The sequence below is a fragment of the Papaver somniferum genome, chromosome 11 (assembly GCF_003573695.1).
Source record: "Papaver somniferum cultivar HN1 chromosome 11, ASM357369v1, whole genome shotgun sequence".
In the NCBI taxonomy this organism is placed as follows: Eukaryota; Viridiplantae; Streptophyta; class Magnoliopsida; order Ranunculales; family Papaveraceae; genus Papaver; species Papaver somniferum.
The window spans coordinates 57,577,364-57,634,676 of NC_039368.1; the positions used below are offsets into that span (position 1 = coordinate 57,577,364).

Here is a 57,313-nt window from a genome sequence, read left to right on the forward strand (position 1 = left end):
GGGGGGGGGGTGTTGGAATATTGTGGACCGTGTGTACAAGAGATCAAAGTGAAGACCATGTCACCGTGCTACCCTTGCAGCCAAATGAAGACCAAATCAGCTACTAAATCTAGAGAATATTATGCAATTAGTTTTCTAGATATGCATTACCTAGTCAAAGATATTTGGATTCGATATTATCTTCTAGGTTTAATTTACTCTATAAATTAGAGTGCCAATGCATCTGTAAAATCATCTCAGTGTGTACTACTGTTGATCAATAAACAATCATCCCTACGGGGTTTCATGAATGGATGTAGGTCGAGTGACCGAACCACTTTAATTTCTTGCGTCTTGTGTTTATCTAATCCTTACTCTGATCATAAATCTAATAGCCACCACCAATTCAACTGATACTGCTGTGTAATCGAAACTGCAGTATACCATTGACCAACTCCGGCCACAGCTCCTTTCTCAAGTCCAGCCAAGCAACTTCTATATTCTCTGACTCTCGTCTGCAGCACCAACTGCCATCAGTTATGGCAAGACAAAATCCAAACCAACCATCATGCAGACCATATTCTCCTCGTTGCAACTTCATTTCCTCTATTGTTGAAACAACCACCAGTGCTAACTATATTTCAGCCACCATGAACCCTTCTCAGACCCCTCTCATTGCGTTAAGAACAACCAACACAATTTTAGTTACGAGAGCAAAACTCTTCTGACCAAACAAATCTCTACCACCAACTCCCTCGAAATCAACCACGTAACCATGGCAGCAGCCATATCGTCACAACATCCAACAAACACCAATATGAGAGTACAACACCACTACAGATACGATCTGTTCTCAAGCCTTCGTCCTGATCCTTGCATCCTCATTATCCACTTGTCCAAGTGCTGCTCAAAAGGGCTAAGAAGTAGTGATCCTTAGGTGCACAACATTTCGCCTTGCACGTGCACTTGGTGGACAGTCCACTTTAGTCTTTGCTGTAGTGATTTAAGCCACACCACCTAAGCCAGCTCATTTTACTTGGGTGCTGGAATATGAAAAGAATATTGCGGTCTGAAAACACCATTTAGCTCTTTATCGGTCCGAAGATAGATTTCCTTGCATTTCCCGTGAGCCGTCCGAAAACGATGTTATTAGACAAAATATCGAGTCCTAGCTAATATAAATACGGGTACAAAATGTAGCATTACGTACTTATCAACACCCCCACACTAATATTTTGCTAGTCTTCGAGAAAAACAGAAAATATGTCTGCTCCACAGCTGGACAAATATCCGATCAACAGCTGGATATAAAGTGATGTCTGCTAAACAGCTAGACGAAACAACTAAACAATGGTGTAGAGAAGTCTGCTAAACAGCGAGACTGAGATATGTCTGCTAAACAGCGAGACGAAGATCCGTTAAACAACGAGATCGAAAAATGTTTGCTAAACAGCGAGACGATACCACTAAACAATGGTAAAGAGATGTCTGCTAAACAGCAAGACAAAACCACTAAACAGTGGTGAAGGGAGAGAAAAACCCGCTCAACAGCTGGTCATAATATGCAATTCTATTGTTTTTATAAAGACCAGCTCAACAGCTGGTCATAACGTACGATTTTTTTTTCTCTTTTATTTTTATTTATTTTTTAAGAAATGCATATCTTTAACAAAATGAAAAGCTAAAAAAGTCATGCAATTTTTTTTTTGAAGAACAATTCCTAACAAAAGTGAGAACCTGTAAAAATATCAAAATGTTTAACCCCTCCCCCACACTTAAACGTTACATTGTCCTCAATGTAATTGAGTCATTCAACATAGAAATTAAGATGCAAGTTCAGCAAACAAATAAAAGATAGAGGAAAGAAAACAAATCATATGGGTTGACTCCCATGAAGCAAAATCTTTGTATCCTTGCAAAGCATAAATATAAAGTCTGAAAAGTTGGGGATCAATCCAACAAATCAGGTCAGCTGCGAATATAAACCTGCAAATATTATAAACCTCCAAAAAGATGTGTAAGTCCATTCCTAATAGAAAACCATCCCTAGTCAGGATAAGTAAATCACTCACATGGACAATAAACATTGAATGTATATTATTTTCTGTTCGGGAAGCATATTCTAAATCAGGTTCTAAATCAGCTGAAATACATTTGGTCGACACATTATCTTCACTAGAAATCATAGGAAGCAATGTATTAACGATGTGAAAATCCAAAGAATTATCAAACTCAGCACAACAGTTTAAACCTGTATCTAATTGTTCAAGTTTATCAAAATCAGTAACTCCTAAATCTGGTTCTAAGTCCGCGGAAATAACTTTTGTTGTTGAGTTACCTTGATTAACCATTGGAGGGCTCAATGCATTGACAATGTCAATAAGCATGGGATCATCAGAATTCGCAAAGTAGGCTAAAAAAACTGAGATTGGTTCAAAATCATCAGTTACCTGATCAATACCAATCGCCCCCGCATTCACATCAGCAATCAAGAAATCATAAGATGAGTCAACAAAAAAGGGCTCAATGGAGCAACAATATCATGAATAATCGACTCATTATCATCTGCAGCCAAGTGATCTATAGGAATCTCACAGTTCAAATTACTAGATGGTACCTCATTATGAATGTCTACTGTCTCTAAGTCGTTAGACTCAACAATAGTATCTTCTGAATAAAGAGGTTCCTCTAAGTCATCATCTGCATATAACTCTTGGCATGTTAGAACTCTCAACCTTTGCTCCAAACTAAGCGGTGTATGTTTGTAATACTTTTCATATATCGTTAAAGCTTGCCATTTGTGGAGCAAAACTTCCTTATGACGTGACCAATACATATACTCCCCAAGCGTCATATCAGAAGACGTCTCCTGAGAATGTGAACTTCTACGCTTATATTCTGCAAGTGTCATCTTAGATGACCTCTCGTGCGAGCAATTCAGCATCCTCAAAAAGATTCCTGAACTAAATTCTAACATACAAAAAGAGCTAAAAGGGAAAACAATCCTAAAACAAATAAAAATATTGTACAAAAATAAAATAATTACTTAACTACTTACAAAATCAAAAATACTAATTATTATATTCCACAACCGCTCCCCGGCAGCGGCGCCAAAAATTGGTGGGATTCTGGGAGAACCCTATATGTGATAACCGCAATCGCACGGTGTCTAACTAGTAGACAGAGGCAAGTACGGATCGTTCCCACGAGGAGCGGTGGAAATACTATAACTAATAATCCTGATTGACTAACCAGAGATGATGTTTTTGGGATTTTTGAAAGAATAAAAACAAAGAAAATAAATCAAATTAATTAAACGCATCCAATGAAAAAGTCGGTAATCAGGGTTTATAGTATCCACCACAACTTCTATTCAATTATTGAAATGAAACATAATCCATGAATTATTTATCGTCCGTTCTATCGACATCACCTGTTATACGTATTAGAATCGCAAATATCACTGGGACACCCTAAGCATGACACATCAAAAGATTAAACCAAAGCATGCACCATCAAATTGCGTTAGTGAGAAAGTTATACGAAACTAATTATATGTTCACAAATAGTACCCGGCTATTCTAAGCATATCCCATCAAAAGATTTAACCCAGCAAGAAATATCAAATAAGTAGACGAATATATTTTCAATCATAAAAATTAAGCACATGGGTTACTGTGTTGTACATAACCGGTGAAGCAACAACTAATTTCATCGTTGAATCAATATATAAAATCATGGAATTAATTTATTCAAATCATCATAGTCTTTTGTTATACAAATCAATTCAATTAACCTAAAACTCCATGTGGTTTCAATAATATCGGAAAATGGGTCATTTGTCCAAAAAGTTTTAAAACATGGTTCAAATGGACGAGTAAAAATTAGTATGGGTGAAATGGACAAAAGAAAATAGTAAGGATGAAACTGGATTCATCACGGCTTAAACTTAAAAAATAGCAATGATGAAACTGGATGCATCCTGATATAAATTAAAAATAAGAAAAAATATTTGAAAATGGGTAGGATGAAACTGGTTACATCCTGACTATTTTTATATTTTTGTCCATTTGAACAATATCTTTTTAATTTTTGTCCATTTAAACAGTATCAAAATGTACAAGTCTTTTTCACCCAAAGATTCTTGATTTTTGTCTTTTTAACCAATTTTGTGCAACAATAAACCCTAGTTACAAAATTCTACAAGGACATGGCTTTCTTAAAAGCCATAAACATATAAAAATAAAGCACTCACAGATCAAATCGAAACGGAAATCAAAATCACAACTGCAAACCCTATTCCTTTTCCGTCTGTAGCCGCAGCTCCGTAGCCGGCCTCCTCCCTTCTGAAATTGTTCTCTGTTCCTTTTTATTGTCTGCTGCCAAGAAACTCTAAAATACGACCTAGCCCATTGCAAAGCCCAGTCCGATATTTCTGTCCATCCAACTCTCTTCATCCACAGTCTAACCACAGCACCGAGGTTCATTTATTCTCTGAACAACAAAGTGTCGGCCAAAGCAGCATTCTCCACCGGCATGCGATATCTCCACTGAACCCACACATACCAACTGCCAGCTAGCTTCAGTTTGCTCCCATCTCTTCCAGCTAATACGTTCTCAGTTCTTCCCCCCAGCTGCCGAGCAATACCTAGTACCTACACACAAATTCCGTTTACTTCTTTCAAATCCGGCCATGGCACTTCTTCAGTTTTCTGTCCCAGTACGTCCATCTTATGTCCGTTACTCTTGACGTGCCTTGTTGCACGAGCTCAGCTAATCACCCCTTCGTATCAGCACCTTCCTCTTCATCTCCGCCAAGGCTAAAGCTACCAATCAAACTCAATCCTATGCAACTAACAAGCTGAGACAACTTGACCACGACCAATAAACAAACCCCAGGATCATTAGAGACTCGGACCACTTTCTTCTCCATGTTGCAGAGTGTTTCTTAGCCAGTACAAAAGTCAGAAGCACCATCTCGACAAACACCGATCATTCACCACGGCAATGTAAACACCGGTTCATACCAACGAAACCCATTACACTTCTGCCTTCGAAGAACTTGTTCAGCAGCCCGTTTATCCAGCCACCACCAATTCAACTGATATTGCTATGTAATCGAAACTGCAGTATACCATTGGCCAACTCCGGCCACAGCTCCTTTCTCAAGTCCAGCCAAGCAACTTCTATATTCTCTGCTCGTCTGCAGCACCAACTGCAATCAGTTATGGCAAGACAAAATCCAAACCAACCATCATGCAGACCATATTCTCCTCGTTGCAACTTCATTTCCGCTATTGTTGAAACGACCACCAGTGCTAACTATATTTCAGCCACCATGAACCCTTCTCAGACCCCTCTCATTGCGATAAGAACAACCAACACAATTTTAGTTACGAGAGCGAAACTCTTCTGACCAAACAAATCTCTACCACCAACTCCCTCGAACTCAACCACGTAACCATGGCAGCAGCCATATCGTCACAACATCCAAAAAACACCAATGTGAGAGTACAACACCACTACAGATACGATCTGTTCTCAAGCCTTCATCCTGATCCTTGCATCCTCATTATCCACTTGTCCAAGTGCTGCTCAAAAGGGCTAAGAAGTAGTGATCCTTAGGTGCACAACATTTCGCATTGCACGTGCACTTGTTGGACAGTCCACTTTAGTCTTTGCTGTAGTGATTTAAGCCACACCACCTAAGCCAGCTCATTTTACTTGGGTGCTGGAATATGAAAATAATATTGCGGTTCGAAAACACCATTTAGCTCTTTATCTGTCCGAAGATAGATTTCCTTGCATTTCCTGTAAGCCGGCTCAAAAGGATGTCATTAGACAAAATATCGAGTCCTAACTAATATAAATATGTGTACAAAATGTAGCATTTACGTGCTTATCAATAGACAAATCTGTCTCACACAGAAAAGTATATAGAATTGAATAAATTTGTCTCCCACAGAAATACCCAAGAGTTTTTGTTCCCTCTTTTGATAAATCAAGGTGAACATGAACTAATTGATAAACCGTTCTCATATTCCCGAAGAACAACTTAGTATTATCAATCACCTCACAATAATCTAAATCGTATGGTAGTGAAACTAGATATTGTGGAATCACAAATGATGAGACGAAGATGTTTGTGATTTCTTTTTATCTTGCCCTATCAGAGATATAATCTCAAACCAATTATTAAATTGAACTCGTACGATAGAAAATGGAAAGATCAGATCGCTCAACTACAAGAAAAGTAGTTTCGTCTGGCTTCACAATCCCAGTGAAGTCTTTCAGTCGTTAACCTACAGGGTCTCGAGAAGAAACCTAAGGTTAAAGGAGAATCGACTCTAGCAAACCAACTAGTATCACACAGGAGGTGTGGGGATTAGTTTTTCCAGATGCTAGATGTCTCCTTTATATAGTTTACAAATCAGGGTTTGCAATCTAAGTTACCTTGGTAACAAAGCATTCAATATTCACCGTTAGATGAAAAACCTGATTCAACCAACCTAATATCTTTCAACCATTAGATCGAAACTTAGCTTGTCACACGCATAAATGAAATGTATTCATTTAGGTTTGAGTAATTGATAGGGTGTAGAATACATCCTATTTATTATTTATTGTTTATGCTTTCTTTGCTATTTTTCTTGTAAATTATGTATTTTACGCATGTTTTTGAGTTATTAGGTACTCTGGAGTCGCACGGAGAAAAAGAAGAAGAAATCACCCAATTTGAGCGAAAAGGGCGAAAATTGTTATTTCATGGGCGAACACTATCTGGAGCCTAGTCAATGTTAAGGGGAAGCTCTATTTGGAAGAGCACTAAAGACAGGCCAGCTGAGAATTAAGGGGATGGCAATTTGGGTAGCCCTTATCCAGAAAATGTGTGTGATGTTAGCACCCAAACTGGGGTAGTCCCTATCTCTGGGGTGTAGTCGTCCAACCCTAATACCTATACCCTAAAATCAAGAGGAAACTGCCTCTCATTCATCCATTCACCTCAAAATAAAAGCAGCGGATGCTGCTGTTGAAACCAAGAGAAGAAAAACAACTGCTGTTGAGTGAGACCGAGAGATTGAGAGACGGATTGAAGGCGTCATTGAAGAATTAAAAGAGAAGAAGATCAGAACTGGAATAAGGGGTTTGATTGTGCTGCTGAGAACAAGGTTTTGAAGAAGAAGGTGCTGTTGAAGTCAGAGAGGATGAGGCTGAGATGGGTCGAATCAATTGCTGCTGGTGTTCAAATCAAAAGAAGGAATTAGGGTTTTTATATCTCGATCGATGGTGAAATTGAAGATATGTAATGGGTTCGGTGGTGCTGAGCTTATAGTGATATCACAGTAGAAGGAGTGAATGGGGTTTTGAGATTCATATGGGAAAATGAATTGATTCGATCTGTGAAAGATGCAGATGGTGGTGGAAGCTGTAACTGAGTAAGGGAATGAAGAAAAGATGAAGAACAAGACCTCGCTGCTGCTGTTTTGTTGGTCGTTATGAAGAAGACGGCAGAAATTGCAGTTGCGGGTTTTGATAATTTAGGGTTTTCTTGTGAATTGGAGGGCTGAATATGGTGATGGTAAAAGATGATGTTGGTATTGAAACAACCGAGAAAAGGAGAGATTGATGTTTTTTCTGTCGTGACTGAAATTAGGAAATGGGTTCGACAGAACATGGAGGATTCTCATGGGTTGATGCTTGTTTGAGCTGTAAAACAAGAGGCTGCGAAGAAGTTGAGTCGATGCTGTTACACCGTGAAGCTCAGGGAAGTGTTGGTGGTGCTGTGTGGTTGAATTACAAAGATGTTGCAAGAATTGAAAAACTGATGATAATCTGAAGCTTCTAATGCTTGAGTTACAATAGATGAATGTGTAGGATTGTCGCAAGGAAGAAGAAAATGGCCTGAAATTATGGCCGGATTAATCCTGAAAACAGAGGAAACTCTGTCTAAATCTTTTCTCCGGCGAGTCAACTCAGACCGGCGATAAGCCGATCCAGCTCAGTGACTAAGATCTACTCAGACGAATCAGACCTGAATAAGACCAGTCAGCTGAGTTATCATCTGACTCGTTGCTGACTCAATGGATGACTCTCTCTTCCCTTTGACCCCTTGACTAACGGTTTGACCAGTCTGACCGTTAACTGTAACGGCATCAGATGGTATATTCCTCCGGTGACCGGCAGTGATACTCAGGTGGACGACAATGATTTTTCCGGCCGAATTCCGGTGATTCCAGGATTTTTCTGGCGACCCAAAATTAGCAGAATTTTGTGAAGAGTACTCTAGACTCATGGGTTTGAGGAATTGGGCTTGAATTTGGAAGGAGAAGGTGGAAGAGTTTTACAAAGACAAGGATTTGGAATTTGAGCTACAAAAGGAAAGGGATTTTATTCCTAAGAGGATTGCAAGGATATTGAAGCTTATAAATAGAGAAGTTCTACACATACTTCTACACACCTCTTTACACACACAACACTTGTGTTTTTGCTTTCTTTCAAAATTCTTCTTTTAATTATTTGTGTGAACTTTAAAAAAATTCTCCCTTTAATTATTTGTGTGAATTTCAAAAACATGAGTAGCTAATTTTCTTATTGATTGAGGATGAATTCCTAGTTCTTAACATGTTTTGAGTTTTTTTTTTTAAATCTACTTTGAAGTTTTTCACATGATTCGTTTGTTTTTACTAATAGGAATGTTTATACATTCATGGTTGATTGATAGATTGTTTAGGAGGCCTACTAAATTGATTTGTTAATTGATCTAAAGCTAGTGACAGTTAGGGGATAAGTAATCGTTTCTTGACTCTTTACATAAGTAGCAAACACGAGACCTTACGAAGGGATTCCGTGGAGAAATTGTGTGTGGAAAAAACGTTAGCAAGTAGACATTGAGCTAAGAGTCTAACTACGAATATCAACCTAATAAATTCATAAATCTTAATGCGTTTAACTAAATTACATCTTGAGTGAGCTACTACTAGGTGGTTTGGTGAATAGAATCCGGTAGTCGAGAACTTCCGTATCCGGTGATACTAGGGATTTAGGGGTTTAGCACTGATCTAGCTGCTTTACCTACGGTTGGTGATAATCTGTGACTAATAAAAAGTGGAAAAGAACATAACTTGAATCATTGTTTTGCAACGAAGAAGAATTCCTTGATCTAATCTCTCTTATTGATTTCAACTTTATCTTTTTAATTGCTTTGTTTATTCTTGTACTTTATAAAATATAACCCCCCCCCCCTTTTTTGTGACATTATAAGACAACTAAAACCTCTTTTTCCTCGTGGGAACGATCCTTACTATCGCTATATTACTTGTTAATTAGTGAAAAAATATTAATTAATTTGTTGTGGTTACGACACCCATCAGTAACCTTACCTAAACGTTTACACTTAGTTGGTTCAAAAATAGTTAACCAATGGTTAGCCATATGAGCACTTTCATATTAACCGTATTCATCTTTCTCATAACTAGTTCAAATGACTCATGAGAACTAGTTGAGGAGTTGTTCAATTGCTTAGGTCTTTATTCATAAACACAATTGAAACAAAATTGGTTTGATCCACTTGAATCAATTCATGAACAATATAGCCACGGTTTGCAAAGATTGCATTCCTTATAATTTATTGTTTTAAGTTCATGAACTACCGATTTGAGATATCACCAGCTTGAGTACGCGTACGGGTATGCGTACCTTAGCTACCGTATTTGAGTTTACAAACTCAGCAGAAATTTTCGGTTCAAAAACTTTCGTGGGTATGCGTACCTAAGGTGACTGGTTTACTAGTTTGCAAACTTACAAACTCCAGCAGAAATTTTCGGTATGAAAACTTTCGTGGGTACGCGTACTCAACCTATTTCCTTCACCAATACCGCATGTACACATATGCACACACTTGGCTTCAAGTACATGGATTTATACATTAATGTGCGAACACACTATATATTCTTAAATCCATAGATGGTAATCTCAACTCTACATTTCAATCATTGAAACATTATTTTATAATATTATAACAATCGTTATTCACGTCTATCGTCATCAAAGATATTTTCAAGATTGAAACGTCATCATGAATTTCGTCACAGGTAAAGATGGAAATGGTTAAAGTGAAAGCTTACCGACATATATTTCGAGAAAAAGATAGGCGAGTATTCATACTTAAACGAGTTTGTATCAAGAGTAGGAGATAGAACAGAATTTTGAGTGATAGATAAGTTCAAGTCTCCACACACCTTTTATTCGGATGAAGTTCCACGGGTTCCTCGATTAGTTTTTCGTCTTCGTAAGATGATCGCCATGGAGTCTGGAGCTTCAACTACACTTGACTATCCTAGACCGAGACTTAGTCATAAGTAAACTAGAAATCAAGACATATAGTTTTAATAACTAACATTGACAAACATGCTTGAGATAGAAACGCATGCGAGTTCGACCGAGCAATGCTCAATTTTAGTGGCAAAACTATCAATACATATAGATTACAAAATAGATAAAAACTTTGTAGATTCTCGTCCACATGCTTGATCTCCTTGGTGCTTCAACATTACTCGAAATCTTCGTCACTTCCAAGTACTCCAATGATTCCAAAGGTTGTAAGTTTAGCATCATCGTTGTTGAAGTTCCGTAGCTATAACAATGAGAAAACAAAATCTCTCGATCATTGTTATACAGTGTCATAGTATTATTATACAACATCAAAGTTCTCATATCACAACTTCGACAACAATACTATGGTGATATGTATCACTCCCCTTTAGTCAATACTTCGTCTCAACACGAAAACCACTCCCCCTTACATAATGATCCGTAAAACATATGTATTTGAGTGTGAACTACATATTAATTCTCCCCCTTTTTGTCAATAAAATTGGCAAAGGTACGAAAACGGGATCCTAATGAAATTCTCATGGAGACACTTCAAGACCAAAGAAAAGTACATATCAACTTTGTTTTGATGCAATCATAAAGCCGAAGCTAAATGCATTCATCACGGGTTTATAAAGATACAAGATAACTCCTCAAATATTCCACAGTCTCACTGCCCACAAAGATATGGAAATTAAGCGCAAGTTCAAAAGAACTCTCCCCCATTTAATGTCATTCCAGAAAGAACAACAAGAGCGACCTTACTTTTAATAGAAAAGAAGGATTTCAAGAAGACACTAAGATACTTAGAAGATACATCTACTTAGAAACAAATGTGGAAAACTTTACACCTCAAGTATTTCCAAACTCGATTACCTAAAGGATCTAAATAAGAGCAGGGTAAAGAGTTATTGAAGACTAATGAACTAGAAAGACACCAATAGACTCCCGTAGGTTTTGAAACGTAGCAGTATCTAATGGTTTGGTGAGAATATCAGCCAATTGTTGTTCCGAGGGCACAAATTCCATATTAATGATACCATTTTCATAAAGATCTCGGATAAAATGGTACCTTATGTCAATGTGCTTAGTCCTTGAGTGCTCAACTGGATTCTCTGTTATGCCAATTGCACTGGTGTTGTCGCATAAGATTATCATTATTCCAGTGTTGATTCCATATCATCAAGCATTTGTTTCATCCATAGAAGTTGAGTACAACATGAACCTGCAGCGATGTATTCTACTTCACATGTTGAGAGGGATTGTGAATTTTGTTTCTTGCTATGCCAAGCTACGAGATTCAATCCTACATAATAGAACCCCATGATGTACTTTTTCTATTTTCCACACATCCTGCCAAATCTGTATCTGAATAGGCAGTAAGATCAGTGTTAGTATCACAAGTGTAGGAGAGACCATACCCTGCAGTGTGATTAATATATCGTATGATCCTTTTTGCAGCTGCAAGATGAGACTCCTTTGGATTTGCCTGAAACCTAGCACAACAACCAACACTAAAAGTAATATCAGGTCGAGTAGCCGTGAGATATAAAAGGCTTCCAATGATAGATCGATAAATTTTTTGATCAACATTTACACCTTTATCATCTCGATGCAGTTTACCAGTGGTGGGGATAGGAGTTAGTTTAGGGGTAGACTTATCAAGACCGAATCTTGAAACAAGATCTCTTGCATATTTCTCTTGAGATAAGTAAATTCCATACCTGTGTTGTTGAATTTGTAAACCAAAAAAAAATTTAATTCACCAACACTGCTCATTTCAAACTCCTTTCCAAGAGACACTTGAAACTCTTTTGCAAGTTTCTCCGATGTTGATCCATAGATAATGTCATCTACATAAACTTGAGCAATCACAACATCTTTTCCACTCCACTTGGTAAACAATGTTTATCAGCTCCTCCTCTCGAAAAACCTTTCCCAAGAAGAGATGAGGTCACTTTTTCGAACCAGGCACGAGGTGCTTGTTTCAACCCATATAGTGCCTTATTAAGTTTAAGGACGTGATATGGGAAATCGGGATTTTCAAATCCCTTAGGTTGAGCTACATAGACTTCTTCCTTTAAGGTTCCGTTTAAGAAAATCGGATTTGATGTCCATTTGAAATAGCTTTACTTTAAGAAAACAAGCATGAGCTAATAATAATCTAATGGAATCAAGGCGTGCCACAGGAGCGAAGGTTTTATCAAAGTCGATTCGTTCGATTTGTGAATATCCTTGAGCAACAAGTCTTGCTTTGTATCTGAAAATAATGCCAAACTCATCAGACTTGTTCTTAAATATCCATTTGGTGACAACAATGTTGATATTTGGAGGACAAGGTACAAGCTTCCATACATCTTGTCTTTCAAATTGATTTAACTCTTCATGCATTGCATTTACCCATAAGGGATCGCTAATAGCTTCATCAATATTCCTTGGTTCTACTTGTGAAAGATAACAACCAAAATTGCACAAATTTTGAAGTTATCCTCTAGTATTTGCAGTAGAATATCTTCCTCCAATGATACTGTTGGGATCATGGTTTCTTTGAACCCAGAGGTGTCGTTGAGGGACACGTTCTTGTTCAACGGGAATAGTCTAATCAGTGTTTTTCTCCTCGTCACTAGAAATATCGGGATCAGTGACAGTAGGTACAACTTCAACTGAATCCGTAACTTCTTTGACTTTCTCAGTTGTCTCAGTTAGAGGAAATTCAGTAGGAGAAAAATCATGATGAAAGTCGTTAATATCATCAATGATAACGTTAGCGGATTCCATCATTACTTGGGTTCTAAGATTAAATACTCGAAAACCACGACTATCAGATGCATACCCCAAAAACATACCTTCATCACTTTTAGTATCAAATTTCCCTCTCTGTTCTCGCTCTTTCAGGATGTAGCACTTACTTCCGAACACTCTAAGATAGTGTAAGTTGGGTTTTCTACCATACAACAAATCATATGGAGTGTTTAGGGTTTTAGACCGTAGATAGACATGGTTGATCAAGTAACATGTTGTGAAAACAGCTTCTCCCAAAAATCTTAGAGGTAAGTTTTTGCTATGGAGCATAACCCTGGCCATTTCCTGAATATTTCTATTCTTTATTTCAGCAACTCCATTGGCTTGAGGAGTAATATGTGGTGAGTATTGTTGAATAAACCCCAGTTTGTCACAGAATTCAAACACTTTGGTGTCCTTGAATTCAGTGCCACGGTCTCTTCTAATTTTCTTTACTTTGTGACCTTGTTCATTCTTGATTCTATTAACAATAATCTTAAATTCACCAAGGGTTTCATTATTATGAGCTAGGAAAGCTACCCAAGTGAATCTGGTGTAGTCGTCTATCATAACTAAAGCATACTTCTTTCCACCAACAGTAGATTGTTGGATTGGTCCGAGGAGATCCATATGAATTAAATCAAGTGGAGCCTTTGTGAGAATATCTCGAGATGACTTATGGTGAAATTTCGTTTGTTTACTCTTTTGACAGGCACCACATACACCATCAATCTTTGCATTGATTTTGGGAACGCCACTAACAAGTTCTTTTGTTAATGATCTTAGTTAAGAGACAATAATTGATGTGACCAAAACTCTCATGCCAAAGATGTGGAGATTCCACCTTAGTCAAATTGCAACAATTGCTAAACTGAGTATCAAGAAGATAACAGTTATTTTTACCACGAGTTCCTTGAAAAATTATTTTTCCACTTTTGTCTACAATGTCACATCCATTTGCATTGAAGACAACTCTATGGACTTTGTCACAAATTTGACTAATAGAAAGAAGATTTGCAGTCATACCTTTAACGTATACTACATCATGGATTTCTGGAACACCGGGAAGCTTGATCATATCCTTCTTGCTAATGTAGCAATAACTGCCATCTCCGAAAGTAACTGGTCATCCTTCAAAGTCGCTTGTGGAGACAAACCATGAAAGGTCACCAGTCATATGTCGGCTACAACCACTGTCAAGAAACCATTGGAAGGGTGATGTTGATTTTAAGGCAAAAGCTCCCATACTAACACTACTTCTCTGTTTATAATTTCTTGTTAGTACTATACACCTTTTTAGATAAGCATACAGTTGTTCAGATTTCTTGTGAAGATTGCTCGCAACTTTTATACTTTTCTGAAAACGTGTACATGTATGTTGATTGTGATTGTGAGACTCACAGAACATACAAGGGCCAACATCAAAAATCTTATTTGAGAAGTTCTTCCTTCTATCAAGTTTCTCAAAGTATAAACTTTTTTTAATACTTGACTTCATATGATTCTTTAGAGAGGAATCAAAAGAGTTATTCGTCATCACTGAAGTAAGATCACGGTTGATCCGGATTTGTTCATCCAACTTCCTTTGGAGAATAACAAGGATTTCAGAACATTCCCTAAGATTGTGGTTTATTTCTGGTGAAGCGTTTATAGAGACTTTATTGTCCATCTAGTCAAATCGCCACAAACACAGAGTTTTGAGGTCTTGAACGTGTTTGCCTACTCTGATACCAATTGAAAAAGCGGGGGTCTAACAACCTCACCTAATATTTCGATTAGCAATCTGTATGGACAAAATCCAATATACTTTTATGAGAACCAACTAAACAGTTAGACTCAATCAATAGAAAAGTATATCAAAGAGTTTCATATCTCTATCTCTTGATTTAATTCTTACTCAAGCAAATCTGCGAGTCTTGATTAAATACAAGAGATATAAACTTGGATGGTACCAAAGACCAATATCCAAGGAACAAACAATTTCCAATCAACAACCAAAGGTTGGATTTCACAATTGATCGATACAACGCGCAACCTGTGATATTTTCAATTATATAACAAAATATAATGCGGAATAGAAATAACACAGACACCAGAAATTTTGTTAACGAGGAAACTGCAAATGCAGAAAAACCCCAGGAGGTAGTCCAGATTGAAAACCACACTGTATTAAGCCGCTACAGACACTATCCTACTACAAACTAACTTCGGTCTGGACTGTAGTTGAAACCTAATCAATCTCACACTGATTCAAGGTACAGTTGCTCTCCTTACGTCTCTGATCCCAGCAGGCGCACTTGATTCCCTTAGTTGATCTCACCTACAACTAAGAGTTGCTACGACCCAAAGTCGAAGACTTGATAGACAAATCTGTCTCACACAGAAAAGTCTATAGAATTGAATAAATCTATCTCCTACAGAAATACCCAAGAGTTTTTGTTCCGTCTTTTTATAAATCAAGGTGAACATGAACTAATTGATAAATCGGTCTTATATTCCCGAAGAATATCCTAGATTATCAATCACCTTAGAATAATTTAAATCGTATGGTAGCGAAACTAGATATTGTGGAATCACAAACGATGAGACGAAGATGTTTGTGATTTCTTTTTATCTTGCCTTATCTGAGATATAATATCAATCCAGTTATTCAAATGAACCCGTACGATAGAAAATGGCAAGATCAGATCGCTCAACTACAAGAAAAGTAGTTTCGTCTGGCTTCACAATCCCAATGAAGTCTTTCAGTCGTTAACCTATAGGGTCTCGAGAAGAAACCTAAGGTTAAAGGAGAATCTATTCTAGCAAACCAACTAGTATCACACATGAGGTGTAGGGATTAGTTTTTCCATATGCTAGATGTTTCCTTTATATAGTTTTCAAAACAGGGTTTGCAATCTAAGTTACCTTGGTAACAAATCATTCAATATTCACCGTTAGATGAAAAACCTGATTCAACCAAGCTAATATCTTTCAACCGTTAGATCGAAACTTAGCTTATCACACACACAAATGAAATGTACTCATTTAGGTTTGAGTAACCGTACCTAAACGTGTACACTTAGTTGGTTCACAAATAATTAACCAATGGTTAGCCATATGAGCACTTTCATATTAACCGAATTCATCTTTCTCATAACTAGTTCAAATGACTCATAAGAACTAGTTGAAGAGTTGTTCAATTGCTTAGGTCTTTATTCATAGACAAAATTGAAACAAAATCGGTTTGATCCACTTGAATCAATTCATGAACAATATAGCCACGGTTTGCAAAGACTGCATTCCTTATAATTTATTGTTTTAAATTCATGAACTACCGATTTGAGATATCACCAGCTTGAGTACGCGTACCTTAGATACCGGATTTGAGTTTACAAACTCAGCAGAAATTTACGGTTCGAAAACTTCTGTGGGTACGCGTACCTAAAGTGACTGGTTTACTAGTTTGCAAACATACAAACTCCAGCAGGAACTTTCGGTATGAAAACTTTTGTGAGTATGCGTACGGGTACGCGTACTCAACCTGTCTCCTTCACCAATACCGTTTGCACACATATGCATGCACTTGGCTTCCGGTACATGGATTTATACACTAGTGTGTGAACACACTATATATGCTTATATCCATAGATGGTAATCTCAACTCTACATTTCAATCATTGAAACATTCTTCTATAATGTTATAACAATCCTTATTCACGACTATCGTCATCAAATATATTTTCAAGATTGAAACGTCATCATGACTTTCTTTACGGGTAAATATGAAAATGGTTAAAGCGAAAGCTTACCAACACATATTTCGAGAAAAAGATAGGCGAGTAAACTCGGCTCGAAATAGCAAATGTGTATGTATGAAAACTATCATACTTAAACGACTTTGTCTCAAGAGTAGGAGATAAAATATACTTTTGAGTGATAGATAAGTTCAAGTCTCCACATAAATTTTAGTTGGATGAAGTTCCACCGGTTCCTCAAGTAGTTCTTCGTCTTCGTAAGATGATCGCCAAGGAGTCTGGAGTTTCAACTACACTTGACTATCCTAGACCGAGACTTAGTCATAAGTAAACTAGAAATCAAGACATATAGTTTTGATCACTAATATTGACAAACATGCTTGAGATAGCAACGCATGCGAGTTCGACCGAGAAATGCTCTAACAACGGGGTTTTTAAAAGATTTTGGAAGAACAAGTTATTTATGTTTTTCCCGGATTCGACTCACGACAGACGCATTCCTTTTAAGAGCTCCCAAGGCACATGGAAGGTGAGAGAGGTTGTGAGGTGGTGCGGTTTTTAATTGCTTGTGATTTTATTAAGGTTTGGTAGTCTTTCGCCTTTCTCTGTTGTCGGTAGAGTGGATCTGTCTTTTTCAACGCTATATACCACCTCTTAGAGGTTAACTGGCTCTTCTGCTGGAGGTTCTGGTTCTAAGATTCCTCTGGATGATTTCGACTTCATGTTCCTTCTTTTTCATATGATAATTGGTCATTTCATTTATTTTCGAAAAAGAAGAGTATCCTTCCTTCTGGTTCGTTTCCTTTTTCTCCTACTTCTTTGTTGGATGGTGAGAGAATGATGTCACTGCTTCTGATCTTGATGCAAGTGTAAAATAATCGTGAAAATATGATTAATAGAGCCTTCGTTGGTAAGAGACTTTATTATTCTTTTCTGAAAAAAGTACTTGCACAAGCCTGGAAAATTATGGGTGAGTTCAATGTTACCATTCATGGTGAGTAGGCCTTTGGTTTTGACTTCGATGATGATGAAGATATATCACTGCTCTTAATTTTGGATCTTTTCATACTTCAAATAAATTATTTATAGTTTAACCTTGGCAGCCTGAGCTAGAAAGTGGTATTATTGAGATTAAATTTTTTCTGGTTTAGGTAAATTTGAGAAAGGTACCTTTGCATTTTTGGGATGTTAATGGTTTGGGTAAGATTGTGAGTTTCTTAGGAAGACCTATTATGATGGATACTCATACTATGAATCATACAAGAATGAGTTATGCTCGATCTTATGTTGAATTGATGTGATGTATGAATTTTCTTCGTCCATTCTTGTTGTAGTGGATGGTAAAAAGTGGTTTATTGTCATGGAAACCTCCTAAGTGTAAGCGTTGTCATGTTTTCGATCATATTCTAGTTGGTTGGTTTAAGATTAAAGTTGATAAAATCAACTGCTGATGTTGTTGCTGCAAGGCTCTCAAAAAAAACAGGATGATGAAGTTTGGGTTGTTAATAACCCTAAGGTTTCAAGTAGTAGAAGTGTTAGAGCATCACTCGGTCGAACTCACAAGTTTTGTTATCTCAAAAAAAACAGGCTGATGAAGTTTGGGTTGTTAAGAACCCTAAGGTTTCAAGTAGTAGAAGTGTTAAAGCATCGCTTGGTCTAACTCACAAGTTTTGTTATCTCAAAAGAAACAGGCTGATGAAGTTTGGGTTGTTAAGAACCCTAAGGTTTCAAGTAGTAGAAGTGTTAGAGTACCGAACTCACAAGTTTTGTTATCTCAAGATTATTGTCAATGTTAGATGTACAAAATTATATCCTGATTCTAGTCTACTAAACTGAAGTCCCATACTAGGATTAGAGTTGGAAGTTGAGTATCAAACATCACTGAATAACCCTTGAAGATCGAAGAATAAAGAACAAACTAAGACATTTGTGAGAACTTCATCAACAAAGAGGTATGCGAAGACTGACCAATCCTATTTACTCACGACATTTATCATTCTATCTTATGAGACTATGTCGTATGATTTCAGTAGATTTAAATATTGCAATGAACAAATTTTGAGTTCAAGCTTGTCTTGGTTAAACTCTCCAAATGACTCAAGAAATGTATGTTCATATATCCTTAGCAATCTCAGTTAAGAAAAATTTATTTTTCACAAACTATTTTTGTTTCAAGTTGATCATTTGGAAATTTCACAAGGAACAACGATTGTCTATGATTATTAAGATAGTTTCAAATCAATTATGAGAGCTATGAACTAACTAGCAAAAGGTACATACTTGTTTGTGTTACCAAAATTTAGTTTGCATTCCAAGAACTGTAGAGGTTTGGAAACCCGGTTTACGTACCCTTTACTACTAAATTCGGGAATTAACATAGTTTCGCAAGCCCGATTTGCAAACCACTATCTACTGAACTTGTGAACTGTGAAGGTTTGCAAACCCCTTGGGCATGTCGGTCACGAAATGCCAAAGTTTGGGAACCCGGTTTGAAAACCCTTCGAGTCTGTCACTCACGAACGGCCAAGGTATGCAAATTAGGTATACGAACCCATTGGTTCCGTTTTGTGGACTGACATAGGTATGCAAACTTGGTTTGCAAAATTACCCAATTCAGTAACAGAAAAAGGTCACGAACTATTATACATGTATGTTAGACTTTTCTAGGACTTTCATAGACACTTCAAAGACAACTTTATTCATTAAATCACTTTGTGTTTTTGGGTCGTCTTGAGTGTTATTGAACACTGCTATATGCTTTTAAGTTCAAAACCCTAGACCATAATGCATATTCTTTATGTAATTTCAAGGCAGACTTCTCACATGCTTACATGAATTCCTAATAATAATTTCATCTAAACTGAGAAAGTGTTTGCTTGAATTCCAAGCAACCCTAACTTGAATTCAAATCTACCCGGATCCTTGAAAGTTTATAACTAAAGAGACTTGCAATAAGATTTCTCAACCCCCATGATGTGATTTCAAAGTGTTGTAATAATATGGTTCGTTCAAGACTTATGAAAGCATATTTTAGATCTAAATTTTAAAACTAAAAATATAGCAAACTGCAAACAATAAAGTGTTGTGAAAATTATGGAGAGACTGGGGCTAGGATTCCACCAATTTCCGCACTCATATGGTTCAGATATCAATTCTAAACAATAAAAGATAAAATGGTAAAGTTGTATTGACTCTAATTCATCTCCTAAGGTAGATTTCGAAAGTAATGGGTGTAAAACTAAAGCATGGGACATCAAAACATCTTAGCTAAGCATGACCCATCAATTGTTATCACAACCATTCAATGAAACTCATAAATCAATTGAATAACAGTGCAAATAGTCATAACAAGAATTGATAGAATTACCACATTTGTGAAACTTGGATTCCTCCGTCGCCCCAGAGGATGAGTTTAGCTTCTCATCATGCAAACACACTCAAAATTTGATTTCATTGCTCAAAGGGTGTTTACAAATAATGAAAGGGAGGAAAAATAATTATACTCGGATTCTATAACACTAATAATTGTTACAAAAATAATTGTTATAAGAAACGATTGTAGGATGTGTCACTGTCACTGTAGCTCTGCGACTGCTTTATGGCTTCATTGTTCTCTGTGTTCTTAAGCTTAACACCAGCAGCAAGCTCTCTGCAACTTTGATTTTTTCCACTCTCTACTGTCTGAAACACTCCCTAACTCTGCGTCCCATTCTCTACTACTCCCCAACACCTGATATAGTAGAACAGTACCAAGAATACTCCACCATAACTGCGAATAATCCTCCAATAAATTCATTATTCTTTTCTGCCAGTCACGGTAAATAATTCCCTTTTACAGCTATTCACGCGTTATTTTGTCACTGCTATACTCCAAAAATGCTGATATTTCGTCCCAGAATAGTCAAACACACTGAAGCCACACTCAAACCTTCCAAAGATAATGAAATCTCGAGAATAGCTCTCGGAATATGTACACGTCCCTGTTTTCTCAAAACTCTGTGATTCAGCCCAATATCTTCGACTCTGATGGACCTACCAATCCTATATAAATGTAACAGGCCCAATACAATTCATTTGAGCGATTGAGTCTCACAGAAAATCTTCCAAATTCAAGAAAGCGAAACCTGCTGTTAAAAATATTCAAATTAAAACTTTCCCGCCTTTTTCTAGTTTTCTCGTGAAGAAGGAAGTTATCCCATATCCATACCTGGGTGCCTTTATTAGTTGGGATCCCCTGGGGTGCCCTTATCCAAAATGAGGGTATCTTTAGTAATTTTCTTCGGGGGTCCAAATAGCGCTTTTCGTGCAAATTTTTCCACACAAGTGTAATTCTCCAATAACACCTATACAAACATAAAAACACGATAACAAGTATTAAATCAAGCACTAACAATACAGACACTGAGGACAATTTTCAGACACAAAAATGTGTCTATCACGCCGCCCTCTATAACCTAGGTTCTTCATTGAACTGTATTCTAGGTTACAATTTTGAAGACTTGACTTAAGAATTTGTGAAGCCCTTGAAAAGATGAGGTTACCCAAATACACCACAATCTTATAATTTCAACCTATAAGTATGATATCTTAAGCGATCGTCTATGGAAAAAGTCGAGACAATACAACTTCAAGATACTCACTTGATAATAGATATGGTCCGAAATCGATTTACTATAGGATTAAATATCAAGTGATTAGGATTAACGCACAAGTGTATTTACTTTATTATAATAAAACAGTTATGATGTGGAAGTAAAGTAAAAAAAACAACACAACATTTTGTTAACGAGGAAACGCAAATGCAGAAAAACCCCAGGACCTAGTTCAGTTTTGAATACTCTCAGAGTTATACAAAATCTAATACCAACTTCGTATAGTTGAGACAAAGTAAACTACCCCTAGCCCCTTAGTTTCCTTAGTATCCATGCACCTTCGACTTCTAGAGTCACGCACGTGAATCACCAATCATTTTGATCGTATTCCAAACAGTAAAAGATAAATCTGTTTGGTAACTACTCTATTAAATTTTGGTAATAAGATATTATGAGTCGTTGACAAAGGATCTTCCGTTTCAACTAATAAACTCTTTTGTCTGGTTATATCAACTTAAACTTTGATTACCGAAATAACCAAACTCTAGATTTGCAATCAATCAATATAGATCTCAAAGAGAAACTATAAGGTGATGTCGCTCTCACACAACTAGAAAATCAAGTTTATCAAAGATAAATGTGATTCTAGTTGGATCCCGTACGATCAAGGTTTGTTCACACAATTCACAAGATACTAAAACTAACAAGAAAAACTTCGTCATCTACAGATCTTCGTTTGTCTTCAATAATTACCCGGACAACACAACTTGGATCCTCTTGTGTCTGTTACATGAGTTATCATAAGATGTCTTTAGATCCAAAAATGGTTCTAAAGATCACGTTGATACTTTGATCTTGTGTGAGTGAGCCTTATATCATAAGAGAAGGTTTTCAAGAATAAACAAACTTGGTGCAGTCAAAGTTTCAACAACGGTTAGTCAATCAAATCAATAATCGAAAACTGAAATAACAATGCAATTATCTAGTTTCCACTAAAGGTACTCGTAGAGATTCTTGATCCCACACAAGTATTTAAACTTGTGCTCGTAAGAGATTTCGCCTAATTAGGGTACTTTCCTCTCCGAATAGACAACTCCACCAGAAACAACACAAGTGAAGTTTGCCTGGTTCTTAGGATAGTTTGCAAGATTTGCAAACTCAAGTATTTATAGATCAAGGTTATTTGGACAACAAGGAAATTCCAAAACCGAAAATATTCTCAAGATATGGATTAAAGTACCTAATTTCGGTTTTCCTATTTCCAATAAATGTCAAACAATATTTCTGAATCTCTCTTTGAAATTTTTTATTATTAGTTTAGCACATTAACTAATAATCCTTTTCCAGAGGTTATGCTTTAATTGCTGATAATTAAAACATATAAATTGAAAATCATAATTAAATATTTTTCAATATTTCGTTTTGGGATCACCTTGAGCATCAAGGAATATCTTTGAACAAATAATGATAAGAGTTATGCACATGTTAAATAATGTAGACATCTAGAAGTTTCCTATCTTAGAAAACTGTAATTCTAAATTCACACACAACATAAAGAAATATGTAAATATAGGAAACTCGGTTTTTCTCTTGGGACTGGTTATACCATGACTCCCAAACTAAGTTAGGATCGGTTATACCATGCTTCTCAATATAGGATATGACCAGTTATACCATGCTTCCCAAAACTAGTTAGGACCGGTTATACCATGTCACTGGATATAGGTTATGACCAGTTATATATTGCTTCCCAAAACTAGTTGGGATCGGTTATACCTTGTCATACAATATAGGCTATGACCGGTTCTACCTTGATTCTCAACATAAGTTAAGATAGGTTCCACCTTGTCATATTGCATTGGTCATCCAAATATTATTCAATGAAAAACCGGACCAACGCACTTATGATTTCCCTTTCGCATATGAAAATTTTTTATACATCTACTTCCTTAAACCAATATAATAATACATAGTTTTCTAATATGAAATTACACATATATCCCACACATAATCAAATAACTATATACATAGATTATTTTGATGTCATTCTTATAAAGTTCAAAAGATAAGCGTTATACTTCGTATTCGATATAATTCCTTGACACTTTGATCATAATGTTATGACCAAGTCTAATCACTAGAGTGATATAAATATAGATTCGCATGTTATATTTTTAATATAAAGTGACTTGAAAGATACGTTAGGATTGAAAACAAGTCAAGTCCGTATTACTAACCTCATTCGCTGCAGTCGTTACTTCTTCATATTCTTCAGGTCTTCAGAGTAATACTTGTAAATCTCAACATTCCTAGGCTTTCAAGTATAACCAAAACGAAGTTGACTCTAGTAATTAGCCAAGCGACTCTAGATGAGTTTTGATACTAAAATATGACAACCAAACTTTACATACCAAAGCTTGGTGTGTTCAACCAAGCTATGCTCTAACAGCCCGGTCAGGCGATCTTTTACCTGACAGTTCTTGAATTCGGATCTTGTTTTTATCGATCTTTGAGGTTTTCGTAATCATGGATCAGTAGCGAGATATATAAAAGCACAAAGTTTTCTTCGTATCAGACTTTGTGATTCTTCAAGATAGATATCTAAGTTCTTCTTTGATTTGTGGATTTTTCTTGAGAGGTGGTTAGTATTCAGGCTTCTCAGCTAACGGAGTATAAGTGTTCTGGATTCATGAGGTTTGCTTGACCTTGTCTACTGCAAACATATTTACAAACCTAGAATGGAACATATCAAAAAGCAAAAAGGAAATCAAATAGGCTTGTCTGTTAGCGGAAGATAGGTATCAAAAGTCTTAGGCTATAACATAATCTTACGAGGTTCAAGAGGCGTAAAGAACACGAGTGCAGTTGAATTTATTCGAGGGTTAATTCAGTTTCAACTATATTCCAGTTCAAACTAACATAGTGTGCGTAGCAGTTTAATACAGTGCGGTGTTCAGAGCTGGACAAGGTCCCGGGGTTTTTCTGCAGGTGCAGTTTTCCTCGTTAACGAAATTTTGGGTACGTTGTGTATTTCCTTTTCCACATTATATTGTTTATGTTTATAATATTTGAGATAAAAAAAGAAGACTCGTTCTTGTTGATTTCATATCTTAAATTGATTGCAAGTTTCATACTTGTTAGAATTCGGATCTTCTCAATTCAGATACACCAGATTGATCTTGGATACTGATTTTTGGGATCTTCCAAAAACTCTTCTACACAATTAGGTGTGTGGACCCTTGGATCTATACATATTGATTGTGAAAGAGAAAGATAAAAAACACTATATACAATCTTGTTCGAGGGTTTTTGCTTTGACCTACTTGTTATTGTATTAGCTTTTGTCCATACATGTTGCCGAGCGAAAAAAATTTGGTGGTGTGGTACCCATTCCTTTTCAATTGGTATCATAGACGAAAAAAAACTGTTAGACTTAATAAGTCTATGTTCGTTTGTAATTATCTTAAAAACATTATCCTGATGGGGCAATACTTTTGGAAGGCTTGTTTCTTACGCCTGTAACGTACACCAGAATTATTTAAGGATACTTCAGGGTATTTTATCTAGGGGACCAACTGATTGTTTAGTCCCTCTGGACGCGCTAAACTCAACTAAGGTTTCTGATCTAATAGTTGATGAAAAAAATCTAAAAAAATATCCCTTGAAAAGGGTAAAAGTCTAGAATCCATCAGTCAAGGGTATTACTTATTAGGCTTTGTTGTCCTAAAAGGTTGTCAAACTATATTCTTAAGGAATACGGTAAATAAATATCTATAGACACGAAAATCTCTTAAATGCCATTAAAAATATTGTTGAATTATTTCAATGTATGTCTTCAATTGAGTTGAAGCAACTCTTAGTTGGTGTGACGTCAGCTAAGGGAATCAATTGCGCGGAGTCCTATTAGGATTCAAGAGGCGTAAGGAGCACGACTGTACCTTAACCGGTGGGATACCTTTTAGGGTTCAAATACATTCCAGTCTGAAGTTAATTAGTAGTAGGTTAGTGTTTGTATCGGCTTAATACAATTTGGCGTTCAATCTGGACTAGGTCCCGGGGTTTTTCTGCATTTGTGGTTGCCTCGTTAACAGAAAATTTGGTGTATGTATTATTTCTTTTTCCGCATTATATTGTTTATCTTTATGATTGAAATATCACAGGTTGTACATTTATCAATCATAGCAGAGACATCTGACCTAGTTTGTTGGATACGACTTGATTGATTCTTGGACATTGATCTTTGGTATCGTCCAAGTAATCTCTTTGTGATTAGGTTTACGAATTTGTTTCTGTAGCGTTCTAATCGCAAGAGAGAGAGATATAACTCTAGATATTATTCCTTGATTGAGTTTTACTCTCGGAGTTCTATTGGGTTTTTCCATACATATTTCCTAAGAAATAAGTGGTGGTGTATTTTGGTACCCCCGCATTTTCATTCTCCTTCATCTATTAGTCCTTGGGACCCTACCTCTTTGAGTCTACTTCAACAAATTCTCAAGTATGTTTGAAAGGTAGACAATGAGGTAAGATGTGTGCGACAATAATTGGGCTTGCTTGCCACAAAGTTTCCCGAGATCAAGGAAGATACGAAAAAGATTCAAGTTACTTGAGTTGACTCTTCTATGAGTGAAGATGACACTTAACTCCTTCACTTCCTCTTCTTTGTTTTTGGTTAACTCCTTGTGGGAATTTAAACTTATTGTTTTAAGGAGAAATACTGGATTTTGAAGTATCTTATTTATGTGATACATTAGCAACTTCAAATATTATGATTTTTCAACGATTAAAATTTATTTAGTTTAATGTTACTTTGAAGATGATTGTGATACCTAATCTTTATAAATTTATTATATGTATTGCTTGTTTTGTAAGATTTGTTATACATTACCATATTTCTGGTGATAAATGAATATCTTATAAGTTAAGCTCTTAATTCTTTTGTTCATACCTGGATAAATAAGAGTAAAATATTTTTAAGATATGCAATTTTGATCTTTCCACGATCACACTTTATAAATATATTGCAAGGATTTCATAAGATGGTCTTAGTTTTCGTCTTTCCTCTCTGAATGCATAATCGCTAGGGAATAAGACCGAGAACTTTGATCTCTACGTCCGTACATGGCTAGGGAAGATATAATTCTTATGTGAGTCATATCGCTAAAATTATGCTCTTCGTTCATAACTGGCTTGGAAAATAGTTTTTATAGATGGTATTTTCTCACGAAAGTAATGTTTCTTAGTGTCTCTAACATTAAGATCATTGATTTTAACATCTTTGTTCGTAAATGGAAAGAAGAGAGAAGAATATTTGTTAATTTTCCAACAAATCCTTCTCTTATAGTTAGAGATGGGTCGCTCATGTAGTTCTCTTATATCTTTGTTGGGAGTGCGTCTGTGGAATTGTAGGAGATGACTGTACCTTTATCCCTCCTTGATGAAGACGCTAAGTTTGCTTAGTGGAATCGTCTTAAAAAGTTGGTTTGTTACCCGACGCGATACGTAAATACGAATATCGGGTATTACATTTACGGCCTAGTTCACTACGTTATGAGTGAAACATTGCTAAGTATCGGCCTGCTGGGCTCGGCACACAGAGGCATGAATTTTTTGATCCATCGCAGTTGGTATTATATTAAGTTCATATATAAAAGTACGTGTGGGATTCATCAATGCTGGTTTGTAATGAAACTACGAAAAAAATTCCTGAAAGGTAAAGGAACTAGTTGGAAGAGTAGGCCAATAGTGGCTTGTGAAGCAAATTCATAACCGCTAAGCCACTCACTTTGCAAGTTGAGATAGACTTAGTCAAGTACTGTGAGTTTTCCAGCCCTTAAATGGAGACTGATAAGACCACGTCTTATCGGCTATGTCGACGTTGCTAACACGATACATCGGTTAAGCATAATTGGTCTTCGTAGTCCATTATACGGGTCAAGGTTAGCAAAATTATGGAAGCCGCCTTGGCTAGTCACTGCGAAGCGCGATAACAACAAATTTTATAATTTAGTATTTAGTTATTTAATTCATTAAGCGTTTTTGTTATGAAAAATAGGTATTTTATTAGAATTAGGATTTATATTAAAAGTAATCTTTTTTAGGTTTGTTTTCTTATTTTCCAAGTAATGTAGCCTATAAATAGGCCTTTTCCATTCATTGATAATAAACAAAAAAAGTATTAAGAAACGCGTTACTGTTCGGTTTATTGGTTCCTAGAATCATGATCTTTTGAGCTTGTTTCTACTGGCAGTGAATAAGAAACAAACACTTTCTTATCATTGGTATCAGATAAGTTCGTTCCTATCCCAGCTTCCGCCGCCGCCGCCATCATCATCATCGACTATCTTTGCTTCACCCATTACCACCACCATCTTTCGCCGTATCCACCAAAAAAAATATAAAAGAAATACTGAAGTATTGTTTGTTTGTGACCAAGTATGAGAGCTGAACAAGAGCTTTATCGGTACAGAAACACCAAAGATATCACAAGTATAAGATTAAACCTTACTGGTTGTATTTAGAGAAGTTAATATCGAAGAAACCAATCCAACGTCACCAGCGTGTTGGTGTTTTATGGTTCCGTATTGATAGGTAAGATTAATCTCGCTAGTTCCATAATTCGTTTCACATTAGTTGGATTTGTCGAAACCCTAGGTGAAAACGCATATCAATTGCACCTTACACATGTATAAAGGTCTTAAACCGTTGTCAGCGGCAACAGTCCACTCACCCGTATCATCTGTTACAACCCAAGTTACAACTACTGTATTTTGGAACGATTTTTTGGGGACCATGGTTTTTTTGGAGGACCATGGTTCTATTTTTGGTAAGACATTTAGAAGTGAATCTAGCTCACCCCTTATCTAGATATTTATATTAATACCTAAACTACCCTCCTGCTTAATTTTGGGTAATGATTAGTGAAATCATTAGTGAAATGATTAAGCTAAAGAAGTAGAATTATTGAGAGAGTAAAGTTAGAGAAGATGAAGAAGAAAAACATGAAAAAAATTTACCAACCACAATCGGATGAAGAGCATTTGGGTTATCAGGTATGCTTCAAACTTAGATATGTTGGTTTAATTGCTCCAAACTTTCAACATAAATGAAATTTTTTATGTGGATTTGGGCCAGTTTGGTTACCATATGTCAAGAACATGTAACTGAACAAACCTGAAAGTGTAGTTCGGTTACGTTTTCCAAACACGCAAGTTACCGAACTCGCTCGTTAATGGAGGTTTTGGTCGTACAGTGTAATGTTCGGTTTGCCCGCAATGTAACCGAACTTTAGGGTCTAGAAGTTCGGTTTCTTTGCAAACAATAACTACCCGAAATTTACGTGAAAATAAAATTTTACCAACAGTACATAGTTCAGTTGGTTCGCAAACTTTTATACAAAAGCGTATCTAACCGAACTCACTGATAAAAAAAAAATCAAAGTTACAGTGCTATATTCAGTTACCTAGTATAAAATGGTAGGTAACCGAACTTTGAACTTAACAATTTATTTGGGTACATCTTGTGTGTTTGGTTACATATCAAATTGCTCTACCAACCGAACTTAAAGTTTGGTGATATCCTTATTTTGCGAAGGAACCGAACTTATAGACTTGTGTTGTTCTAATACAAGGAGTCCGGTTAAAAGTATTTTTTGCGAATCAACCGAACTCTGAGTTCGGTTAAGAAAAAATAAATTCGTGATAACCGAACTTTTTGCGACGAAACCGAACGTTTTGCGACGTAACCAAACTAAAAGTTCGGCTGAGACTTTTTTTTTGCGACGTAACCGAACTTTTCTCTGAAAAAAACCCTCCATTAAACCTCTCTGCAACTTCCATTTTCAACTCATTTTGATGATTACTTCTCATTTATTCAACCAAAAACGAATCACAAATAATGGGTTTGTGAGAATATCTTTGTTAATATTTTAAATTAAGCTATATATATAGAGGTGGTAGTGGTTGGTGGTGGCGGTAATCGGAGGTGGTGGTGGTAATTGGTGGTTGGTGGTGGTAGTGGTGGTGGTAATCGGCAGTGGTGGGCGGTGATGGTAATCGGTGGTTGGTAGTGATGATAATCGGAGGTGGTGGTGGTGGTAATCAACGGTGGTGGGCGGTGGTGGTGGGAAGAGATGGTGGTTATATATATATAGATGGTTATTAGGTTGGTTCTAAATTAAATTAGGTTAATGGTGGGTTAGTCATTTCAACACTTTAGGACACCCCGTATAACTATAGGAAATGTGTCCTAATAAAACCATGATCCCCTCAAAAAAACCATGGTCCCTAAAAAATCATTTGTATTTTGTTCCATCCATATTGGTAGTTCAGGCCCATTTATCCAAGTCCAACAGTCATCCCATTACCCGTGAAGCCCAACAGTCAAACCAGTATGTCTTGGGACAATAAATACCGAAACAAAAACTCATCTCCAGTCCTTTCAATTTTTGATGGTACTAATGCAATGGAGTGGTCATTTGAAATGGAATCATATTTGGAGTCTAATAATATTGCACCGCATGGGAAAACTGTAATAGTCGTAGCACATCTAGAAGGGAATGCATTAAAATGGTATAAGTGGGAAACTCTTTATATGGGATCTTTGTATAATTTTTTGTGTGGTATATTATCTAAGTTTGGAGAGATGACTTACGAGGAATATCAAGCGACTAAAATAGCTAAATATGAGCGAAATGAAGCAATTCATGATTGCAATTATATGTCACCACACATGTTTATCGAGGTTATTGAAAATGTTTGTTCCACTGGTATTATCGAAGTATCATGCACCGAGTCGAAGACGGAAGAAAAATAAGTTGTAGTTGTACAGAGATCGGTCCTTGGGGGAAAGGTCTTATTTAAGGAGGGTGGAACGATACGATCATATACAAAGCCAATGTATATAGTGGACTTTGAGGGTAAAGTCCCATTTAAGGAGGGTGGAATCATAAGACCACGTCTTATCGTCTAAGTCGACGTTGCTGACACGATACATCGGTTAAGCATAATTGGTCTTCTTAGTCCATTATACGGGTCAAGTTTAGCAAAATTATGGAAGCCGCCTTGGCTAGCCACTGCGAAGCGCGATAACAACAAGTTTTATAATTTAGTATTTAGTTATTTAATTTATTAAGAGTTTTTTTATGAAAAAATAGGTATTTTATTTGATTGTTTTCTTATTTTCCAAGTAATGTAGCCTATAAATAGGCATTTTCCATTCATTGATAATAAACAAGAAAAATATTAAGAAAAGCGTTACTGTTTGGTTTATTGGTTCCTAAAATCATGACCTTTTGAACTTGTTTCTGCTGTCCGTGAATAAGAAACAAACCGTTTCTTATCAGGGACCTACTATATAGTTGGTGACCCAGAAGACGATCTGAAATGGTGGCACATAATGGGGATGATCATCTTCACCCGTTTGGAAAGGTAGGCATTGTCGTGTCGGCTAGATTCCACTACCTCAATCGCAACCTGGAAGATCGTTTGGAACGGTGGCTTGCATACGATTTCTCTGGCATTAGATTTTGGTCCTCATAGTATTGCGCTAGAAATTGCTTGTCATATTTTAAAATAAAGGATTCTCTTAGTTTTGAAAACTACCTTTAGTGATCCTTGCTGAACTTTGAACTTTGGGGATTCCCAAGTGTTGCGGCATGGGTCATGAACTTAGGATCTCGTGTTGAGAAATTGTTTGGTATTTCCAAAGTATGTGGTATGAGTCATATGCTCAGTAGATCCAAATTGATTTTCTAGATAGCATTGTAGATCTTTTGGAACACCTGGATATGCAATATGGGACGTATGCTCATAAGGTCCTAATTGATGTCCATGAAATTTTTTTGTAAAGTCTTGTGGGATTTCTGAACATTATGGTATAAGACACATGCTCAGAAAATTTAAACCGGTGAAGCTTGTCCACAATAATTTCATTTTGGATTTTGGGACGAAGTTCATTAAAGGGTGTAATAGTGTAGCACGTGATGCATACGTAAGGAAGCAACGCTATTTATGTAAATTTTCCAAAGGATGCGTCGTAATGCAACAATACTAATAAGCTTCTCTCTTACCAAGATAAACGACATTAGCGAATGTTGCTTACCTACGGAAGCATCATGATGCTGCGATATCAAAATGCTTGATCCTTGATTGAGGATGTAACATTTACCCATGTTGCTTACTTGTGGGAGCATTAATAATGTTATGACACCATTATGTTGTGATGCTTACCCAAGGAACCGTCAATGTTGCTACGAAGATTATCGAATGAGCATTTTGGTTCTAATGCATAATTATGTTGTGATGCTTACTCGAGGAAGCACCGCCACAAACTTGTCGCCAATGAAGGTGGACTCGGTAAACTTTACTCCCGAATTTATATTTGTAGAGATGTCAATAAGACATATATAAGTAGGGAAGGCGCATTCAGCAGAAATGTATTCAAAGCTATAAATCTTACCAAAGGAACAGATCCTCAGGTAGACAAATAAAAACCCTCTCACTCTCATAAGTCATACCCTAACATCTTGGTTTTATATCCTATCCCACCAAACTTTTGTATAAATATGACCTCAACTTTCTACTGATTTTCTACCAGATATTTTTTTGGGACGATCATAACCACGATCGTCATCCAAACTAGACTCAGTATCCGTTGAAGATATTGGTTGCTTTTTACTATAAGGGTTTGACAAATGCTATCCCACATGATTTTTCGGGATGGCTTCACGCAAAAGCGGCTTCTTTAACGTTGGATGATTAAATCAACGATTAGATTCACATTCAGGAAAGGATCCATCACTTTCAGGAAAGCACCCACCACTTTCAGGATATGACCCACCATTTCCCTAAAGGGTTCAAGGCTGTTAGATCTGGGTTTTAGCATGATCTAACGGTAAAGAAGCCGCTTGAGTGGGATAGCTTCCCACAAGGTCGTGCGGGATAGCACTGCTCGGAGGGTTTTCATTTCTTCTCCTTTTAGTAGTAGCTCGAGATATTTTAATAGTTTGTACATATAAAATAATGTAATATTTTTTAATAGTGAAATACTATAATATTTATACAAGAAAAATATTGAAGGAGTGAGCAGAAAGGTCGAAGGAAAAGTGTAATATATTGAATTAAAAAAAAAGTTGTTGTTGGATATAGCAGTTGGCGGGAATCTTAGCCGCTCAACCAACCCTTGTCCACACAAAATCTATCTAGGATGTTATGTACAAATTAGCGATGGAAAAACCTAATTTAATATTCCACATGGACTATCAATTATAAATTAGAATTTTAAACCTTAGAGCAACCACAGTGGACGATCAAACTTATAATTATGGTCCAGAGAGCAGACACAACGGGACGGAGTAAAGACTAAAATATGGACCAAGACCAAATTCCAGACTATATTTGGTCCCCGACCAAGACCAAACCTATATATAGTCGAGCGGACGTATAATCTTCGTTTGTCACCGGGCGTGTATATAAAGTACGCTTCACATGAAGCGCATGTATAATATTCGTCCCACGAACATGCGTGTATATAAACTACGCCTCAATGGAGCGGTGCTGAAATGTACGCCCGACGGGGCGTTGTTGAAGTTTACGCCCCATGCCAGACGGTGATATAATAAACGCCCCAATGAGGCTAACATTATACATACGCCTCAGTCAGGCGCTGATATAGTCAACGCCCCAACTCGGACGTGCATATAGTTAACGCCCCATGATGAGAGGACCTAATACCTCCGCCCATTCGTAAATTCCAAGTTTCTGACAGTAGAATTTTTTTAATATGACTCTGACTCTAAACTAGCTGAGTCATGTATAGCCTAACACATTCATTAAGCCTAACTCCCATCAGAGATTTCCCTTTTCTCATTCGTTATTATATGTCAAAAGAATGTCAATGAGTATCTCACAGTAATTGAGAATACTTCACAGTAATTGAGAATAATTCTAAGAAAGGAAATAAGATAATATCTAATCTGTTACACCCCCTTATTCGGAGCGGGAGAAGAGCAGACGCTCAGACTAGCACGAAAACGAGTAAATAGCTGTCGTGGAAGGCCCTTGGTAAAAATATCAGCATATTGATTTTCCGAGGGGATGTGTAGTACATGAATATCACCAATACGAACGCGATCACGAACAAAATGTATATCAATCTCCACATGTTTGGTGCGTTGATGTTGCACAGGATCACCAGACATATAGACGGCACTGACGTTATCACAGTATACAATGGTGGCACGTCGTAGAGGTAGATGAAGCTCAAGAAGGAAGTTGCGAAGCCAAGTAGTCTCTGCAACAGCATTGGCCACTCCCCGATATTCAGCTTCAGCACTTGAGCGAGAGACAGTTGCCTGACGCTTAGAAGACCAAGAAACTAGGTTGTCACCTAGAAAGATGCAGTATCCGGAAGTGGATCGACGGGAATCTGGACACCCAGCCCAATCAGCGTCAGAATAAGCAGTTAATCCAGTGAGTGTAGTAGCAGACAGGAACAAGCCATGATCAAGTGTACCCTGAAGATAACGAAGGATCCTCTTAAGGGCCTGCATGTGAGGCTCGCGAGGGTCATGCATAAACAAACATACCTGCTGAACTGCATAAGAAATGTCTGGTATAGTGAAGGTGAGGTACTGAAGATCCCCAGCCAGGCTTCGGTATAAAGTAGGATCCTCGATCACAGGATCGGATGTTGCACTTAGTTTCGAATTGGTATCAACTGGTGTGGCCACAGGATTACAGTTTGTCATAGATGCACGAGCGATGATGTCCTTCGCGTAAACTGACTGAGACAAGTAGAGGCCTGAAGATGAGCGGTTAACAGAAATACCCAAAAAATGATGCAGCGGGCCAAGGTCAGTCATGGCAAACTCTCGTTTCATCAATGTAATAAATTTTCCAAGAAAATGATCAGTATTTGCTGTCAAAATGATGTCATCAACATATAAAAGTAAGTATGCCATCTCGGATCCGGATTGGTAGACGAAGAGAGAGGGATCACATACACTACCCCGAAAACCACAATTGATAATGAACTTGGCAAATCGCTGAAACCATGCACGAGGAGCCTGCTTTAGACCATAAAGTGAACGACGAAGTCGACATACATAATCAGGGTGTTCAGGATCAACAAACCCCGGAGGCTGATGCATATAAACTGTCTCAGTCAAATCCCCGTGGAGAAACGCATTCTTGACATCCAGTTGATGTATAGGCCAAGAACGTGACGTGGAAATAGTAAGCACTGTACGAATAGTCGCTGGTTTGACAACCGGACTAAACGTTTCAAAACAATCAACTCCAATTTGTTGGGACTTACCATTGGAAACTGCGTGCCTTGTGACGCTGCAAGGAACCGTCAGCATGAAATTTATGGCGAAAAACCCACATATAACGAATAAGATGTGCATCTCGTGGCCGAGGAACAAGTTCTCAAGTATTAGTTTTCAACATGGAAATGTATTCATCTAGCATGGTTGCATTCCAGTTAGGGTCCCTAAGAGCATAAAGGTGGGAACGAGGCAACAGAGAGATCTTATATTTGGACTGAACATGAAGATTGAGTTTGTGATTGGGGCAAAAAATGCCTCGGGAGGCCCGAGTGACCGGATGAGAGGGAGGAGGGATGGGTGGAGCCGTAACAGTGGGAGGATGTACAAGAGTGGGAACTGGAGAAACTGGACTAGGGGAGGCAGATGGAATGGAGATTGTAGGTTGTTCATTTGAAGTAGTAGGAGCTGGACTAATAGATGTGGTAGCGGAAGAAGTGGGAGCTGGACTAGTAGATGTGGTAGCGGAAGAAGTGGGAGGCACTGTAGGTCTGCGCCTGTGAGGAGGAATATATGGAATAGGGGAACTGAGGACATCAGACGAAGGGGATGAGGGAGGTGCTGACGGATAGGCAAGGGTGTCAGCAAAATAGTGGTGGATAGGTGAGGGAGAGGGTTCTGAGTCTGTATGACCGGTGGGAGTAGGTGTTGCGAAAGGGAGGAAAATTTCGTCAAAGGTTACATGACGAGAGATAATGATTTTATGTGTGGTAAGATCGAGACAACGATAACCACGATGATTGGCAGGAAAACCAAGAAATACACATTTGGTAGAGCGAGGAGCAAGTTTGTGAGGTGTGATGGAGGAAAGGTTAGGATAGCAAAGACATCCAAAAATACGAAGATGATCATATGTAGGTTGTCGACCATAGAGAGCAAAGACAGGAGATCGAAAATGGAGAATTTTGGTAGGAAGAATGTTATGAAGATAGACGGCCATGTTAAGAGAGTCAGCCCAATATTTGGAGGGAATTGAGGCGTGAGACATAAGAGTACGAGTAATGTCGTTAACTCGACGAATCATACGCTCATCCTTGCCATTCTGGGAGGAGGTTTGAGGACAAGAGAAACGGAAGACAAATCCATTTGTATGAGCAAAATTATGAAAAGAATAGTTATCAAACTCACGACCTAAATCACATTGAAAACTTTTGATGTCATGCTCAAATTGAGTTTTAACGAAAGAGTGAAATTCCAAGAATTTGGTGTAAACTTAAGATTTGAATTTTAAAGGATAAACCCATAGATAATTAGTGAAATCATCCAATAAAATAAGATAATATCGAAAACCTGTTTCAACATGTGATGGACATGTCCATAAGTCACTATGAATAATATCAAAGGGAGCAAAAGTATTGGAATGAGACTCAAAAAATGGTAATCTAACATGTTTGCTAACTTGACAAGAATGACACAGTTGAGAACATGAATTTTTATTACACGAAATAAAACTTTTGGTGTGTAAGGCATCTAATATATCTTTTCCAGGATGACCAAGCCGGTTATGCCAAACATCTGGCGAACAAACAGCAAGAGAGATAGGTTGAGGCAAGAGCGGAGTAGGAGGAGATACGATGGACTTGGTGATAGGATAGATCTCTCCAACTGTCACATCGTAGAATAGTCTTCTTCGAAATCAAATCCTTCACAGAGAAACCAGATGGGTCAAACTCAACAGACACATGATTATCAGTTGTAAACTTGCGGACAGACACTAAGTTTTTGATAATGTCAGGGACAACAAGGGTATCTTTTAGATGAAGAAGATGATAAGGAAGATGTATGAACTTGGTACCACTAGCCGTAACTGGTATACTACTGCCATTGCCAACTAGAATAGAGCGAACATTGCTAGATTTGAAAACGTTATGCAGCGTACCTGGATTTGAAGTAAGATGTGAGGTAACGCCGGTGTCCATATAGAAATATTCATCAGGAGGTTGAAGACTCATGGAGCTATATGCCTCTGAAATATCATCCGGTTGGAGAACTTCATTGGTCGGAGTGAAGTAAGCTTGGCCACGACCTAATCCAAGTGACCATGCGCGTTGGGAGCGTTGTTGGTGTTGTTGTGGAGGGCGTGGTTGCCAAGCAGCGGCTGTAGGGTACGGGCAGGGAGGCACATGCCAGTAGGGAGACCAGTGAGGCTGGTAGTTGGGCTGACGAGAGTAGCCTGGAGTCTGTTGGGATGTGTGATGCATGCTGGGAGTTGGCAGGAGAGGTGGTTGGGCCGCTGGGCTTTGGGTCCAGTTAACATTACCGCTGGAGGGTGGTCATGGACCACGTTTGCTGTTGCTGGGACGATGTTGTCGCTGATTTTGGTGCTGTACAGGGGAGGCAGCAGCAGCCAGTGCTGTCGGTGTAGGATTTAGGGTTTGTTGAGAACTCCTTATATCTTTCGTTCTCAGTTGAGATCTGGCAGAATCAAAACTAGGCATGGAATGTTGAATGAAAGATGCAACAGTGTTGTATTCCTCCGGAAGGCCATTGACAAGTTGAATAACCAAACGCTTGTCATTCATCGGGAAGTCGAGATCACTTAATCGGTCGGAGAACGATTTAAGTTTATCACAGTAATCATCAACACCATTACAGTCAGTAAATTTAAGGTTAACAAACTTACTTTCAAGGGTTGTTGCGCGGCTGCCTTTGTTGTCTTGAAAGAGCTTCTTGAGGTGATCCCAGATTTCTTTAGTAGTTTTGCCTGATTTGAGAACAGTGAGCATTAAATCTTTGGCCATGGTAGAGAACATCCAGTGGCGACAGAGTGCATCTAGCTGTTTTACGGTAGCGGCATCAAGATCTGTTGGAGTTGCTGAGCCGTCAATGAGAAAAACTAGATTATGAGCTTGGGGATGGAGTTCGAAAAGGAAAACACATGAAGAATATTCATCCTTTTGATGTCCAGAGAATGGGTATAAGAGTTTTGATGTTGGTGACAGCAAAGGCTGGATGTAACTTTTTCGTTTCACCGTCCATTCGGTTTATTTATTTTTTTAAGTAAGAGAAGAAGAGGGATTCATGGATCGGTTTTAGGATGATACCATCTTGGATAATGGTGAAACTCCCATCAGAGCTTTCCCTTTTCTTATTCGTTATTATATGTCAAAAGAATGTCAGTGAGTATCTCACAGTAATTGAGAATACTTCACAGTAATTGAGAATAATGCTAAGAAAGGAAATAAGATAATATCTAATCTATTAGTAAGATCAAAAATACGAAGCACTAAACAAACTAAAAATTAAGGTTCAAAAATTACGGTTCATGCCTCACGTGCCGTTTACGTTTGTACAGCTGAGCGGAGATTATACATACGCCTCATTCAGGCGGTCGTTTACCCATTCTCCCCAACATGCGTGGATTATACCAATGCCCCTTCTCCCGGCGTAAACTATATGCGCGCCCCACAACAGGCGTAATCTTTATCAACGCCCCACAACAAGCGTACATTATATCTACGCCTCAACGGGACGAACTTTATATGTACGCTCCACAACCAAGCGTAGATTATACATCCGCTCGACTAAATATACTCCTCTACCCTGGCGTCACAGTGCAGACTAAACTCATATTTGGTCTTTCGTTTTGGTCTTTGATCTTTGGTTATAGTCGTACCACTGCAGTTGCTCTTAGCGTACCGCGGGATTATCTGAATAACAAAGCTGATTTGATACGCCACATATACTCAAATGTAAATAAATAATACTAAACTCGTCGAGGGAATATCCCCCAAAAAAAATTTGAAATAGAGAAGCAGCTGACCCATTTTGATTGGCATACATCTCAATAGTAAAGGGACAAATGCTGAAGGATTTTTTTCTTTTTGCACCCCTAAGAACAACTGCAATGGTGCGAATATAACCAAAAAGCAAAAACCGAAAAGAAACTAAAAGGATTTCGTTTACTCCGTGTTGCCGCACTACGATAGGAGCAAAATTTGGGCGAACGCACATTATAACCCCGCCTAGTTCAAACGTGGTTTAAACTTTCGCTTGTTATCAAGCGAACATTATAAGCCCACCCCATTTTATATTGGACCATGATTAGAACGTATGTGTAATATCCGTCCCACCATCAGACGAATTTTTAACCTGTGCTTGGATTACGTGCATAGTTTATATATTCGTCCCGTTCCAAACGAATTTTTAATCTGCGTCTGGTATCAAGCGCATTTTTAACTTACGCTCGACCAAATATAGTTTTGGTCCGAATTTCAGACTAAATATAGTTTGATATTTGGTTATACTCTAATTTTTAATTTTTAGTCCGTCCCTCTGCGGTAGGTTTGTGGGCCAAACTTTTGGTTTTAGTCGTTCATTGCGAACGATCTAACTTACAATCCTGACTCCGCCCCTGCACCCGTCGTTGGATCGTAGAGAAATCGCCCTAAGCCTGACGAGGGTCCGCCACTTTTTATTTCATATCCCTGTTGTGTTTGTAATCCTCGGATTTATTAGACACTACAGTCTCTAGACTGGGCAACTTATATACTAACTAACGAGAAGCAACAGCTGCAGCGGAGACTGAAACAGCAGAAAGAGAATGGAAGAAGAATAGAGAATTTGGAAAAGTTTAAAGTTGGGTCTTTGCCAACTCTGTATTATATTCCCGATTTCATATCAGATTCTGAACAAACCCAGTTTCTTAATCATGTAATTATCTCGATCTCTTCAAGCTCATTTGAGTTTTTCTTCTTATTTGTATATTCTGTGAATTTGGGTTTCTTTTTACTTCTCCTACAGATTTACCAATCTCCCATATCTAAGTGGAAATCATTGAAGAACAGGAGATTACAAAATTGGGGTTCGTTATTTTCTTCTCTTTTTTCCTTAATCTTTGAGTGACAACCTAAATCTTTGTTTCAGACCCTGAGTTTTTAGTTTTTATAATTGTGGCAGGTGGTATTGTACATGAAAAGGGTCTCTTACCACAGAACTGTGAGTAAAGTTCATCTTCTTTAGCTGGGTAAATTATACTGTATGAACTTGTGTACAAAACCCTAGTTTGGTAATCTTTGTACCCATATTACGGTAGCATCAAAGCTTGCAGATTTGCCCATTTGATGCTTACACTCCATAAATCTCAAGCTTGCGGGTACCCTCCATAAAACTCAAAATATGCACACTGTTTTGTGCCTGCAGTTATATCCCCAGCTTAATGGGTATGTCTTTTAAGTCGATCACATGGGAGAACTCTTGTAAGAAAAGCATAATCATTCTCGTGTGCTTGTGCAGTACCTCCTTGGCTAACAAGGGTAACAAAAAGAATATGCGAAGAAGCTGGACTGTTCCCGTCACCAATCAACCATGTGCTCATCAACGAATACCTCCCTGACCAGGGGATCATGGTTTGTAGTTGACCTAGTTCTTTGTTTCTGCTAGTTCAATCTCTATTTGTTTTTGGTGTCTATCGTTTTAACGTTGAAATCCTATACTTTGCTGATTCTTTATGTTGTGAGCTTTATTTTTGCACAGATTTATAGTTTCGGTGAAGCATGCATTCATTAACCTCATATGTTTGAGTACAAAATATATAGAAAAATAGCTTCTCTAAGCAAAATTAAGTTGAACAAACAAATCAAAATGTCGGTAGTAACAAATTTTTGTGACGAACACATGTAAACGACAATTACAGATGTTAATTCTTTTAGAAGTGTTTTTGTGGCCTAGCTATCAGTTAACTACGGTGTGTTTGTATTGTTGATTGACATATTATGGTCTGTCTGTTGTTCTGTTTATGGTTTTTTTCAGATCAAACTCTGAACATCAAAATCCTGTAGGGTTGTAACAAATTTTTTTCCGCTTATGTTGTCAATGTTTCAGCCGCACCAGGATGGTCCTGCATATTTTCCTGTTGTAGCAATAATCTCTCTTGGATCACCTGCTGTTATGAACTTTACCCCTCATTCTAGGTTGATGGAATCAAGTAGATCTGGTAGATATGCTGCTGATGGTGATTCAAGTTCAAACGAAGTGGGTTCTGAAAACGAGACGGACATATGTTTGCCGAACCACCAGCACTCCTCTATCCTACTGATGCCTTGCAGTTTGCTAATATTCAAAGATGAAGCATACTCAGGTGTTGTACATTACTTGTTCAATATCTTTAGTTGTTCACCTAATAGCTTGAGATCGCCAATGAATGTATCGTCTCACCCGTTTCCTCAGTTTCTAGATTATTTACATGGTATAGAGGATAGAAATGTGCACCAGTTGGATAAGGTAAGATTTCTATCTAGTAGAATTAGAGTATTTAACGAATAATGTAATTAAGTTTGTTTATACGGATTCCTTCAGAGTACTCAAAACCAGTTTTCCTTCAGGTTGTGAACATTGTCGAAGGTCTGAAACATGACAGACGAGTTCCCTCTTTGCTAGATACAGAGGATATGGTTGGGGCTGAGAGCTCTGGACAATTCAAAATCATTGAAAGAACCAACACCAGAATATCACTAACCTGTAGATTGGTGTTAAAGGTCCGTAGGAATATATTCAAATTTTAGTCTAATGTTAGCAACAAAGTTGATGTAGGAAGTATCTGATAAAATGAGTGACATAGTTTTGCTTTTCATGTTGGATTCCTAATTAGATTTCTTTCCTTCTTTATTTCGGTGGAAGGTTATGAATCGTTATAAATAGTGGCTTGCACTAATTAATATTTGAGCAGGAGTCGGGTCCTTGTGACCATTGTTTATTTATAGTTATTAGAGCAGTTCCTATGGACTCAACAACTCAAAGGTTTGTTCATTTTGATCCCACTATGGACTCAACAAACATGAAAAACGGATGAACAAACCAACAAATTTGTTGGTTTGTTTGTTGAGTGAGTTGGAAGAAGAGACGCGCGCTCGATGGAAGGCCCGGCACAACGGGTAGGGTGGGTAGGATATGGCCTATACCCGCCACCCTACCCGTTTACTGGCGGTTAAGAAAATTTTTACCCGCCACCATACCCGCCATTAAACAGGTAAGATCCTACCCAACCCATTCTCTGGCGGGTCGGGTAGGGTGGCGGGTATAACCGTTTTTTCCCCCTTTTCCATGACTTTCTGAAATCTGAATTTCAGACTCTGAATAAGAAAAGGGTTGAATGAGAAAGGTGGATCAAGTTCATATGCAATCGCCAAGTACATGGAAAAGAAACACAAAGATGTATTACCTGCAAGTTACAAGAAAACGTTAGGTGTCCAATTGAAGAATTGTGTTGCTAATCAAAGGAAACCCTAAATCAAAGGAAACCCATTTCAACCTCACCCAACTACTACTGTTGTTGTTCCAACTACCTTCAAGAAATCTGAAACTACTACTGCTGCACCTAAGAAGAAGAAAACTGCTGCTCCTGCAAAGAAAGTTGTTGCTACTATTCCTACAAAGAAAGTACAATTTGCAGAACGAAGAAAACATGAGAAAATCAAAAAAATTAAAAATTAAAAAAAAAAATTGTAATAACAATGAGGTTTATACCTGAGGAGATCTTCTTCTTGGGTCTTCATCACCACCAGAAATAACAGCAATAAGAGTATATGATGTCGTCGATGATGGATCTATATCTTAATATCGAATTAAAAATACCAATCAAATCTGATCTAATCAAATAATGATAATCTCAAGTAAAAACTAAATCAAAGTTAAAAATTAGTTCAGTGATCTCTAGTTCAATATCTTCTTCTTCCCAATAATCAAACTGGATTTTGGGTTACAATAAAAAGAGTTTGATTTTGATTTCTGCTGATTCACGAGTTTTGATTTGAGATGGGGTTATGAATAAGCTTCGATTTGTGAGACTAAGGTTCGATTGAATTTGAGATGGGATTATGAATAATCTTCGATTTCTGAGATTGAGATAGAAATTCGATATGTGAGAGAGGGGTTTCATTAGGAAACCAAGAGAGAGCTGAGGCTGCGAGAAAGAGAGAAGTGATGGAAGAGGCAGACCGATAGAAACAATGTAGATAGGATTTGTTTCTAGAAACGAAAACCAACGGCAGAGATTAAACGAAAACCAACGACAGAGATCAATAGTATAAATAAGCGGGTAGGCTGGTAGGGTAGGATAATTTCGAGCTTTACCCGCCACCCTACCCGTTTATTGGCGGTTAAAAAAATCTTCACCCGCCACCCTACCCGCCAAATAGTGGATAGGGTAGGATACGGTTAAAAAATTGGCGGGTAGGGTAGGGTTGGCGGGTATGGGTAGGGTATGTGCACCCCTAGCCGGGCGATCGTGGCACAACCGTTGGGTTGAAAGAAAACCGGGGGTTGAATGAAAACCGGGAGTTGAAAAGAACAACGATGGAGTTGGAAGGAAAAACGCCCATTTGTTTTCTCTCTCCAAAATTCGATTATAATATTTAGGTTTTATTTTTTATTATTTATTTTATTAGTTACATAATCAGTGGGACCCAACTCTTATTAGTTTATCTCAATAAAATTACTAGTGGGACCTAACTCTTATTAGTCTATAATAATAAAAACACTAGCCTAAATTAGAGTAAATTTTTGATGGGGACGTTTTATGATGGGGCATGGGGAACAAATCACGTCTTGACATGTGTTTTTCCAATTAATTGTTTTAACAAATTCTGTTAACAAAAATATAAAGGATAAAATATCATTAGTTATGATAACCAATATTTTCACCAAAAATACACTTTTTTTATATATTTGGAAACAAAATTTGACGGAATCAATTTATACCAAAAATACGTGTCAAGACATGATTTGTCCCCCACGTCCCCATCATAAAATGCCCCCATCAAATATTTTTCCCCTAAATTATCAGATTTATTCATTTTACCTTGGTTTTCTATAATGAAAAATGTAGTTTGTTCATCCACGTGGCTCAATAAAATAATAAGTTTATTGATTGTCTTAGGAATTGCCCTTAGGCTTGGTTGGGGTCACATCAGGAAGATGTGGTTACGCGCATAACGGCCAATCACAGAGGTGGATCAACAATTCCTATGCAGTGGAGAGGAATGTTATTTTACTACTGGTTCATTGTTTGTTTTTGTGTTTCTACTGTTTCGATAATGGCAATTAGATGATGGCCGCCCAACTGAAAGCTTTATCCTACAGTGGTTTTTGAAAGCTAAGATGTGGTCGGGCTTTATTAGAAATTGTTCTGAAGGAGAATTGTAGCATAAAATCAGTCTCTCCTGATTCTAGTTCATTTGTAAATTCTAATACTTCGCAAGAATTAGCAACTTTCCAGGAGATGGCAAGTAGTCTTTGGGTAACAGGAGCAAGTGGTATGAAGTTTGGCAGAATTCATACCAAGTGAATCGTGTTTTGAACTGAGCTCGCAGAATTTTGCTTCTTTTGTTTTTCCCCACAATCAGGCAGTGCTTCAAGAAACAAAGAATTTGCAGGCAAAATCACTCAGATTTTTTTCCTCGCGTTTTTAGGGGCCACCCGAAAGGATTTAGGGGCCATCAATTTATACCCAGCCAAAGACTCTAGTTAAGGGGTACCCTATATGATATTGAAGTTACATAAATGCCCTTCTGGTAAAACTGTATAAAAACCAAATCAAAAAATTCTACTCATTTCAACTGTATAAGAACGCGAAGAACGCGTACCCGACAATGTAGTCGGTGGTAGCGATTCCGATAGTCAAACACTTCGTCAACTTCAAATGGCCCCAATTAGGTAAGAATCTATCATTTTTGGGGTTTATTTCGCTTTAATTCGTCGAATCGAGAAAAAAAAATTCTAGGGTTATCGGTTATTTATCCAGATTCGGGCGATATTCATGCTTATTTACTTCCGAATGTAGTCGTGTTCTTCATTTCTCAAGAACATCGACAGTATTCGGGAGAAAGATTTGATAATTATCTGCCGAATATTGGTGGCCATATCTTCCTGGATACAAACTGCTAATAATCGGTAGTTTAATGAATTTTTTGGCTACCGAATATATTTAAGTAGACACACAGTATTCGGAAGAACACTCACTACCGAATGTATATATTGAAAAAATCTCAAAATTTCTGATATAGGAAAAATCCCATTTTGGGGCCAGTATTTGGGCCATCGTACATTCGGAACTTTACAAAAAACCTATCCTCCGAATATTACAAGTTCAAAACAAATCACGCCATGGCTCCAGGTGGTTCCAAGGGCCAATATTGAAGGTTAGACAGCCCATATTCGGAAGTTTTGGTAACTAATTTAACTTCCGATTAGTTCAAAGACAAAATTTGAAAAGTATAAGTTTTTCCCAAATTCTGATTTTTGGGCCATCGTACATTCGGAACTTTACAAAAAACCTATCCTCTGAATATTACAAGTTCAAAACAAACCACGCCATGGCTCCAGGTGGTTCCAAGGGCCAATATTGAAGGTTAGACAGCCCATATTCGGAAGTTTTGGTAACTAATTTAATTCAAAGACAAAATTTGAAAAGTATAAGTTTTTCCAAATTCTGATTTTTGGGCCATCGTACATTCGGAACTTTACAAAAAAATTATCCTCCAAATATTACAAGTTCAAAACAAACCACGGCATGGCTCCAGGTGGTTCCAAGGGCCAATATTGAAGGTTAGACAGCCCATATTCAGAAGTTTTGGTAACTAATTTAATTTCCGATTAGTTCAAAGATAAAATTTGAAAAGTATAAGTTTTTCCCAAAATCTGATTTTTGGGCCATCGTACATTCGGAACTTTACAAAAAACCTATCCTCCGAATATTACAAGTTCAAAACAAACCACGCCATGGCTCCAGGTGGTTCCAAGAGCCAATATTGAAGGTTAGACAGCCCATATTCGGAAGTTTTGGTAACTAATTTAACTTCCAATTATTTCAAAGACAAAATTTGAAAAGTATAAGTTTTTCCAAATTCTGATTTTTGGGCCATCGTACATTCGGAACTTTACAAAAAAATTATCCTCCGAATATTACAAGTTCAAAACAAACCACGCCATGGCTCCAGGTGGTTTCAAGGGCCAATATTGAAGGTTAGACAACCCATATTCGGAAGTTTTGATAACTAATTTAACTTCCGATTAGTTCAAAGACAAAATTTGAAAAGTATAAGTTTTTCCCAAATTCTGATTTTTGGGCCATCGTACATTCGGAACTTTACAAAAAAATTATCCTCCGAATATTACAAGTTCAAAACAAACCACGCCATGGCTCCAGGTGGTTCCAAGGGCCAATATTGAAGGTTAGACAGCCCATATTCGGAAGTTTTGGTAACTAATTTAACTTCCGATTAGTTCAAAGACAAAATTTGAAAAGTATAAGTTTTTCCCAAATTCTGATTTTTGGGCCATCGTACATTCGGAACTTTACAAAAAACCTATCCTCCGAATATTACAAGTTCAAAACAAACCACGCCATGGCTCCAGGTGGTTCCAAGGGCCAATATTGAAGGTTAGACAACCCATATTCGGAAGTTTTGGTAACTAATTTAACTTCCGATTATTTCAAAGACAAAATTTGAAAAGTATAAGTTTTTCCAAAATTCTGATTTTTGGGCCATCGTACATTCGGAACTTTACAAAAATCCTATCCTCCGAATATTACAAGTTCAAAACAAACCACGCCATGGCTCCAGGTGGTTCCAAGGGCCAATATTGAAGGTTAGACAGCCCATATTCGGAAGTTTTGGTAACTAATTTAACTTCCGATTATTTCAAAGACAAAATTTGAAAAGTATAAGTTTTTCCAAATTCTGATTTTTGGGCCATCGTACATTCGGAACTTTACAAAAAACCTATCCTCCGAATATTACAAGTTCAAAACAAACCACGCCATGGCTCCAGGTGGTTCCAAGGGTCAATATTGAAGGTTAGACAGCCCATATTCGGAAGTTTTGGTAACTAATTTAACTTCCGATTATTTCAAAGACAAAATTTGAAAAGTATAAGTTTTTCCAAATTCTGATTTTTGGGCCATCGTACATTCAGAACTTTACAAAAAACCTATCCTCTGAATATCACAAGTTCAAAACAAACCACGCCATGGCTCCAGGTGGTTCCAAGGGCCAATATTGAAGGTTAGACAGCCCATATTCGGAAGTTTTGGTAACTAATTTAACTTCCGATTATTTCAAAGACAAAATTTGAAAAGTATAAGTTTTTCCAAATTCTGATTTTTGGGCCATCGTACATTCGGAACTTTACAAAAAAATTATCCTCCGAATATTACAAGTTCAAAACAAACCACGGCATGGCTCCAGGTGGTTCCAAGGGCCAATATTGAAGGTTAGACAGCCCATATTCGGAAGTTTTGGTAACTAATTTAACTTCCGATTAGTTCAAAGATACAATTTGAAAAGTATAAGTTTTTCCCAAATTCTGATTTTTGGGCCATCGTACATTCGGAACTTTACAAAAAACATATCCTCCGAATATTACAAGTCCAAAAAAAACCACGCCATGGCTCCAGGTGGTTCGAAGAGCCAATATTGAAGGTTAGACAGCCCATATTCGGAAGTTTTGGTAACTAATTTAACTTCCGATTATTTCAAAGACAAAATTTGAAAAGTATAAGTTTTTCCAAATTCTGATTTTTGGGCCATCGTACATTCGGAACTTTACAAAAAAATTATCCTCCGAATATTACAAGTTCAAAACAAACCACGCCATGGCTCCAGGTGTTTCCAAGGGCCAATATTGAAGGTTAGACAGCCCATATTCGGAAGTTTTGGTAACTAATTTAACTTCCGATTATTTCAAAGACAAAATTTGAAAAGTATAAGTTTTTCCAAATTCTGATTTTTGGGCCATCGTACATTCAGAACTTTACAAAAAAATTATCCTCCGAATATTACAAGTTCAAAACAAACCACGCCATGGCTCCAGGTGGTTCCAAGGGCCAATATTGAATGTTAGACAGCCCATAATCGGAAGTTTTGGTAACTAATTTAACTTCCGATTATTTCAAAGACAAAATTTGAAAAGTATAAGTTTTTCCAAATTCTGATTTTTGGGCCATCGTACATTCGGAACTTTACAAAAAAATTATCCTCCGAATATTACAAGTTCAAAACAAACCACGCCATGGCTCCAGGTGGTTCCAAGGGCCAATATTGAAGGTTAGACAACCCATATTCGGAAGTTTTGGTAACTAATTTAACTTCCGATTAGTTCAAAGACAAAATTTGAAAAGTATAAGTTTTTCCCAAATTCTGATTTTTGGGCCATCGTACATTCGGAACTTTACAAAAAAATTATCCTCCGAATATTACAAGTTCAAAACAAACCACGCCATGGCTCCAGGTGATTCCAAGGGCCAATATTGAAGGTTAGACAGCCCATATTCGGATGTTTTGGTAACTAATTTAACTTCCGATTAAGTTTTGGTAACTTCCAACTTAATCGGTAGATAAGAATTTAAGTTTGCCACCGAATGTCTTATTCGGGGGTAATACGTGTATCGTTAACAACCGATTGTAGTGCACCAATGATACGAAACCTCAACGGCCATATTTTCAAAAATTAGATCCGTTGGAACTCTAATCTATATAAGGAGGGTAACCCCTCTCAGTTATTATTGAGTAAAAAATCGGAATGAAAAACCTTTTCAATGGCAAGTCCATCATCAATCAACAACATACTTCGAAGATGCAAGCGAACAACTACATCAATTGCAACAATGGAAGAAGAAATATAAAAAAGGAACAAACAACCCAAAAAAAATTAAACCATCGTTAGTGGCAACGGAGGAGGAGGAAGAGGAAATCAAGGCTAAGAAGCGAGGTCAAGAACAATTCCATCATAGAGAAAGATTAAAACAAGTTGAGGAAGAGACCGAATGGATAAAAAATTATTACATTGTGAAAGATCTACCCAAAGAACAGCAGGACGATCGTATATTTTGGATTAACGTTTCATTGGGTCCTTTTGTTGGTAAGTACAAGAAGCCACGCCACAATTATGAACCATCGCATGTTTCTTCAAGGGTGCACCATGTTATAAAATTGTGCACCGAGTACAACCGTATTCTTGCTAGGCACAGAGACGACAGGTTTGCGGCACAAGATGCTTATTCCAAGTGGAGAGGAGAGTCGTTTCTACATTTCGAATCCGCGTTGATTGTTGCATCTCGGACTGGGAAAAAAGAATAACATGTGATGTTTGAGTGCTGTAAATTCAAATTTTTAATATTAATCGGCGGTTTGATAAAATATGGAATTCCCGAATATGATTAATCGTATTGAAGTGTTATAATACTGTTGTTCCGATTACATAGTTTCAAAAAAAATTATAGTAACTCAGCCGATTCCTCGAAAAAAAACGATCAAACATCGTCATCATCCGAGGGGATCAATTCGAGTAACTCAGCGGGAAAGTTGTTGTCCATAACACGATCCCAATCAACCATGTTGGACTCATATTGTTTCGCCCAATCCTTGCAATGGTTCATCGGGAAGTAATCGTGCCACTTACTCAACGGAGGTAACGGACAATATTTCTTTACTCTTAAACCGATAAAATGCATTTCATTCACAAATGCCATTACGATTCTTCTACCTTTAACCGACTCGTCGCAAGACGTTCTTGTGGGTGCAAACGTCATGCTAAGTCCATAAATAGGAGGAACAAAGAAATGTACCACGCAATTCAAAACGTCCGCTAGGAGATATCCAAATTTAGGCATTGTCATCCAATACTTGGATCCGATTGTCTTCAATCCCTTTCGACACTTCACACGCGCAACTAAGTCTTTGAACTCTTGTTCTTTGTCGTATCTATCTCCTCGCCTCATCATCTCCATATAAAAACCCTTGTCCTTCACTAGTTGTACCGCCATCTTATTTCTTAAATATTGGCATTGGGTGACATCTTCGATATCCGCCTCTCTAAAGTAACCCATTTGTTCCGTAACAACGTGAAACCCACAATTTCCATCCCCATCAACCTCGTCGGTCGACAAAACAAATGGAATGATAAGTGGAGGGAGTTGTTCCAAATACTCTTTGTATATTGTATATGTGGATCGATTTGGTCTTCCATTAAGATCTCTAGGGAAACGAAGAGTACCTTTGTCCTCTTTTATAGTAAGAATTTCCATTGGTTGGGTTTGTTGCGAGGCGTTCATTTGATCAACAACTTCTTCAACAACATTGGGTTGACTTACTTGTCGGGTGGTTGGTCCACTTTGATCATTTCTTGGACGACCTCTTTTCTTAGGTTCCGGCTCATCTTCAAATTCGGCTTCCGAACGCTCGTGCCTAGACAATATTTTTTTATTAGACAAATACTCCTTCAACTCTTTTCTTTGGATGGTCCTCGACACTTCGGTGTTCGGCCTACCGGTGTTCTTTTTCTTAATAGGTTCATCAACCTCCCTTAAACAAGGGTGAAGGGCTTCCTCCAAATTATGCATCAATATTTGCTTTTTGGTGCCGTTTGATGTAGCGTAACGCTCGGCTATTCGTGCACACAATTCCGACTCGAAGAAAGACGGATCATCAACTATCGGGGTGTTCGGAGTGAAATTTAATTGCTTCCAAAATGGGTGAATATCATCGATGTCAATCACTTCAACATACCTACCCAACTTATGACGACATGGGAGTCCAATACCTATCATATCCTTGCAAACACAAACCGTATTCTCGTCATCATAAGTTTTATATAACTTCAATTGTTTCATCATGCGATTTATTTCCCATCTTGAAACTTTATGAACAACTCCCCTTAGAAGCAATTTTTCCTTAATATGTTCCATCGGGAATTGGTGTACACTAAATTGCATACATTTCCTAATCTTTACGAGATCACGATTGGTGAATTCATGGATTGCTTCTTGGATCGACACAACTCCATTTTGACTACCAATTAGTATTTTCTTTAGTCGACCATGAGACCCCTCCGCAATGCTTGTCGCCTCGTTCTTGAAGTTACGATATTCATATGTCCATGCAAACACAAACCTCTCCTTAATCGTTAACCATTGTTTTTTACAATACTCAACCGGTTTTGGGTAGTCTGTGCCGTATTCATCCTCAAATTTCTTCAAGTTACATTCGTAAATTTCCTCGGTCATCGACCAAACAATTTTGTCCCATGCTTTCATGAACATTTTCCAAATTATTCCATCCTCCTTCCACTTTTCTTCAAATAGCCTATCCTCTTCCTTACGTTCTTCCACGGTTAATTTACTAATGTGCTCATCCTCTTCCTTTAACCTCTTGGTACCCTTCCTTGGTCTTTTAGCTTGGAAATGATGATGGCAATTGGTTTTGAGATTGCATTGAATGTGCCACATACATTGCAAGTTTTGGGATTCCGGAAACACTACCGCTATTGCATGCATTAAGGCTTGATCGTTATCCGTTAGAATAACCCTTGAAAAATTATCACCGTTATAAATGAACCTCAACGTCTCCAACATCCAAATGAAACTCACATTGTTCTCATGATCCATTAAACCCCATGCAATCGTAAACGTGTTTTTGTCCGAAGTATGGCAAGCAATGTTCAACAACGGCATGTTATACTTGTTTGTCTTTTAAGTAGCATCTATCAACAAAATTTGATGAAAGCATTGAGCCAATTGGATCATTTCGGGATGTGCCAAGAAAATACGAACCACTATACCATCCTTTTCTTCCCTTCTCAAGGTGTAGCCGTGTAACTCCGCTAACCACTCCGATTGTTGCATGACCGTTCTACCATCCCAATCATTCCTTTTGATCGTAGCTAGGGCCGACTTAATTGTAGACAAAGAAGACAAGTTGTCGAGATCGTCCGCCTTTATTTTACTTAAGATCGCACTCGCTTTTTGGATCCGCATAGACCTCACCGTCTGCATTTGATGTGGTTTTAACTTGGCAACCATTACATGTCCAATTAAATCCAACGGATCATCATGGTTGTGACAACCGTTATCAACTTTATACATTTTATACTCTTTACCTTTAATACCATCGGGCTTATAGAAGACAATCTTAAATGGGCATCCTATCTTCTTGGTATTGCTTCGGCATTTCCTATTCGTCTTCCGTATGCACTTACTATTCTTTCCCTCATGACTCTTTCGCGTCCCACCTCGCTCACAAATCATTTCAAATCGAGTGTCACTAACATGATTATTTTGAACTACCACGCACATGTTATCTTTTGCCTTGTTCATAAGCCATTCCTTTGCCTCCTTCTTACTTCCAAATGTCTAAACGTGCATAAAACAAAACAAATCTAATAAGCATAACCATTTAACATATAAATTTTGAAAAAAAGAAAAAAGTAGTAACGAGTATACCAAATCGTTTGCATAGTATAGGGAAGTGTCGGGCCTCAAATAGAAGTCATCAACAAACTCTTCAACGGCCTGCATATGAAAGCAACAAATTATTATACAATAATCGGAGGTTATTAAATAAGTCAAACTTCCGAATACTATATATTCGGAATCCTATCGGTTACCCAAAACAACCGATTTATGCAAATGAATGTACACAGTTTACTGAGTGCAAAAAATGATATAATCGGAAGCTAAAATATATAGTAAACCAGCCGAATATAAATAACCGGAAGACAACTTTAATCGATAAACATCCGATTTTCAAGTTTTCGGAAATTTTATTTCGAGGCCACTGTTATATTCGGAAGTCAAAGAATGTTAAACTATTACCGATTGTAAAGGATAAGAATACTGAGTTTTGAAATTTTCTGAGGAATTCGTTTTTGGGGCCATTCGGGGGTAAATAACTCTACATAACTACCGAATGTAGATATTTTTGGAAAACCAGTTTGGGGTTTTTTCTCATCTTCGACAGTAAACTAGTATCTTGGAACTACCGAATATACATATTTGGTACTCAGTGTGTTATATTCGTAGGTTTATTCTACAAATTATCTACCGAATCTGGGTAGTTCATGGCATTCAATGCATGCAATAATCGGTTTTTCTTGTTTACAAAAGCACACAAACGCATGCAAATCGAGTATTTGAGTTTCTTAACACAATACCTGTGTTTTACATGCATCGTTAGCTTCAATATCGGGGGATTCTCCATTTTCTTCCATGAAAGGGTCGTCTATGTTTTCCTCTCCACAAAAGTTTGGATCATTCAACATATACCCCAAATCGTCTTCTCTAAACGGTCGTGAACCCTCAACATTTTGTTCTTCGTCATGATTCTCACCTTCTTTTTCATATCCATCCATTTTTGTAGTGATAAAATGGGTTTTCTCTTTTTTTCCTTCACCTTCTTCTCTATAACTCTAACAACTCAAAAATGAAAAAGAAATGGAAAAAATGAAACACAAATCATTCTAATACTGCACCGACTACAATCGGAAGTCTGGGAAATATTTTGGAATACCGCACCGACTACAATCGGAAGTCTGGGAAATATTTTGGCTTCCGATTGCAATCGGAGGATAACAATGTTATCATATCCTCCGAATATATAAGGGTAATTTCGCCATTACGAATTACGCGAGATAAGGGCTGGCTACATTTTCCTTTTGGATGACCTTTTTTGTTTTATTGTTGGCCCCTAAATCCTTTCGAGTGGCCCCTAAAAACGCGAGGATTTTTTTGTATAATGAAAACAAAATTTTAACAACACAAGTTGAAAAAAGTTTTGTTAATATATCAACTTAATATTTGATGGAATGTTCAGACACATCCTTTCTATTTGCTCACTTCTCTCTCTCAAAGCATTCATTAAAAATGTTGAAAACAAAAAGAAACCAATGTGACAACTTATACATCACCAAGAGGATAAAGGAAAATAATAAAGCAGACCCCTTCTCAAGTGTATGTTGTTTTTATTACATCTGTGGTTGGATATTGGTGACCGAGGGGACACAAAAACCTATATTGTTAATGATCTGACCTTACATATTGTCCATACTGAAACCCCTAATTCGGAAATCTTCAAAATCTTTTTGTCCAAAGCAGACCTCTGCTGTTGTATAAGGGCTGCCATAGTGCCAACCTAGAAAGTGAATATGTAAGAGCAAACAAGTTAGTTTGTGCCAACAAAAACTAGTCAGGATAAAGATAAACAGTCTTGAAGACAAACTTACTTCTGCTCGGAGTTTTAAAGCCTCTCTCCCTGGGATTTGTCGCAGCCCATCCATCAAATCTAGAAAATCAATTTAACAGTTGGTGTCAAGGTGCGTTTCTCAAACTAATAAAGCTTTGAACAAGCTCAACAAAGTTAATTCATCCCCAAACAAAAAGAGAGCCTATTATCAAAAAATAGAGTTGTTTTCTTTTATTCCCTTAGAACTCAAAGGTCAAAACTGATCAAAAGGTTACGTAACCTTTAACCAAACATACCAGTAGCTTGAGATTCAATCTTATAAACTGACTTAGCAAGCCTTTGAATGTCGCTTCCAGCATTCCTGACAATATTCACACAAACAAAACATCAGCTTCATGTGTATGCGGAATATGCAAAAGAATAACAGTTCATCTTTATCAAAACGTACACATGTAAACTACTACAGACAATATTATGAGCAAATGACGGTACTTACACGAGCTCATTGCGGCCACGTTTCATATCCTTTTCAGCGAGGGCAGATCTTTCAAGCAGTTTCGCACTCTCTCGTTTCATTATATCAACAGAAAGGTTTAGTTCCTTCACATTTTTCTCGGCTTTAACGTATAGCGCCTGCCAGAAATTTGTGGCTTTCATTAGATAATTATACTGGGAAAAGATTAGAAGCATAGAAGTCCTCAATACTAGTTTGATAACATATGACTTCTATACATGTAAAGGCAAGGTGAATGGAAACTAAAATGGCACACAGACCTTTTTGTTTTTAAACAGATAGCCTGTTTCTTAAGGCTTGCTTGCTATCTTGCCATTGCGACAGCATAACACAGGCTAATTTTAGTTGGTCGTCCATGTTTGGGAATTTCGTGACAAAAATTCTCAATAAGACTGTTTGATCTTAAAGTTTCTAAATGATTTATTACAGTATGATGATGACAATAACAGTTTGCCTATTGGAGCTTCCAGTTTCCAATGTCCAAAAAAAATCCAAGATTTTAACAGGTTCATATCAAGAATATGGTATTATGAAGTGGCGGTTTGCCTCATAAACCTACATAACATCATCCAGGTAACTTGCATACACACTTCCTAATTGTCATTACTATATTTTGACACTCAGATTACAGATCCAAGAAGTACAAAATCAAATATTTGTTTTCCGCAGATACCCAAAAATAAGGATGCAACTTCACACGCTACTTCAGATAAGTTTCTTACCTCCTCACTCCTAAAGCGTCCCAAAGTATTTCGAAACAAAAACCTCCTCGGGCCTGCAGAACAAGAATCAGGTATATGAGCCCACATAACATACAAGTACACACCAACAAACTGGACGCGGCCTTGTGAAGTTAAATACTTGACAGAAAAGAAAACATGTTCATATTAACACAAGGATGCAATGTGGTGTGGTATCATGTATGATGATACTGACAGAGTAAAAAAGTGATTTCCAAGATAGAGAAATAAAGCATACAGATAGGACTGAGGATGATCAATAACTAATCTGTAATGCATAAAGCATACTATATCTTAAGTGACAATAAGTGAGGTATGTATAGTTCGTAACCATACATGGAAAGATGAATAAAGACTAGACAAGCTCAACCACACTGCAGAGATACCTAATTACTTGCTGTGACATGAAATTCTTCATCGTGTCACAAGTCGAAGAACACAGACATGCATTCTCAAATTTTGTGTAGGAACATATACAATCATATGCTTTTGAAAGATATACTGTAAGAGTTGTATTGATGTAGTAGAAAGCAATCCGAAGTCTTAGTTTAAGAAAATATGATACTCACCTCGCAGAAGTAAGAGACCTGCTGCAACAGCTACTCCAGAACCCACAGCTGGATTCTCTTTTGCACTCATCAACTCATCTACATGATTAAGTGAAAGTCGGAACTCTGAATGTAAGAACTTGCACTTGAATTATCGATCAAGCCATTGTAAAAGGTCATTTTACGAACAGATTTTTTGTTAAATTCCACCATTAATGTTGACAAATGGTTCTACGATGGGTCAAAATTATTGAATACATAGGGTCTCTGCACCTTAAAGTTGATATACTTCTCAACTTTTGGGCCTCATTCAGCATGTGCACTTTTCTAAAACCATCATTCAGATGGAGAACTCGAAGGGAAAAGACAAAATAGGTCCCTCCAGGGAACACTTAAACTCATGATATGGTGTTTAAGGTACTCGTCAACATGTGCCCCAGCTATCAAGAAGAAAACTTGAAATGTATGGGTTATGTCCAGTGGTAGCAGAGATTTAACAGAGAGTACTAATATGTAATCAGAAGTTAATACCACCTCTGTTTCTGCAAAAGCAAAATAGGCTAGTATCTCTTTCCGAAACGGAGGGAGTATGTAGTTGGTGTTAAAGAAAGAGAAGAAAAAACTCATTCAGCGAGGTAAGCAACATCCCACCTTTGAATTTTGTGAAGAAAGCATCTTCATAAGAAAGAAATTGAGATTTTAGCTGTGGTAAGAAATCCTGTAAATAGAAGCAATATAACCTCATATCAAGACTTGCCATCAGTGAAACCAATAAATAAGTTTACTATGTCACTGAGGGTATGATTGTGACCTAAATTTTTAGACATGGGATAACTGGAAATTGGTGGGTATTCCAACCTCTATCACATAGTGGCACTCTTCTAAGTTCATCTGGGACTACTATCAAAAGTTTATATGTTACCCTTGGACAAAAGTTTGATCTCTACCCAAAATTAAATTTAAGACCTAACCAAAAAATTTAAAACCAATAATATACAATAATAAATCCACCTAGACAGATAAATGAAGGAATTATATTTATGTCTCGCAGTTAAAAACCCTAGAATTTTAATAGTAAAAAGAGACCTGCAATGTGCGGAGATGAGTTGAAGAATTTTGTTTGAGAGAACGAGCAGAACGAAGAGCTGAATCTGTAGATTCGTAAACGGTTCTCTTCAAATCTCCTGCGCTGTTGTAATAAGTCTGCCATCCTACCCCTTTTTCTTCTTCCGCTAATAGCTGCCCTCCCCTTTCTCCTTCTTCTGTAGTTACAGTTGGTGATTCGACTTCCGGGAAAGATGAAGATGGAGGAGGAGAAGGAGGAGGAGGAATGTATGATTGAGTTTCTTCTGCTTCTGCTACTGCTGGTACTGGTGATGCTTCTTCCTCCGTTGCCATTTTTTTTCTTACAGCTATGTGCAGGTGTCCGTCGATTTCATACAGAAAATTTCCAAGGGAACAACACTACTGGATGGTAATGTGGTCATTTTCTTAGAAGGCAAGTCGGTAACATTTTGTTTGTCGGCTTGACTGCCCGTCCTTGTTTGTTTGGATCTGAATAAAGATACGAATCCCATCTGACTCGGCTCGTACATCATTTGTGGGAGTCGAACTATCTGTTTTGCCGTTCTTATCTGCCACCGCTCATACATCCTAGTCATATACCTGACTTGTGAGGAACATTTCTTACTAGCACGATGTTTGTTTACTCCTGACGATTCATTTGAATCGTCTGGATCCGAGTCATCTGGATCTGAGTGAAATCATCTGA

General features: G+C 37.5%; 3 protein-coding genes across 3 annotated transcripts; 1 reads left to right on the forward strand and 2 right to left on the reverse strand.

Annotated features, from left to right (window-relative positions):
- Window positions 1–37,060: 37,060 nt before the first annotated feature.
- On the reverse strand, window positions 37,061–37,528 carry LOC113324446. The gene has a single exon (XM_026572767.1). It carries the CDS (start codon window positions 37,526–37,528, stop codon window positions 37,061–37,063), a length of 468 nt encoding a protein of 155 aa, XP_026428552.1.
- LOC113324447 (alpha-ketoglutarate-dependent dioxygenase alkB homolog 6-like) lies at window positions 37,527–41,481 on the forward strand. Its single transcript, XM_026572768.1, has 8 exons — window positions 37,527–37,592; window positions 39,246–39,440; window positions 39,531–39,591; window positions 39,687–39,725; window positions 40,023–40,135; window positions 40,611–40,866; window positions 40,963–41,009; window positions 41,111–41,481. The coding sequence occupies exons 1-8, from the start codon at window positions 37,527–37,529 to the stop codon at window positions 41,288–41,290; spliced, it is 957 nt and encodes a 318-aa protein (XP_026428553.1). The 3' UTR covers window positions 41,291–41,481.
- An 11,839-nt stretch (window positions 41,482–53,320) lies between these two features.
- Window positions 53,321–57,022, reverse strand: LOC113320580 (RGS1-HXK1-interacting protein 1-like). Its single transcript, XM_026568485.1, has 8 exons — window positions 56,629–57,022; window positions 56,194–56,260; window positions 55,564–55,641; window positions 54,977–55,029; window positions 54,237–54,373; window positions 54,037–54,101; window positions 53,781–53,839; window positions 53,321–53,689 (listed from the first exon to the last, which is right to left on the reverse strand). Exons 1-8 carry the CDS (start codon window positions 56,938–56,940, stop codon window positions 53,567–53,569), a joined length of 894 nt encoding a protein of 297 aa, XP_026424270.1. The 5' UTR covers window positions 56,941–57,022; the 3' UTR covers window positions 53,321–53,566.
- Window positions 57,023–57,313: the final 291 nt, after the last annotated feature.

Excerpts from the sequence above, each read along its gene's own strand:
- LOC113324447 (XM_026572768.1), top strand. The coding sequence starts at position 37,527 with ATGGTAGAGAACATCCAGTGGCGACAGAGTGCATCTAGCTGTTTTACG. Across the intron at positions 39,592-39,686 it reads CAGGAGATTACAAAATTGGG|GTGGTATTGTACATGAAAAG; the intron begins GTTCGTTATTTT and ends TAATTGTGGCAG. Across the intron at positions 41,010-41,110 it reads ATGTGCACCAGTTGGATAAG|GTTGTGAACATTGTCGAAGG; the intron begins GTAAGATTTCTA and ends GTTTTCCTTCAG.
- LOC113324446 (XM_026572767.1), bottom strand. The coding sequence starts at position 37,528 with ATGGCCAAAGATTTAATGCTCACTGTTCTCAAATCAGGCAAAACTACT.
- LOC113320580 (XM_026568485.1), bottom strand. The coding sequence starts at position 56,940 with ATGGCAACGGAGGAAGAAGCATCACCAGTACCAGCAGTAGCAGAAGCA. Across the intron at positions 54,102-54,236 it reads CGTGGCCGCAATGAGCTCGT|GAATGCTGGAAGCGACATTC; the intron begins GTAAGTACCGTC and ends GAATATTGTCAG. Across the intron at positions 53,840-54,036 it reads GATTGAATCTCAAGCTACTG|ATTTGATGGATGGGCTGCGA; the intron begins GTATGTTTGGTT and ends TTGATTTTCTAG.